Source organism: Macrosteles quadrilineatus, unplaced genomic scaffold, assembly GCF_028750875.1.
Source record: "Macrosteles quadrilineatus isolate MER2022 unplaced genomic scaffold, UCM_ALF_1.0 Scaffold_3__2_contigs__length_128488019, whole genome shotgun sequence".
NCBI lineage: Eukaryota > Metazoa > Arthropoda > Insecta > Hemiptera > Cicadellidae > Macrosteles > Macrosteles quadrilineatus.
In genome coordinates this window covers 88,274,189-88,345,098 of record NW_026542596.1, presented here as the reverse complement: position 1 = coordinate 88,345,098, position 70,910 = coordinate 88,274,189, and the positions used below count along the sequence as shown (strand labels likewise).

The 70,910-nt window shown below is 35.5% G+C and overlaps 1 protein-coding gene across 2 annotated transcripts; it reads right to left on the bottom strand.

Annotated features, from left to right (window-relative positions):
• Positions 1-10,339: 10,339 nt before the first annotated feature.
• On the bottom strand, positions 10,340-57,394 carry LOC128988791 (transcription factor Ken 2-like). 2 transcript variants are annotated; one of them, XM_054410434.1, is made up of 5 exons: positions 57,247-57,394; positions 26,171-26,486; positions 24,662-25,084; positions 17,522-18,128; positions 10,340-15,853 (listed from the first exon to the last, which is right to left on the bottom strand). In XM_054410434.1, the coding sequence occupies exons 2-5, from the start codon at positions 26,480-26,482 to the stop codon at positions 15,480-15,482; spliced, it is 1,716 nt and encodes a 571-aa protein (XP_054266409.1). In that variant the 5' UTR covers positions 26,483-26,486; positions 57,247-57,394; the 3' UTR covers positions 10,340-15,479. The 2 variants fall into 2 exon arrangements, with proteins under 2 accessions (XP_054266409.1, XP_054266408.1); XM_054410433.1 differs by lacking the exon at positions 57,247-57,394 and adding an exon at positions 33,522-33,794.
• Between the last annotated feature and the right edge of the window lie 13,516 nt (positions 57,395-70,910).

Sequence of the window (70,910 nt, the reverse complement as noted above, 5' to 3'; positions counted from 1 at the left end):
TTCACAATTTAAATGTTAAAACTAGAATCGCTATATGATACCGCGCGAAGCGGTTTTCTGACGTTTTTCGGCGGGGGTAGGGAACCCTCTTAAGTCCATTATCACTGCCTCAATACCAGCGTACCTGGTCTCAAACAATATTTTTCGCGCACAATAAAAAGAACATAAATAATTTTATTTGCATGCAAAAGTTGAATTAAAGTATAAAAATAATACTTGACATATTTGTTGGAGGCATATTTCTGCAACAATATCAGTATAATTAGAATGTAATGGACCTTCTGATCGTTGTGAGTAGCCATTGTTTTGTGGAGCCAAAATTAAGGGCGAAATGTTTCTGTAAAAATAAGCACAATGTAAAATGCATAATGAACATTTAGGCCTACTTATCTTTGAATAGGGTTTCAAAAATTCACTCGACTTTCTGTAAAGTGGATCTTAGCCAGTACAATCCCGATGAAGAAATATTTGTTTTTTCGAATGGGTAGCCTCCGGATTATCGAGATACAATTAAAGTGGTTTAAATACCTGTAATGTCGACAATCTCAAGTGGTTGTGAAAAACTAGTTTCGGCTCATAACGGAGCCATCTTCAGGTTTTCCAAGGACATTATCACTTCTTCCGAAGGTCGTCAAAGTTCACAAATAATTTACATACATTAAAAGCATTTAAAAACACGTAACACTCCCGTCTAGACGTAAACTCCCGCCGGTCACGTCGTTAAAGCTAGGACTAAGCATGCGTGTTACGTGTTTTTAAATGCTTTTAATGTATGTAAATTATTTGTGAACTTTGACGACCTTCGGAAGAAGTGATAATGTCCTTGGAAAACCTGAAGATGGCTCCGTTATGAGCCGAAACTAGTTGTTTCACAACCACTTGAGATTGTCGACATTACAGGTATTTAAACCACTTTAATTAAATATTTATTAGCACAAACAGCTGATCTGGATCAACCAACAATAATATTTTGTTTGGGATTAATTGTCCAGTAAGATAGGTATTGAGGTATTTTGAATACATTGAACTCAACACGGTTGACAATAGAAAGCATCTGGGACAGGTTCATCGGACAGAGAGTATGATAGAATCCGGGTATGCGACAATTAGCATAGATACATGCAAACAATCAACTCTGCAGAGAGAGCGATGCTTGCTAATTCAGGGACACCGCGGGGCTACATGCTACAGACAGAAGCCTATCACTTTCACAGAGGACAATGACATGATACGTCAACTTTCGATTGATTGAGGCACCTAAGTGCAGGTCAAGTTCATAAGTCAATTGGCTTGTATTGGAAAACTGATTTTAATTTATACTAGCTAATACCCCTCAGGGCTTCAACCCGTTTTACTTTATAAGTATTAATAAAATTATTGATTGGTTAAGTTAAGCTGAAATAAACCAAACCGAATACAGTAATACAAACAAATAAGTACAGCTGAGTTAATTTTAACATTAGGTATATGGAAAGTTCCCTTTAGAAAGGAATTACGACCTTAAAGGGCAGTTTATGAAATAATGGATAATTTTGCGCAAGGTTTCTCGTCATGACGAACATTTTAAGTATATGGTTTATGGGGGTGTGACTTGTAGTTTTCTCAAAAGCTCATGGGTACTTTTGACTTTATATAAAAATAGATTCGAACTACGCTGTTGGCCGAAACAGATAATTGTAGTGTCTATCAGAATATTAAACGGATTTTGGATTCGGTGAGTCCGTAAAGTGTTAACAAATTAATATAAGCTAAGTATAAACCCCTTTATGAATTGAATTAAATTAAAATGCGTTGCTTACAAAAACTATTTTTTATTGCAGGAGCTAAATTTCGATGTCAGCAAACTGTTTCCGGTTTCTAATGTAAAATGTCTTGCAGCACCAAAAGCTATGAATACTATTGCGTATGCAACGTAACGCAGAAACTACTTCATGTCTTGTCAGCTGTAAAGTAAATACGAATTCAGACAGAGTAAGATTAACCTTAGGAATCAAAATGTTTAAAATTGTCAATGTACTAACATAATGGCACGGTTTGTTAACATCGCACCCAATCCTTTGGACAGAGAATCGATTGAAAAATAGGAATTCTTCCAAGCAGTTGATCTTGATTTCGGGTTAACGAATAAGTACGCTCACTTGGAGGTTCACCATAATTCACTCTAAATGTCAACACCGTTATAAGTTGCGCTGATAAGACGTTTTTCTGTGTTTACCTGGAGTTCCATTGTTGATAATGCACATTCTCAGTTCTTTGGGTTGCTCATTAGGATCATTTTCCAAAACGTATATAATCAATTTGAACGTGTGCATATAGATTACTACGGTATTGATACTCATGATTAAAACTCGGTCTCGAGGTACGCTAAGGTGGATAACGATTAATTATTGATAATATTTATTGTTTTATTTCAGTCCGATGAAAAAAGCTTACAGTATTGAGCTACAGACTTTGATACTGATAACTCATTCAAACTCATTCCTACAATTAATTTATAATTATTGTCAACCAAATGTTAGTAACACTAAAAACCGCGAGATATTTAATTCCTGCTTCTCCTGCAAGTGGTAAACCAAACTTTCTAGGTGATGGTTTCCATTTCAGGCTGAATGCTATGCTATACTAAGTCGTAAACCTGATACTTGGCTTGCTGAACCGTAATGGTCTAGTGTAGCAAAGGTGATCAATGTTGGAGTAAAGTGAGTGTGGTAAATACTACAGAGCCTCAAAGATACGTGTCCTTGCGATGGATTGACGTAGCGAATGATACGTAGGCTATCACCATCACCACGATGTAAACATCCTCTTTCTCATCTTTTGTCTAAAACTATTTCATATGCTGTAACTGAAGAAATGGATGAATTTCGTGACTATAAAAAACCTAACAACTACAATACCGTGCTCTCGAGTTCTGATTCTAGCTGTTTATAATTCTCGTCTTTCAATAGTAAAGCGAACATGGACATAACAACCATACTGCACATTGCATGTTTAAGTCGAGAGCAAAGATGCAATGTCACAAAGTTTTTAGGCAGAAAGACCTAAAGCGCTTTAACTAACTTGTGACCTGAATGTTTGGGGTACAAAAGTTTACGACATTGGCGATAACAATATCTAAAAGATGTCTGACAAAACAGTCCGATTCTTTGCCTAGTAAGCTTATTGCTCCTTTCCTTAGAGTGCCCCTACACTCACATTAAATTTAAAATCGCCAATGATGAGCATATGACAACTCTCTCTTGGTCGTCACCCAACTGAAAGTGGTTCTCTGAAAGTTTATCTGGAGCGTGGAGAAAGGTCCGATGGAATATTCAAACAATAAATTACCCAAGAAGTAAACAAACGTGTTGCTGCGGTGGGGGGATTCCACGAAATGAAAAGCGAGTTTGAGCCGCGGTCAGGGCTAAGGGCGACTGACCGGTGTTGACCCCTTGAACTTGAAGTGAGTGGGTAACGGCACCCGGCGTGGGCGTGGTACACACACACAGACACACCAACACACAAACACGTAGACTGGACAAGAGCCAATCGTGTCGCGGCAAAGTGTCAATCAACGCATGTCCCAGGTCGTGGTTGGAAACAAGTCACAGGCTCAACGTTGAGATTTGTCTCTGAAGCGTCATCGCATAGTCAACTAAAATAATACTGGGATTTTGGATTGTTTTAGAGACAATCAATCCCCAATGAAAGACTAGGCAAAACCTATTCCGGGCCGACAAACTATTTCCATCTCTTCAGAGGACTTTCCACGTCTTTCTTTCCTGCTGGGTTGTAATATAATATCTTGATTGGAGTTCTGAGCTCGGATATGCTTTGAAGATGTTGTCTCTAGGCCTCTCAGTATGATTTTATTTCCTAGTTTAATCTGTGTGTTTAAGTCACTTCTTGTTTCTTTACTTAAAATATCTCTTCATCCCCTTTACTCATCTTTAAAACCTAATTTCAGCTGTCTGTTTCTTACTTTCTTATTTATTTGTCTATACCCAAGACCATACAATACAGTAGGCGATAACTTCACTTTAAAAAACTTGATAACTGCTTCTGTTTGTAATTACCAAAAGTTCTGCTTATAAAACAAAAAAATACAATTTTTTACTTTATTCTTCACTTTAGGTATTTTTCGTTAGTTACACTCATCATCGAGCAGGGCTTTTGTGACCAGAACTCCTTCCTTGGGATCCTTACAATTATTATAAAAATATGATGTTTTAATTGGATACAAAAATGTTTGTTACCAACGACTAATATCTGAACAAAGCATTTTCATTAGAAGTATTATCATTTGCATTATCATTTTTTATTAGAAGTGTGTTCATTAGAAGACAGTACTTCAAGTCTTATCACGGTAAATTTCTCTTTCAAAGTTAAATCTCTAGGAACATTGGTAAAAACTCAAATAGTTTCTGAGAGTATGCTTGATTTCAAGTCCAAGTAAGCGTGCTGCTTAACTTAAATACAATGTTATTGATAAGTTCTAGTAGAAACAATTTTATTTTCAGCAAATGCACATTTCTTGAATTAGTCAACTCTTTGAAATGTGAAACATCCACTTTTTCCACCCCTTCACAAGCGAAAATGTGATTTTGTATAGCAACCTAATCTGCAAACATTCGGTGTTGGACCGTTTGTAGCGTGTTGAGCAGTGATCATCAGTTTCTGAGAATTTCTACATAAAAATATCTCCCGTTGTCGTTTTATATGGGAGCACTTCACGAGGTGCAGAATACATACATGTACTCATGTATTTATGTATATCTCTAAAATGTATTTCTTAACAGAACAATTGAATTTCGACATCCACCAATAGCCTATGGTGATGGGGAGTTATTTCCCATTCAATATTAGGTAGTAGTGAAAAGTTTTCATACCATCAATTTTTAAGGGATTATTAAGTCCATGTGAAATTCCAAGTGGAAGTGATAACTTCAAGTGGTAGCTATAAATCTCTACAACGGCTAGAAAGATACCTATCTACGTGGACCTAAAATATGCCGCATCACTTATCTCGGACCACACGGACTCTTCCTGTGCCATCCCGGGATATTATGAGGGATTCTACTACCAGCCAATATGAATGAACTTGATCGCGAACACTAAGCTTCTACCACAAATGCTACCTACAAGAATCAAACTCAAACTAATCAAACCGTAGTAAATTTCCATGGATTTAAATAGATGAGAATCTTGAATGGGAACACCATATTTACTTCTTTAAGCAAAAACTATCTAAATCAATTTATGCCCCAAAACGAATAACTTGAAATACTTTGAATATTCACACCTAGATGTTGAATTGTTGCCTTGAGCGCAGCAAGTGCAGACCTTTTTCAACCAATTTGTATATTACGGAAATAAGCAATAAGAACCTTAAGTAAACTCCACTATCAAGAAAACTGCAATAATCTTTCTTAAAAAATCTCCATAACATTGACATTCCTGTATCTAAATCAAGTAATAAACCAAATCAACTAATCAGATCCTATCAAAAGAAATTAAATCCACAACACCAGAAGGAAAAATACTACCCCGATATAAATAAGAACCCCCGAAAGAGCCCCAACATGTAAAGGAATAACATTATTTAACTTACTACCAAATTGGCTCAAAAACTATAAAGATAAAACCAAATTCTCCATCTTAAAAACTATCTTCTGGAACTCCCCTACTACAACCTGGACGAATTTATAGCAGAAAATACATACACTAAGGAAAGTACAACCCGTAAATCATGAGGAACAAATTATTCGAGGAAAGATGACACCTCCGCAATCTTGATGATTGTTGAAGAGAAGAGCAGCAGTAAGCAGTAAGTACAGGGCGACGATGTTCCTCAGTTCCTGAGGTGGCTATGGACTGTGACCAGCGGATCGGTACAAACGTGTTCTGAGATCTCGATCGCAGCATCCGAGGGCAACGACTGGAGCTAACGGTTTGCTGCTAATAAGGCTTGTTTATCGTCTACGATGGATTAACGGGTCCGGTCAGGCCGGTTCGGCGCGGCGGCCGCGCATTAGATAATAAATGTGTACGTCTGATACCTCCTTGGACGTTACGGGCCGCTACGTTGGATGATATACGTCTCTGGCTAGGCCTTGAACTCTGGACATTCCGGGAAGTGAAGGTTTAAGTTGTAGTGTCGGCTGTAAGAATGTAGAGTTTCGAATAATCAAGTATTTTTTGTTTATGTTTAGACTGTGAAAACAATCCTCGAAGGCCTACTCTATACCCTTAGGTCGCAAGAATTACCTTTATCCGAATGAGTTACCACGTAGGAACAATAAAGATGTTCATTTATCAGGTAAAGCAAAACCTTACTTGGATACAGTATTGTAAAAATCTAAAGGAACGTCAGTCATCAGAACACAGGGTGTTGTGTAAATATATGAGAAATGTTGTTTATTCCTGTTTAACTGCATTCAACGTATTTTTACAAATTTAAGGTATAAACACTGTTTATGCATTTCTCAAAGAATTAACTACCGATATCGACAATTTCAAAATCCAGTACATAAAATATCGGAGTTGAGTATAAACAAAACGTACGTGGCAATAATTTCCTTTTTGTTAATATGTCAAAAATGATGGCACAAAACTAATGATAGGTGAAAATTTAGACTATCACAGTATCGCCCTTTTTATTAATCCTATAAAGTTACTACTAAAAACGTTAACTGCACTTTACAAAAGCGGTTGAAACTAAATGTAAAATAACCCCGCCGCAGCAAACAGGCAGACAAAACGAATTTCCATTTGCCTGATTGGATTTACTAAAAAATCTCCTTAGAAATATTACATTATATTTATTTTATGGGGTGTTTATTGGTTTTTCCCATTTTTAACAAAAAAAAAAACATAAAATTTAGTAACTTCTAAACAAACTATTTTGTAGACCTTAAAGAAACAAATAATTTAGTATATTGACGCGTTGTTATGCGGAGACGCGTTGTTGGTTACGGAGAAAATTCAAAAAATTGTAAATTTAAAATTCGTATGTTATCCTTGTGGAGAATAAGTAAACTGTTGTAGTTTGCTTGTTTATAAAAACATTTTGATCAAATTTGGAAAATGCATTTATTTTTTACTTAACTATTAACATAAAAAAACAATTTTTTACCCAACCTGTTGCATCAAACCTAAGTACTCGTTAGTACTAATTCTATAAAAAAAAAAATAGGGAATAAACGTGATATTTTTAAGGAGACATTTTAGTGTTATCCAATCAGGCAGATGGAAATTTGCTTAGTCTGCAGGTTTGCTTCGGCGTGGGTATTCGGTTTTCTTTTAGCTATCAAAGATGTATATGGTGGATTAAAAGTGTTATTAACAAAAGAATTGCATTATTATATTTACCTACGACCGTTTTTTAAAGTAGCCATTTCAGTTAAGTTCTTAGAATTGAAGAGTTTCACTTAGCTGTTTACTTTCATAACAGCATAGTTTCGTTTCATAACAGCATAGTTTTTCTCATAACAACACGGGTAACGGACCAATGAGGTCCAAGGATTGAGAGAAAAGAAGTAAAATTGTAATGTTTCGAGATCCGACTTGTTCCTGTTGATACTCGCGTATTCTTAACCTAAGTTGGTGGAAGAAAGGAGGTAGATTAAACTGATTTAAAAATGTCAGTTAGTGAAAGTGAAGTTGACGAGATGGAAATGAGAGCACTAAAAAGCAATATTTTCCTAATTGTACCTTATACAGTATTTATGGTAAGAATTCTGCTAGCAGAACCTATTCCCTGAAAAAGGTAACGTTTTATTTAACGAAGTTTTACAAACACGTAGGCCTACAGTAAAAACATGAAATCAGCTGATTATACAATAAGTCGTTGCATCACTTTCAGTGGCATTGACAATAAACGAAAACATAACCTCTCTAAGAAGTTATGAGTAGTGATTGTTAGTAATTAAAAACCAGATTGTTAGTAATTAAAAAAACTGTCGTAGGTAAAGTAGTGTACGCAACTCGCATTAATAGTCTTTACGACACTCGTAGAAATTTTCTACTCGTGTCGTAAAGACTAACTTAACGCAATCGTTGCGTAAACTACTATTACAATACATATTAACAAACTTAATAATAAACCAGCTGATATAATTCTTCTTCTTCTTCTTTTCTGGTTTGCTTAAAAAAGCTGGCTTGGTTAAATTACCAAGTAGCCACACTATTTTCCTTTAAAACACGACTATTATAAACTTGTCCCGGACGTTTTCGAAATCCTATTCTGCTTTCGGTCTATCTGTATGTATGCGTTTTTTACAAAAACATTAACTCCTTTACTGCTTGAGCTACAACGGTGAAATTCCGTAAATAAGTTTATCTTATTGACCACTCTTTGTGTGCAAAATTTGAATAAAAGCTCTTGAACCGTTTTGAAATGGCGGCTTTTATAAAGATTTGATCCCAAAATTTCCACAAAAACCGTTATTTTACAAAATATTTGCAAGGTATGTAAAATTTACTAAATTTTATGCAGATTACAAAAATATCTTATAAGATTAGTTTGGACAAAGAATAACTGAGAAATTAATTTTTTTCCTGCCATACCTACAGTTTTCTCCATTTAAACAATGTTAAATTGATAAAACTACTTTTTAACATATAGTTTAAAAACTAAATGGAGAATAAGTTGGTAAATAAGTTTAAACATTATGGAGAAAACTAAAGGTATAGCAAGAAAACAATTTATTTTTCAGTTATTCTGTGACCAAAGAAAGCTTATAAGATATCGTTGTAATTTGCATGAATTTACAAGATTTTACCTACCCTACCCTGCAAATATTTTGTAAAATTAGTGGTTTTCATGGAATTTGGCATATCATATTTTGTAAAACCGCCATTTTTAAACGTTTCAAGGGTTTTTATTCATATTTTGCACAAACATATAAGATAAACATTTTTACAGAATTTCAAAGCTGTAGCTCAAGCAGTAAAGGAGTTATGAATGCTGATTTGTTTTTGTAAAAATCACATACATACAGAGATAGACTGAAAACGGAATGAGATAGGACACAAGTTATTTTCATTTTTTTGTTTCTCTTGACATGCTGAATAACGTGACAAAGTTTGTTCATATGGTTGCAAGACACCCTGTATAGAAATAACATTTCTAAACTAACCATGTTTGGTAACATGTTTTTATTTGCTGACGATACCTTCATTTTCCTTCTGGGAAAGTCTTGGCCCAGGTACGATGAGATAAGGATATGCATGATCTTATGAAAACAATGGTTGGATCAAAACATTCTTTCACTACATGTATCCAAGAGCAAATTCATGCCAATATCTATGAGTAAAAATACAGAATTTAATTTAACTAATTTAATTTTTCATAATTGGAACCATCGAAGTAACTGTCGATGCGAAAGCATTGAAAATGTAGACTCGTACAAATATTTATGTGTATTTTTTTATGAGCGTTTGTAATGGAATACTCATAGTGTTTATCTGAGACACAAAATTCTGAAATATATTTTTGCTTTCAAATAAATGCTGTCAATTAAGTAAACAAATTAAAAATACCATACTTTGCTTATGTCCAGTCGTTGCTGACCTTTTGAGACAGCTAATACAGTTACACACCCTTATAGCACGTGTCTCATTGATTTTACATATCAATGTGGTTGTACGCTCACAGCTTTGCTTAAGTTTCTTAGGATCTTAGCAGAATGCCCCTTAACCAGAATTGGCAAACCTTCTCCAAGCACAGGATTTAAGGTGTTCCTTAGACCATGTTGAAACATGTAATGAGGGATTTAGATTGGTTTCTGAACTCTATAGTTTAATTTTCAATGATAAAAAAAAGAAACGGGACAATTTGACATCAAAACATTCTAATCAGAAAATATATTTGGTAGGCTATAAATATTCGTCAGGTTTTCTTATATCAAGGGTTATGAGAATTTTTAGGGGTGAGTTTATTTTCCATAGTTTACCCATGTCCAAGTCCTTTTACAAAACATATTTTAGTGTGTTTAGTGTGCGCAATAGGTCAACGAATCAATAAACGAAAATATAACTTCTTATAGAAGTTATGAGTGGTGATGGTTAAGTCCTTTAGTTGGTGGGAATATATAACGGATTTAAAAATTTTTTTATTGTCAGGATAGTTTAGAATAGTATGGCAAAAAATATTGTACATCACGACAGCACTCATCCAAAATGTGTTTACTTTAGTAGGATTTGCCCGGTAAACAGCTAGTTTCCGTAATATATTATTACGCCTTTTTCTCAAGTAAACAATAACATACTTGGTAAAGGAAAGGAACAGGGGAAAGACACTTACCTGAGTAGAAAGTTGACAAAACCTATCTCGGATAAAGCAAAAATATACAAGAGGTAGGGGTGTGTGTCTTTATTATCTATTTACATAAGGCAACAACGTGACAACTAATCTAAGAATGAACACATTGTATTATGATCGTTACAATTATTTTGTACTTGCAAAATTACTTCGTATTTCTTAGTTTTAATGAAAATCCTACTTACGACTAAACGTTATTTACATTACAATAAATTATTAGTGTCAATCATTCTTTTTCAATTTAAAAATACAATTTGTGTAAACAGTGACATCTGTAAAATTCTAAAACTGTTGAAAAATATTTAAGTTGGCGATCATTATAGTAACATCATATTAACTATACTGGCCTTTTCTTTACAAATCTTTGGAAATTTAAAATTTTCTAAATCATTTATGGTGTTTGCTTCTATTGAAATAACTCAAATTAATTCACCAGTTCTAGATTAAATTTAAAATACTGGTAAGTACACAATCTCATTTATTAAGATAACACTTTTGTATGAAATAACACAATTTAAAATTATGCTTGAAAAAAGATTTGACATTGATTTAAAACATAGAAATTACAGAATATTAACGACCAAATTACTTAACAGATATACAAAATCATAATAAGAGATTAACATCCATTAACTTTCATAAGACTACAAAAAATATTGTATTTAGTTAAAAGTTTACCAATAAATACATAAACAATTATTTTTGTGTAAAGAGCGTAGAAGCATTATTAATAAGATATGTAGTAGTGCAATGTAGAATTTTGGCAGCCAACTTTTCTTGTACCTTTATTTTAAGTTTAAAAGAAGAGTAATTATTATCTTATTCACAATATTAATACTTGTTAAACGGGATTTTTGCATACTTTTGTGTATACTGAATGCTAGGGTTTTGCTCTGTTACTCTGTTAGTTAGTATTTAGAGTAAGAGTTATTCAATTCAGGGCCCAACTTAAAGGATTGTATAATCAAAAACAAGTTAATGGTTAGTAATAATTGTTTTATGATGCTTCTGTACCTTGCTTAGCAAGATTGAGAGCTATACAATATTTTTTATCAGATAAAAGTACAACAAGTTAAGCTACTTTTACACTTCTGGTAAGTTTTCCGAGCAATTCGAGGACGTTAAAAATATTGACTGGATCTTAAAACGCTCATTTTTCATGGGGTAGACGTTAAAACCGATTTCAGTGCTCCCTCAGATCCTAAAGAAACTTCAGCACACATTTTCAAGATTCCAGACTTTAAGGTTAGGTATGCATTTTCTAACAGTCAGTGTTAAAATACAAGTTTATACTGAAGTATACAACATGTGTTTCAAATTTACAACAATGCAATGAATGCTAATAGTTGTTAAATTAATTGTTAAATTTTCTGATTTCAAAAGTTTTTCAGTGTACCGTAAAAAATTGATCTTTTCCCCAAAAGTCAGAAATGTTTACAGCACTTGTTTTATGGTGTGTCAAAATGTGGTTTGAAAAATTTAAGAATAAATAGATGTACCATTCCTAGGTAAGATTTGGAGGTTTTTTTAAGTTGAGTTCCTGCTTCTTGCACCAAAATTAGGCAACAATGACTAACTCTACCCCTTACTTATATCATAGACAAATAGAATGAATATAGACCGGCAGCAGTGCTGTGGTTAGCATATGTCCCGGAGCCCACCGCTAGGAGTGTCTTGTAGTTACGGCGCACACCGCTGCAGTGTCTGCTGGTAGCATACGGCTCCTGCTCTCCTCAGCTGCAGCAGTGTGCGCCGTAACTACATGGCACTCCTAGCGGTGGGCGCCGGAACCTTCCTTTGACAGTGTTTATTTATTCTATTTGTCTATGGTTATATGTTTAACGAAAAATATGTTTACATCATACTACACAGAAACTGATACTTTTCCATCCATATTGATAGGCTAGAAAGTTGCCCTTTGCCATGCCTACACACGGAAAAGTAATGTAATGTAATTTTACTGCACTTGGTCAGCTGGTGAAATAAACAGCTAATTGCAACGGCATATTTTGTTTTCTGAAATATAAAAATATTACAATTTATGTTGTGTCCTAAATAAATTGTAAAATGAGTTTAAAATGTACTAATTTTTCCGTGTAGTATGGTGTCAAGTATCGTACAATACTCGCACAGTAAGCTTTACCATACTCGCACGAAAAACTGTCGTGCTCGCACGGTAAAACACCACTTACCGGGCTAGTAACCTAATATACTATTATTGTTAAACAGATTCTACATAGTTTTTCAATTGTTTATGTATTAATTGGTAACCACAAAATATTTTGTAAATCTCTTGGGAAGAAAATAAAATGTGTTTCATGAAAAAGAGTGAAAATGGCCTAATACAAACTAAATCTAGCGACATAAAAAATGCTAGTATTTGTACAACTACACACTTATTTTACAAGTAAATTTATTTACAAACGATAGACATTCAGGACTTTTTCCACTTTAATAAATATTTTCACATTTTAATATCACAGTTCTTTGTTAGTTTAAAACAGTTAAAAAACACAGAAAAAGTTTAAAGTAGGCTATATATTGCTATATAGTGAAAAACGTAAATGCTTTACAGTACTGAATTAAACATACGGATTTAAAAATCTAGTTGCTAAAATTTAATACATCAATTATCATGCTTTTCAAGCTTGATTTAACCAACAAACAATTAAGTTTTGATTGCCTATCTAAATGATGACAACATAGTTATTGTCAAACTGAGGAGATAGGTGGGACAGTATATGTGTGTGTCGGTTGCAAATCATTTAAAATATAGCAGTATTTATTAAAAAGATAAAGCGCCACATATGTGTGATAGTTTCATCTATGTAGAACATATCATTGGATTTGCAGAAAGAAAAATATGCTTAAAGTAATTTCATTCTACAACTATTAGACTAATTAAGTATACTGACTAAGATCTTTAACGTGTTGGTAGAACTAGACATCGCATCACCTTGATAAAGTTTTTGCCAGTTATAGAATCAAAATGGACTTGAACAGTAGAGTGTGTGGATGTTAATTATTGTTTTGTATTGATGCTTCAACTTTTTTACCGAATCAAACTCTTAGGACGACTTCTTGTAAGCTATTGCATCTTTTGTCACAATAACAATCTCAGTAATAGTATATTTCACTACTAGTCACGAAAGTGACCCATCTCGGGCCGAGATAGTGTTTTACATGCGAGTCGAAGACGAGCATGGGAAACATTATCGAGCCCCGAAATGGAACTTTCGTGACGAGTATCGAACGATACTCATAACAATGAAAAAAACTACTTCATCAAACTTTATCCGATATTTCGTAATCTAGGCTATTCATTTTTCTAATCAAAACACAATACGGCTGTACCTACAATTAATTTTAGTGTAAAATTTAGCTGATTGAACATAAAAAAACTGCCAAAGCTAACCGGGAACTTCAGTTGTAACTTTGTTGATGTCAAAGTATTGTTTGTGTAGTGAAATTAATGTTTATATCAGGAATAATCAGCTGATCACTATTTGTTTTTGCAGTATGGAATTTGACGATTTTCGAAGATCTCAGCTGTATGGAAATGGACTATTTTCAAATAGAGAGTGATGAAAATTTATATAACTAAGTTCTTTTTGAACAAAACAATAGCTAGTTCATAAAGATGGGATGTCTACTTCAGTATCCAAAAGTCAATGATGACATGACGTATTATTTTTTCATGGACAAAATATTTGCCTCTTATATCATGATATATATAAATTGTGAAATAGTCTTTTTAAGGCACTAATTAGGATTTCTTTATTTCCTATTATTGTCACAATCATGCAAACCTAGATATTGTCAGAATACTTTGATCATAAAGAAAGATGGTGCTAAACTTAGAAGGTGATGTGCGGTTAAAAAGGAATAAAGTTAATCAACATTATAAAGTGATGCACAGTAAATAAAGAAACCATGGAAGTTACATAGCACAATATAAAATCACATGACTAATTATATAAACTTACTCTGATAGTTTTATTGAATGCCCAAAATAGAATCCAAATTTTCCAAAATGACAACTTCTCATGTTTGATAATGAGATCTACAATTAGGTAATTGCATGAGATCACTTTGTTCATTCTGTACAAAGGGTATTTTTATCGAAACCTAAAAAAATCACAATTCAATAACTTATAGTTAAATATCCATTTAATTGATTTTTTGTTAACGGTTTTTACTTAGTTTGTCATACATAAAAATTTAGTTACCATAAGATAGTAGAAAAAATAATTAAGTTGTAGAGTTGCTATTTTTTTTACTAAGTTTAATGAACATTCAAGTTCAACAATTTGATTACTGCATATTCTATCACAATTCAAAAGTAAGTCTGCGTACTCATCTAAACCACATGCGACTGCAGAAATCAAAACCATTGCTGTAGAGGTTTATTTCTTTCTGTTTTAAGCTTCTGCCCGTTTATATGGGACCCAGCAGGCCCGTGACTTGCTTGTTACACGCCATGGTTCCAAGAATTGTGCCCCTTACTTGCATGGGAATCTTTCTAAAGTGTTCGCCTAACAATCGAAAAGTTAGTAGCTTTTTGATGGTTCAAAACCAGGCCCAGCTGTTCCTGATCATTGGGCTTTCAATATGATCCTGACTGATGAACCTGCTGATCTTAGTCAGTAACAAAGCTACACGGATCATTTCACACCATTCTACAATCATCCTTCACTCATATTTGGGTTAAAATACGCACCTAGGTGACGTCCTCATCTCAAATAATTGATTGATTGATTCTTTTCCTTACGTCCCTAACATTCCTAAAACCTCTTGAGCCCTGGGTCCGGGCCCATTTACTAAAGTGGCCCTGAGACCCAGAGGCCAGTATGTGATAGGCGAAGCAAGAGGTGGGGCTGGTACACTACAAGAATGAAAAGTACTGATGAATTTCAAAATATGTCACGGGAAAGTAAATCCAAGACATCACAACCTCGGTTTCACAGTCAGTCAATTGAGCCACAGACTTACTTTATATCCTCGTACTATAGAAAGTATGTGTAAAAGGTATCTCAGATAGTAAATCCTATACCTAAACTTTTCTTTGAGATCTAAATACCATGTATCTATGGACTCTAAAGCTTTAAATCGTAACATTTTCAGGTTTCACCTTTTGAAAAGTGTCATGTTGGAAAATTTGAGTGAACACTTCCGATTAATCGTGAAGGTTTTTACTAAGGAGAAGATTATTGTGAGGACCTGACAAGTGTCGTATAAGTTCGGGCAACGACTCGAACGTCAATGAACAAAAACAACAGTTAAAATGTCCCGTGTCTCCATCACTGTTTCCACCACCGACCGAGATCACGTTTCTGTGTACGGAACACAAGTGTTTCAACAAGTGCGCTTTCTGCTTGAACATCGCTACACAGAGACGACACGCGAAAGGCTTCTCCCCTGTGTGGACGCGGAGGTGTGTCTTGAGGTTCCAGCTCATGCCGAACTGTTTGCCGCAGTACTCGCAGCGATACTCTCGTGTTGGTGTTGGCTTGCTGCCCGGCGTGCCGCTGGCTTCCATCTCCTCACCACCTACAGCCAAGAGTAAAAATTAAAACAAACCGGATAACAAAATAAAACCATGAAGTAAATAAATACCCCCGCCGCAGCAAACCTGCAGACTAAGCGAATTTCCATTTGACTGATTGGATTTACACTGAAATGTCTACTTATAACATTTATTCTTGATTAAAATAGAATTAGTTTAACAAGTACTTAGGTTTGCTGCATCAGGGAGGGTAAAACTGTTTTTTTTGTAAAATGTGAATAGTTAGTAAGAAATAAAAACATTTTCCAAATTTGATCAAAATATGTTCACAAACAAGCAAACTACAACAGTTTACTTATTCTCCATAAGAATAACATGGGAATTTTAAATGTTTTTTGGGTCAAAAATGGGAAAAACCTATTTTTACCCCATAAAACCCCCCGTAAACCCTCGTTCCCATGGTCCGATCATGCTGGATCGCGAACTCGTTCGAATAAACGTACGTTTACACGTTTGTACCAAATTTCATCAAAATCGGATCATTTTTGCTCGAGTTATCGTGCTGACGGAGACACACACACACATATATATATATATATATATATATATATGTATATATATATATAAATATATATATGTATATATATATATATATGAATTTGAACGGATGGTGTTTTTGGCCTCTAGGGACCTCAAAACGAAAAAAAAAATCGGTTCCGCGTCCAGGTCTTACTATGAGTACTACGGTAATAGCTTATTCCCTATATGGGAAATTCGCTAAAACCTACAGTCAAATTTTGTTTCCCAAGTTTCAAAAATGTGTGTGTGTGGTATTACATCAGTGATCGTAGAGGCATAAAAATGTGTAAAAAGATTATGATATAGCTCATTCTGTAGCATAGTTAATATATACCAGACCTGGTTCATGTATTTTTAAACGTTTTTATTAGCTCGCTTTTTTGTCTATTCGGTACAAATTTTTCAATTGATTTTAAACTAATTTCCTGATGAGCAAGAGACTTGAAACTTGAAACATACTTCACAAATGGATGACAATGAAATATTAAATCATTTAATTTTCATATTTCCCTTGCGCTACGCTCCATGGGCTTCCAAAGTTTCAATGTTTACATTTTGGAAGAATGGAAGAAATAAAAAATTCCTTTTAAAATACTACGTTTTAAACACAAACTAAAAAGTAGAAAATAATTTATACCTGTGTGAAGAAAATAAATACTTGCAAAAGATAATAATAAAGAGGGTGTATTCGTAAATTAGCCATTTCATGTGACCAAAGTTTAATGGAATTTATGATGGTGCTTTGATACCATAAACTGAATTTACCAACACTCTCAACGCTTTACAGAAACTTTGATTGAAAGTAGGCCTCTTACTTTTAAGTTTTCATTTAATTACAATAGTCACTGTTGAGATCTTAAAGTAATGTGATAAATAAATTATGAATGAAGAGTATTTGACAGTAAGGCCTCGGGTACGATACCAGTGTCGAGCTTCAACCTGAGCGGCGAGTGGCGTTTTCACGAAAATCTGTATGGATTTGGAACCTTGAGTGGCATTGCTTACCACTGCTTATACGTATTGTGGCTACACTCAACAAATTAACTTGCAACTAAATGAGACCCAATGTCAGAGGGCGCCGCTCGTATCGTTCCCGGGGCCTAAGTGATTATCATGTTTGCAGTATATCTCACCTGGGTTGGGTGGTTCCTCACTCCTAGATGGGGCCTGACCAACCTGAGCCTGACAAATGGCCCAGGGACCCCACGAGCCCTCTGAGGCGTTGCCCACTCCGAAGGGGTAGCTGTTGGACCGTGGGGACATGGAGGGATGACCATCTCCACTGGGCGGACGATACTTCAGGTCGTCCACAGCGCCTGGCAACTGCAGGTGTAGGTTGGACTTGGACGAGTTGTCCATGAGGTATGGGGGAGCTGAGGAACTTAAGGGATGGTTGTTACTTCTGGGTCGGTATGAGATCTCTTCGATGTAGCAGGGTGAGAACGGGACAAAAGGTGGGTTTTGTGCAGGTGCATTGTGGAAGCCTGGTCTCCGCTTCCTGTGTGGCGTAACGACATAGTTCTCCGGTGCTGGCTGGTTGATGACCTCATCAGGCAGCTTCCGAGGGTCGTCGTCTTCTACGTGTGTCCGGTAGTCTTCCATGTACCGAGTTTTTCTTTTGAGATGTAACTGTTCGCTAAAGATGTGGGCGGTGGTTTTAAGCGTCACTTCGGGTTGAGATTCTTCTCCACTACCTGCTTCTGTGAGCGAAGAGGATTTTTTTCTTGGAGAATCTGTACACTGTAACCAAAACAAAAAATTACTTTGAGGAAAACCAAATTATTTTATTAATTGGATTAAAATAGGATAATATGTGTTAAAATACACAAACTGCCTAGAATCCGGTTCAATGAATGTATATAATAAAAACCTACACATAATTCACCTCATCAACCCAGCGTTAGACTAGTTTGTGGAGAATGCTTCTGTCAATTAACAACTTATCCTTGCTAAACCATTATTTTTAGTCTGATTTTAATTTGATTTTGGTTACAATACAAAGGCTATTCAGAAAGTAATTCTTTTCTGCATACTACTGCTAAGCGGGCGCCAATAATGCATTTTCAAGTACAGACGGTTTTACCCCCTCAGTGACTGTTCAGCTGTCACAGATAGAGTTTTATTTACCAACCTATTGTTGCAATATTCAAATTGGAAAAAGTTAGCTGCAATTGAAAATCCCTGCCAGTTGTGAGGTGCTGTCTGTAATGTGGATTTTGTGGACCAAAAACATAAACTGATAGAAATTTTTCTTCATGTAATATGTGTACGGAAACAATGTAATAAATCAAATTTCTGTCCGGTAAACATACATTCAGTTTCAAAATTTGCAACATCTCCTTCATTCATTCAAATGGGAGATTTTACCTCTACCGCCCTAATGCTCTGACCTTGATCTGAGTTGATAGTTGAGTGGCTGAGATTGCAGACGGCAGAATTTTACGATAAATAAATTTTAAAGCTCCTCAAAGCTTTTTGACACCACCGTAGGTGAGCGTCGGATCCCTATTACTTCTGGGGCTGCATACTGTTAATACTGTTCTATGAAATGGCGACCATACAAAGTAGGTATTTTAAGCCAAGTATGAATGGAGATGAGTGTAGGATGAGTGGTGCGATCTTGTAGTCTTGTTAGTGACTAAGGCCAACATTCCTTAGACACAGCTGTTAATTAATAGCCCATACAGCTAATGGCAACTAAGGTACCTACAGTTTATAGTCGAATCCGAACCACATTTTTGCCTTGGTAATTACGAATTGGTCAGGATAGTACTGCGGATAGTCGTAGTACTCACCCGTGCGGACGTTAATCGACACTGGGGAGAATCGCATTCACATGCCTATAAATATCCACAAAATTGTGACCTCCTAGTAGCTGGATTACAGGACGAAGCCACCGTCCCAGTCAGGGATAGGTCCTAGGATTCGATCTTTGGAACGACAGTTTGCAAGACTCAAATTCCTGACGAGATCCACCTCATTGGCAGCAAATTCTCAGCACTGGTTGCAGGCAGAAAAATCAAAATCTAAAACTCAGAGTAGCGATGCTTCGAGTCTGCTGTCCAATCAGTGCTCATGTAAGGAGCTGAGGGCTGGGCCCATGATCTGAAGAGGTGCGTCTTTTGTTGGCTTTCCTGCGTTCAGTGTACACTAACTTCAACTAACATCCTCGTTCATCTTTTGTAGGAATCATCAAATTCTTTAAACAAACATTATCTCTATTTCTTCTACTTGGTGGCGTTCTATGACTTTCCTATGTTACCATAGTTTACTAGTCGGTTCTTTCAATAATTGCTCAAGAAATACCCTACAGTAGGCCTACTGTGTCAATTCATGTTTTTTTAATTTGGTGAAATATGTAAAATTGTCCAGGCTTTCTCAATTTTTCCCATTGTAATGTGTACCCAAACCCAAATTCAAATACAGTAGACTCCCTCTTATCCGGACTCCTCGGGACCGAGGCCAGTCCGGATAACAGGTTTTCCCGTTAAACCGACATCCCCAAAAACTCGTTAAATCGAACTATTTACTGTGATATTCGACTTAAATTTAGGAGAGCATTGTATCAACGTGCATTGTTTAGACACGTGATCAAATCTTTCCCACGTGAACAGTCATTTCAGTACCGCCCACTTCCTGCCGATCTAGTCCGGTTAAACCAATGTGCTGATAAAAATTGTCCGGTTAAAGAGATGTCATTTCTGCCAAGTGTAGTCCGGTTAAACCGATGTCCGGTTAAAAGGTGTCCGGATAAGAGGGAGTCTACTGTAGTAAATATTTAATTTTATCCAAGTCAGTAAAGTTTAATGTTTGTAGCACCCGTTTCCTTGAATTGCACCTTTGACTATTAATACAACTTCAGTATCCAATAGCATAGACTAACCAACACAAGTAGACTTCTCATCCCATTGTAAATTTTGAAGCACGTTTTTCTAGTTCATGTACGTGACACATGGGCGCTAGTGTCGACGAAACTTTGTTTCTATTATTTTAGGGTTAATTTCTTGATTTGTGCTTTTCTGTTTGGTTATATAACTAGGGTACAGGTTATTGTTTATGATTAGATATTATTATTTGGTTAAACGAGGTTTTAAATGGCTGTAATAACGGGAAACAAATTGTAAACAAAACACGACCTCTACAGAAAACCGTACAGAACTAACAATAAAATTGTCTTCAGCTGTTCCATAAGGATGAGAAATCTACTAAGGGAGTATGTTTTATCTATGCCAATAGTCAATGATTGCACCTAAATATTTACAGCGATTAAAATCCAGCTGATCATAATGTAAACAAATAATATGTTCTTCATAAGGATAACATTGAAACTTTAAAAGCCACTGGGGCAAAGCTCAAGGGACTTTTTCAAAAATTTAAGGCCAGTTTGTAAATCTTCGCGACATGCTCTGCCAATGAGACGTGAATGGTCAAAATGGGTTGAGAAATGGCGGATGAGTTCAAAGGACAAATTTTGTGTTGACGTATTAATTATATGGATTATTTAACTTTTCATCTTTTGCTTGTTGATAGTTTCTTACTCAAAAATACCTTATCTACTTTGTGGTGAGGATGCTAACAGTTACAAAGTTTTTAACACAACCATTACCTTGATAATTGCTACAGCTAAGGGCACTTCACCTGCCTCTGGTTCAACATAACAATTTTGGAAAAAAAACTGCTTCATACAGACTGACATAGATCCTGACTTCTTCTGATGAGTAAACTCATTAATATTCCTGAAATACAAGCTGTAGAATTTTCTGTTTCTGCTAAGCGCAAACTCATTGGTACAGTAAGTCAATGTACGTGTGGTTCACTAATCTTCACATACTCTTCATTTTGCAAGTTTTCGTAACAAATATTTTTGATTCTTAAAATGAAATAAAACTGGTTTAATAGAAGAACTGTAAGAGTGTGGCACCTCAGTTGAAGTCAATTTACAGAAATATCCAATTTGTGAGAATATAATTTAGCACTCAGATAAATATCATTACAGGTAGGCCTAACCCATTAAAAGATTTTCTATTAAATGCTGGTATTGTGAATTTCAATCATTAGTTTTGTTACCTTAAAGCCCAATCTATAATAGTGTGAAACCTGCAACGTGATTTCCCCGTTGGGACCACATTCCAAAGGAACCATTGTGTTAAATTGGTGTGTCTACATGAGAAGAATTCACAACTTGGATGGAAGCAGCAGTAGGCAAGAGCAGGGAGTTGTTGACGTTCGCGTTAAACCCGCATCAAAAATTCAATTCAGCCATTTTAAACGAAGCGGTGTCACTGCGCGCTGCAGCTCACTTCAAATCTATTGTCGAGTTACGTTGATTGGGATCAACACGGTGGGTGAGATGTTCTACACAGAGAAGTTTAATTGTGAGATATAAGCTTGGCCTGAACTGTATGATGTCAAGACCAAGGATTATTTTAATTGTGTCATGAGATAAAGGCCTAAAGATGGAACAACTTTTCCAGGTAGGTGGTCAAACATGACATGGAATGTCCCTTTCTTTGGTGAGTCGAATGCGTCCACCATCGCCTCTTCTTACATTTCTTCCTCAGCAGTTCAAAAAGCTAGAGTTGGACATCCCACCTAGACTACAGAGATCCACCATGTTGATCACATGTCTGAGCCGCCTTGTGTAGTGTCCCGACAGGATTCACAGACTTCACGCGACGAGAATCCCGTCATGTGTAACTTGCACACAATGTTGGCGCGGTCACCAGACGGTTCCGTCGTGGGATCCACGCTCAGGTATAATATGCCTTACAAAGCCCCCAGATGATTCCAAACATGCACAAGGTTGTTAGAAAATATTTTAGCCCACCAGAGAATTGACAATAGGTGACAATTCACAAGAGTTTTCTATAAGTTAAGGTGATGAGCCTTGGCTATCGGTATTTGACAGGCGCATAACATTTTCCTGTTACTCACATTGTTTTTTAACTGCTATGACAAGATTAATCGTACCAACGGTTGAATTGCCTAAGTGGATGAAGTGAGAAATATATTGTCAGTGTCAGATTTGAGCTAACTTGCTTAGACGTGTTGGGGATGTTATTGATACCTTTACAGATACTTCTCGCGTTAGTTCTAGTTATTAAAGTCATTCAACGAGTTCATTAAGGAGTCTATACTTAACGTGTGGCAAACAAAGGGCATTGAGAATGACAAACTCAATGCATAAACCTTGGTGTGTCCACTGCAGTTAGCCACTCTGACAGTCTTGCCTAAACCAGGGACTTTTTTTATTGATTTGTCTCCCTTCCACTAAGTAATACATAGATTATTTGTTTTTAGATTTCTGTCTCATGCTTGATCTTCAACCACTCTTGTTGCTTTATCCCTTTGTTCTGTTTCCGGGACATAGGAGAAACCAAGTTGTCGAATGAACCGTGTCAAGCAGGTGACTGAAAGGAGTCTATTTTCTGTTGCAATTTTTTTTACTCCTAACAGGTGCCTTACAGTACCGGTACTTAAACAGCCTTCCCCGAACATGTGATGCTCTGTCTGGTTTGACTCCTCTCCCCAGGTGCTATTCCTGAGGATAGATACTGCACAGCAACAAGAAATGCAGGTAGATACCACTTGGAGAAGGGGAGTGCAACGGACCTGCCAAGAAGACCCTTTCTGCAAGAATCACTCCCTAAAAACTGATGAAACTTAAGGGGAGAAACAATTCCTGAATGCTGGGGTTGATCAGAGCAAGATTCTGCTGATGTGATTCCTTGCTCAGGGCCTGGAACCTGACAAGGCCAAGAGCACCTTAGAGAAGGCTACCACTAGTATTCCATTTTCAGAAATCACAGGGGTAAACTTGTTAAGGTTTAAGTACTTTGACAGGTACTAACTAGTTATTGGAAATGCACCCCATATGGTTAAGCAACCCTGTCAACTAAACAGTTTTGTAAAAAACTGGGACTCTGGTGACAGGAGGGATGCTTTAAGAAACACCGAAACCAAAAAGTAGCCTGTGACTAAAAGTAACTTCAGTAACTAAAATAGTGATTCTCATTCTCTCCATCCCAATGAAATTAGCCATTTTGTCGGGAAACCTGTGTCATTAACAAAACACTGACTAAAAACAGTATTGACACATAGCCAGGATAGTTAACTACCACCTGGTCCCTCCTCGGTGACAACTAATGGAACTGATTTGTGAGAAAGCATTCCAAACATTTAATCCACGTTGGTGTCTTGTGGCTGAGAAGACCACTAAGCTCCACCTCTGACTCAATGACTTGCTACAGTTGCAGGATTATTGCACATTTTGTTTTGTGCAGCGTGCAAATTTTGATTTTGTCCCAACTTAATGTTTTTAAAATATCAATGCTTTTACCGTAACTGAATTGTATTAGGCCTAGGCGTTTTAAATGAAAATTAAATGTTGGTTTTAACAAGAAATCAAATTTTTGTAAATTAATTTTAAACGCTGGTGAAATATTGAATCTAAAATTATCACGAACAGGACTAGTCTTGGACAGAGTAGAGTGTGATAACTAAGTATCTGTTGAGGTACTTGTTCTAAATACTGCCAAAAATCAATGTAAGCCTAATAATAATTGATGTGTAGGCCTAATGAATTCCAGCTGCAGCACTCCTGCTTCCATTTTAGACCGATATTTCATATTGCAAATGTGAAAGAGAAACTTCCAATCTAGAACATCTTAGTTAGCTGGGAAAGAAAACAGAAAAAATCAAAATGAAAAAAAAATATTGATTAAGTAGCCTAATTGATCTTTTTGCCCAGGAGACATTCATATTTTCAAGACGTTGTTACCGGTATATTGATGGTTGATGTTACCATCGATGGAGAGAGCCTACGGTATAGTTAGTCCATAAGCATTTAACAACTAAAAAGGGTTGTTGTTTGGCAACTTTCAGTTGTGGATTGCTCCATGTTTTGGCCAGTTGTATTCCATCAAGGAATGCAATGCTATTTTCATGCCGCGTGTTTAACTCTTCTTTATTATTACCAATGCTAAAGAGGATACGATTAAAGAAGAATATAGCTAACTCTAATACCGTTTTGATCAAGTCTCAAGTTTCGTATTGTTCAAAGCTAGAAATTTATTTTGAGCCTTTTTTGATTAGATTAAAAGTCAAATAAATTATGCCTATCTATATCAGTATTTACAAGCAAGAAATCTCACATTAACCTAGAAATATATAGCCTGACCTAATAGTGTTAAGGTAAATAAACCTGAATAATTGAGAATTAAATTCAAATAAGCAGGATTACATTTTACTTACATAAAATATAAAATACCTACCCTCGAGTCTTTATCCGAAACAGGTGAATTTAAATTAGAATGGTCTTTATTGTCCGGGTTACTTAAGGATAAATTAACTGGAAATAAGGAACTACTACTCCTTCTTCTTCTTTTTTCATTCACTGGTTCTTCCGAACAAACATCTACGTCCACTTCCACTTCAGTTTTGACTGTCGCAGTCACACATAAGAGACTAGTACTTTCACCACTCGCACTAACACATTCTTTCGCACTATTCGGCTCCACATTTTCTTGAACACTAGATTCCTCCTGTCCGCTCGATTCGGAGTTCCAGCTCGTCTTCTCTTCTGATTCTTTCGTGCTGTTTCCTTGGGGCTCTGTGCTCAATGGTTTCCCTCCCCAAATCTCTGATTTTATTTCTAGAAGATCGAACAGCTCAACAACTCCTTGGATCTCGGAAGGCTGAAAAAAAATTACATTAATACAATTTTTTCAAACCGATGAGATTTGAGTTAAGATTGAAAAAGTTCATGCCATACCAAGTACAATAAGTACACTGGATGGCAAATTCCCTTGTTATAATTTAATCTCCCCTATTGATCAAGATATTTTAGCTTTTTTGCATAGGCATTTTAAAAGCAAACATATTCCAGTCTCCATTTTTTTAAATGAACTAGTGTTAACCCTGGTTCAAATAAGTCAAACATATTTGAAAATTCTTTGCTGACGTCCAAGGAACAGACAACTGTTGAAATATTATATTTTCAATAAGTTGCAATTAGCGTTGAAACCTTATGGTTTTAGAAAGAGGTAACTAGGCCTAATTTTAACTCGGATGAAAAAGAGGAAGAATAAAAATATTCTACTGTTTACGTGTCTTACCAGTTCAGGGGCTAGCTACAACAATCAATGAACTAATTATTATATGATCTATAATTTCTTAAACTTCTTCTACACCACCACTATATATCTATATGTCCTAGAGAGAACGGGTTGTACATCTAAAAGGTTTTCATTGTTTGTATGTAGACCTATAAACTATAAAAACTGCTCTGTCAAATACATGTCAGCACACTCCACAATTTTCCTCCGCAATAGTATTCATCACTTGGGTAAAACAGAACTTAACTAAGCTTAATAAACAACTGAACAGTACATCAAGTCTGGTATAATATTACACCCAGAGTCCCACTTGACCTATGGCCCAGCGTTTCTCCTTTAAGGTCATTGTGTAATAAGAAGATCCCGATTGAAGGAGACCATCACAGTGTTGTCGTGATCGCAGGAACAATATGTGGTAATTTACAGCTAGACAATTCATTGATTTTAGGTTTTCATCCAATTTTACTGGAGTTTGGGCTGATCCAAAAAAATTTGGTAATCCAAGGAGGATTTGGTCCCGATAAGTTTTGATTGTGGGGACCCTGGTGTAGCTTTCAACTTCGCTGCCCAGCAAGACATACAGACTCACACTGTAACTATGTACGTGCAAAAATTTTTTTTTACAAGATATCTAAATAAATCATACTTTGACAAATAACCCTTCACCTTGACGCAGGCCTGGCCGGTGTACAGGAAGTCCAGCATGCACTTCATGTTGGTGAATGATATGTCTGGCAACTGCACTGTGACTGTGGGCTCGCCTCGACCGCAGTCCTGCAGGATCCTGCACAGCAGCGGACTCGCACTCGCCAGCACCAGTCGGTGAGCCAGCAGCGTGCCTCCACGACACAGGAGCCTCACGTCTGCGAAGCTCTCTGCGTCGAACCACTGCCGGATCTCCGAGACTAGGGACGTATGGTGCTTGCCGTAGTGGAGGGTCAGTAGACCGCTGCAGTCGCCTTCCGAGCCAAACATCATATGTCTGTAACATACAGGAGACTGGTGAGTAAAATTATAGTGAATTTCTTCTAAAGCATTTTTACTGTGGCTGCAAAGTGGTAACTCAAGAATTTGCATAAAAAATTTATTTAGTTTAAGAATTTTTGACACAAGGTATGCTATAGTTTAAGTAGGTATATGATCAACAGTTGGCCATTGTTTGCCAATTATTTGTTTTTCATTTAAGAATGTTTATATTTTGTATCGCAGCCAAATCAACTATTTTCAACTCACTGAACAAAGTACCCGTTTTTCTGAAGTTTGCACGAACTAAATACTAAGTTATTAATAGGCCTACGAGTTTTGACATGTGAGTCATTTTTAACTACTACTAGTTAACCGCCCGTGCTCCGCCACGGGAATATTGTCAGAAAAAAAAGAAATAATAATTAAAAAAAATACTGTTTATCTTTGTATTTTATTTAGGGGCTGTTTAATTTTTACATGAAATAGAACTGATAGTTTGCCTGTATAAACTATTTTGTGTTAATCAAACCGATATATTATTTTAACCAAATGAATGTTTTATATTAATTCGAGTTTCATTTGAAAAATAAATAGTATACGAACTGGGCAATGCTGATAACCTAATAAGCAGCTATTTATGCTATTTAGATAATTTGCTCAAGTACCTATATTCCTTTATTCATAGTTTTTTTTTTTTAATTACATTTGTTGTATGGAATAAAGATAGTCACTTAGCCTACATGTAAATCACGCATCAGCAGTGGGTCACATTCCATGAATCTTTGACCTATACTGTGAGTAAAAGCTGTGTTTACGTCGTATATATAAAGTTGGGCATACTTTGTTCAATGTTAGAGGGTAACCCAAGTAGCAAAAATCGTTGGCAAATCGTTGGCCCAACGTTTCTGTCGATCATTGGCCAACGGTATGTTTTGGCACTCAGTCTTACGGTTGGCCAACCAACCAATTTTTGCGGAAGGGCCAACCATCCCATTGGGCATAAACATAAAAAACACAAAATAATAAAGATTTTGTATGCAAAGCATAATTATGAGTTAAGTAAATCGATTAAATAGTTAATAAAAACTTATTTTGAAAATAAAACGAAATAAAATTTTTTGGCCGTGACAGGTCTCGAACCCAGTACCTTCGACATGTGAGCCTCACGTCTTACCTCTGAGCTAACTGTGCTTATTGATAATTAGTGTTTTCAAGTGGTGAAAGAGTAGCCGACAGGTGCAATGGTCACAATTAATACTTTAAATATTTTTTATGCTACAGTATACATAATATGATTCTGTTAATCTGTTTAGGCCTCAAGTAGTTGAATTGTTTTTCTGGTAGTTGGAGAGGATACTAGTATTTGAATATAGATTATTTAATTACCATTAAATTAGTAGGCTACTATTATTATTGATTGTTATATAATTAATTAATCTTTTCTCTATAACTATTAAAAACTTGCTTAAATAAGTTAAAGAATATAAAGAAAAATAATTATAATAATTATTATATGTTAAGCAGGTGTTCCCCACTGTATCTAGTATCACATCATCATCTCTACATTCATTATTGATCCAAATTTTTACAATATTTTTCTTATATTCTGCTGCCATACCATTTATGTACTTTTAAATAAATCAATTTGTTAAAATTCGTTTTAGAATGTTTTATACTTAAACCCAACGAATACCCAACGAAGGCCCAACGATTCTTTCCTTTGTAGGGCCAACGAATACCAGTTTCCGTTGGGCCAACGTTGGAAAATCGTTAAAATTTCTGCCAACCATTTCCCAACCGTGCCGACCATTTCCCAACGTTGGGCCAACGATGTGTGCTACTTGGGAACGGTCCAATTTGATGGAAAAGGAGTCGTGGATTTTAAAACTATGTAGACTACCACTACCAGAAAGATGTTGATTCAAGTGAGACTTAGAACTGGCCATTTCAAATGCAGATTTTTATTATATTTTACTCAAATAGTTTTTTGTCTCTTTTGACCCTTAATGCTTTTTTTATAGTCACTGTTGATAAGATTTTCCATAAACTCACAATGTTGATAAGGAGTTCATTTTACCTTCCCCTTGTGACAACATAAGGAAAAAATATTTGTGTCCCAGTTAGTCTGTTCTGACTCAAAATTCATAGATTTGCAGTACTGACAAATCCAATCTAACGACCCCAATTAAAAAAATTGGTATTTTTTAGAAGGGACTTCCAGAGCACATTTAACACCATCACTGCTCTTTACCTACTTAGTTCGATGGTTCACATTCCATACTCAAACTTAAACTCAATTACCACTTTCCTTCAGATCACTTTGCAGGAAAACTAAAACATTTTTGTGTCCCAGTTAGTCTGTTCTGACTCGAAATTCATAGATTTGAAGTAGTGACAAATCCAATCTAACGACCCCAACTCAAAAGAGTTGGTATTTTTTTGTAGGGACTTCCAGAGCACATTTAACACCAACACTGCTCTTTACCTTTTTAGTTCGATGGTTCTCTACATTTTTTTTCATTCGGTAGCCTATGTCTCTTTACGCCCGGTTAATGATTACCTTTTCTTTTTCTTTTTATACTTTTCACACCCTGGGATAAAGTTTTATAACGCTATAATGACCCGAGTCAACATTGCCATTAAACATCAAGTCGTCACATACTTCTTCGCCAGAACCGAATGGTAAGTCACGGTTTCTCAAGCAACTTCCCTGTGTACTTGAAAAACATATTCACTGATATATTGTAGTTCCACGTATTCCAGCGTACTCGCCATCTCGAGAAGGTAAAGTTTGGTACCACTGAACGTCTAACACTGATCTTGAGTAAGATTCGTCACCTACTATAAAATGTTTGTATGTTTCCCACTCATTAGCAATTATATGTACAACTTGCAAGCGGATTTCCCCATGATTATTCTGGTGGCCGTACAAAATAAATTATATTGATCAAAACAATAAGTTTCCGTTCCCTACTATGGGTATTATTTCACATTCCATACTCAAACTTAAACTCAATTACCCCTTCAGATCACTTTGCAGGAAAACTAAAACATTTCAAAAATAAGTTAACAAATACACTTTCCTTGATCAAAATCGTGTGTTTACAAATAGAAACTCCAAGTTTAATAATTGCATACTGAAAGTGAGGTTATAAAAATAATAACAAATTTCTGACAAACATTAAACAGCTGACAAATAATTTATAAACTGTGTATTATATTCTTCAATAAGAATTGTATTGACTCGACCTTTAAAGGGCTGTAGGTCGTAGCCCTTAGAAAAAACGTAAATTCTAAGGAAGTTCGGCAAATCTACACACTATCCCCTTTAATTTGAGACATAAATCTTGTAGATCGGTCCAGTAATTATTGAGAAAACAGTGTTACAACTGTGTATTAAATATATAGATTAATCTATATATTAATTACGTAAGCCGATTGATTGCGTCAAAATCGTGGGCGACTGGGAAGTAGTAGAACGACGGGAGATGGTTCAAATTAAAGGTCTCGACTCCGTGACAGCAGGAAAAATAGTGAAATTTCTCAAATTTTAACACAAAATTAGATATAAGCATTGACTATTAGATACAGAAGTTGTTGTATTAATAGTCAAAGATATAAGGTAAAATCTTCTCCATAAGAATATCATTATAAGCCATTTACTACTGATTTTTGTTTACTTCAATACAGCTGATTGTGATTTATCACTGAGCAAATAAGCAATATTACATTTTTATTACTCATTTGCCAGTCAATTCTGCAATGTACTGTATCTATATCTATAAAAGAGGAACTATGTATGTATGTGTGTGTGTGTGTGTATATACGTTATGGACTCCGAAACCGCTCGACAGATTGTAATGAAACTTTCAGGCATTGTTAAGCATCTTTCAAGGATGGTTCGAGTGAAGTTTGGTGCAGATCCGTCAAAAGGGCTCTGCCCTAGAGGGTTTTAAGTGGGCCAATGTCAGACTTTTTGATCTACAATGTTTACAAATAAATATAATTTAAAAGCAGATGTTTACTTTTACCAACTGTGTTTTGTAGGTTTGAATAATCACAACATTCTGTATTAGCATTAGTCGTGATTTGAAATAGTGCCACAGTGTTTCTACAGAGTGCAGCACAGAAAACTATTTTACTTTTTAACAAGTCCAACTGTATTAAACCCCAATCGCAGCACACCTGTGCACTGAACAACGTTTAAATTATCCAATGTTAAATATTAAAACATAAAAACCTTTATCAAAGTATTATAAACAATTAAAGGGATGACTTTTTTTAAATTTATGACAACAGCTAATTTGCAACCAAAAGGTGAGTGAGCGTAGCGAACGAGCTAACCTGAAAACAAGTGAGCGCAGCGAACGATTTCCAACCTGAAGGTGAGTGAGCGTAGCGAACGAACTTCAACCAGGAAGTGATTGAGCCATGCGAATACTTATGAAGTTAAGCGGGGCAAAGCCCGCGGGTACAGCTAGTACCATATAAAACCAGGGTTAACGTTTCCTATAATAATTAAGACTTTTTAGTTACGTCTTAGAATTTGGAAATCAATTAGGTACTTTCCTGTTAAAGGGAACATTCATTATTATCGATGATTTTTTTTCAATATATCGATATTAACAAATTGAAACATGTCAGCTGACAACTACGATAAATTTTGTCCAGTATCAACAAACAATAATACAATGAAACTGTTCTAAAAAAATAACCTAACATAACTAACCAAACTTGCTGTAACATTTAAAAATTCCGTGTTTTACTTACCTTTACTGTTATCAAACGGTATTTTTAAATGGTACAGCAAGTTTGGTTGGTTATTTTAGGTTAGCTTAACTTACAACAGTTTCATTTCTTAATCCATATAATAGACTTTTAGCCTAAACAAGATCAGTTGTCAATTTGTAATGTAAATCGATATATCGAAAAAAAACCATCGATAATAATGAATGTTCCCTTTAACAGAAAAATTACCATCAATTATTTTACTGTGCAATTTGCAAATTTGTGTATTTTTAAGTAGGCTAACTTAGTTATGCGTATGAGTAGTAGAATCATAGGAGAAGGAATTGAGCTTAGAATTGCAGAAAAAATAATAAGTTAGGCCTATTGTATTCTAATTTGAAGGTTATTGTTGTGTTGAAGAAATTTTTAACATGAAATAACAACATTGACTAAATAATAAATGATTCAAGATTGAATGGAGAAATTCTTAATTGTTTTTACCTATGTTAAAGATTTTAGATTTATTCTAATATTTTTTTTATATTTACTAGCATTTTTATTTTGAGATTTATTGTTTAGTCAAAATGATGTATGAAGTGGAATAACCTCAACGGCCACTCTTAGAAAACAACCTGGAAATAAAGTTAAAATAGGTTCGTACAGGCAATATATTTGTTCATTAAGTAAGTACTATGGCAAGTTTCGAAAGGGCGGAAAAACAATATTGTTTGGACAATATTGTAACCAGGCTAAGTTTCAAATAAAATATCCTAGCATGCACGGTGGTAAAGGGAGCTTCAATATGTAATAGTAAAACCTAGAGGCAAGTAGTTTCCGTTTCTTAAAACTAACCAAAAATATGGATGTCAAAGATGCCTATGAAAAGAAATTTCGCGATTGGTTTCGTTAACTGGGTAATGGAACCCTAACCAGTCGCAAAATAAGTAGGAATCAGCAGGCCTATTTTGATAGCATATATAAAGTCAATTGCACCTTTAGGAGGAATACCACCACGCAAACTTACAGACATTTTTTTATGTCGATCAGAAACAAATCTAGGGTTAAGTTTGGTTAATAAGATGACTTTACTTTACACTAATTTTGTTCAACCTTAACAAAAGGAGTATAAACTTAGAAATAATAACTGGGATAATTGGCGAGATTGGCCAAGAAGCTTATCTCAAAACACCTATATTTGCCTTTTCATATTTATTTGACGAAGACAATTTCTGAAATTCCAATCAGGGAAGTTTTTATGTATCCTCATTAACCACAAGACCAAAGCTACCTTAGTGAACCAGTATTTATTCACAAACAATGATATGTTTGCTGCCTTTTCATGTTAAACCTTTGGAGTGATTCGAATTATTTATTGAAAATAACATCAACAAATAAAGCAAACAAAGACGGACAACAAATTGTTTTTACACAAAAGATATGGTGTACCGTACATAGGGATACCTATCCTGACACATACCGTAGATAATGTTATTCTAAATTTGTTTAAATACCGGAATTGCAATAAGTTGTTTTACATTTTGAGCTTTTTAGGGACTGATGTCCCTATAAGCCACTAGTTATGCTATAATTATATATTATAATGCCTGGGCTGTATTTATAGTTTTTTTAAAGTGACCAAGATTGAAGATGTGTAGGCTAGTAGGATTTGGACTAATTAGGGTAGGCTACCCTTTAAACAGTTTAAGTGATTCCTTTAACTATAAAATGCTAATGGAGAAGACAATATACCTGCACAGATATAGCTACTCCCCCATAATAGAATTATATTTTTTATACTTAATATATTAACATAGGTAGCCTATAGCTTAAAGTTGATTCTAAAACTTAACTTATTAGGTTTAGGCATTATATTACAACAATGCTAGTGGTAATCGTTATTAGTTTATTTGATGCATCCAGGCCTGAAATGTTACACTAAACAAAGCTAAGTTACCTCATGAATTCAGACTTATTTTTTAGTTAGGCGTATCATGTTGTCTGGATGATGAGAATTTGGCATCAAATGACTGAACAAACCAAATTGTAGTTTTATAAGTTAACGATATTGTAAAAAAAAGATTTTCCTCCAAAATTTATTCTTGACTGAGATCAGTCTAAAAGTAGGCCTAAGTATACTCAATGGTTAGGTAGGCTATCGTATATCAAAGTTTGGTTTGCTTTTCAACTTGTTTTGATCGGAAGGTCACCATTAAAACTCCCACAGCTTTGGGAACCACCTTGACATGTTTACCTACAAATAAAACATTTAAGTAGCTTACAGTAGTAGGTAAGTTTATTATTACTTATATTAAATTATATTTACCTTAAACGACTTAGATGTTGGAGTGAAAATGTTGTCAAAATCAACATTTTTGGAAAGATAACTTATAGATAATGCATGCCGGTAAATATATGTTTTGCCTTAGGACGCTAGCCAAGGACATGAGCCCTAGGTGGTTTTTCACATTACTTCAGGCTAGCCCTGGGGTTGCAGCATTAACATATCACTTAGATAAAACCCATTGGTGATTTGGCGGGATTTGAACCCGGGGCCTCAGGAATCAAAGTCCTGTGCTCTACCACTAAACCAGCTTGCTCCCATGCTTATATTATGAATTTCTAGGGACCTACAGCCACAATGATAAGTTCGAACTATCATCGAAGGGCGCCAGAACAAGTTAATTAGTCAAATTTACAAATTATAGAGATCCTTCAAGACCCAATAATCATTTTGGTAATAGAGCTAGCCTATATCATAATTTTATAGCTTTCACAGTATCAAGCCAGATCAAGACTAAGTTACAAAGAAGCCCCAAAGTTACTTGTATAAAGTGGAAGAAAACTACACTGTGAGCACCAACAAGTGAAAAAAAACCTGACTACTGTAGGAATAATATTTAGATACAAACTATAAGAGCGCAAAAGACATCACAAATACAAATTATAACACTTCAGATTTGAGCTAATTGGATAAATAATGAGAATGAGGTTATGTTCATGGTCTTGTTTACTTTGTTTACATTTACACAAACAACACAAACACAAAACACAAGTCCAAGTCCAGTCCACCCACATGGCCGTCATGGCGTCATGTGGTCGCCGGTCGGATTCGGATAGTGGTAGTACAGTACTTTTGCTAATTTTTTCTTGTATCAGTGTCTATGCCAGTTGCATTTTTACACGATCTCATGTTGCTGTACAGTCAAAGAAAGGTGACTGTGGTCAAAGGCGGATAAAATGGGTTAATTATATAAAATTAAAATCCGCGCATATTGCTTATTGAGAATGGCTCTAAAAGCTTACTGTACTGTAATGCTGGTGGTACGTTTGGAATACTGTACACACATTTGCATAAATTTATTGGATATCATAGTAGTTTTATCTATGGAAGTATGTTTTATATATGGATTTATTTCACCTCGTAGCAAAACTCTCAAACAATTATTCGTTTTGTAGAATCTTCCTTCATCTTTCACCTTTCACCAACAAAAGTTGGATTTACATTTATAAGTCCCCCGTTTACATTCATTTCACAATAACTGTTTCTTTTTTTAACAAAAGTGTTTTAACTTAAAATGAATTCTTATAAAATGATTTAAGAATTTCATGGTGTAATTGAAATCGCCGTATTGTAAGCGATATATTTTTATTATTATTTTTGATCGGTATTGGATCAAAGCCAGTCATTAATACGTACATAATTTTAACATGGCCTAGTCCATTAAAAAAGTATATTATTTACAATCAAGTTGACTCATTTATAAATTATTCGAAAGAAAAATTGAAATTTCTCCTTGGATAACTAATACAGTATATGGTTAACTATGGTACAGTATCTATGATATTACTGTACAATCTATTTCTTGGCATTTATTATAATCATAGATAAAATATACTCCCTTTACTTTAAAACATGCTCCCTTAAGATTTCCCATCCTTATGGAACGGATGAAGCAAATTTTATCGCTATTCGTTTGTTCTGTCCGGTGCTCTGTAGAGGTCGTCTTTTGTTTACAATTTGTTTCTTGTTATTTTTGTAATTTAAAACCCTGTTTGGCCAAATAAAACGATATAATCATAAACTTTAGCTCCTCCTCTAGTTATATAACCAAACAGTAAAGCACAAATCACGAAATTAACTCTAAATTAATAGAAACTAAATTTCGTCGACACTAGTTACCAGTGTCACCGGACATGAACTAGCCACGAAAAACGAGTTTTAAAAGTTTACAATGGGATGGGAAGTCTTATAAAACCATAGAACAGTTTTATGTATAATAAAACATACTCCCTAATGTTGGTTGGTCTATGATTATAGCACATTCAGGAATTTGGTTTCTACTGGTCTGTTTTAATAAACAAGATTTTTTTCTTATTGTAATTGTAAGTTTTCTTTTCTTTCAGTTTTGTTTTGTATTGTTATCGTATGAAATGAAATATGAATCGTCTGCTTCTGCTAGCCAGCAAAGAACTTTTTAAAAATAGTTTTCGTTTTCAAAATCAAAAGTTGTTATGTTAATGTTATTGACAATGACATGGTATAAAGGTATAATAATTTGTGTAATTTAAGTTTACATAGAGGATACGCGTCCGGTAACCGGACGTGGATAAGGCGTACGGCAATGACGTCATGGGGTTGCGGGAGCCTGGAACGCCTTTACCACAACAATACAATGACGAGCCATCGGTGTTCGTGGTGTGGTGGATAAGGTGCTCGGCTGATATGCAAGAGGTCCAGGGTTCGAATCCCATTGATGACTTTAACTTTTTGTCGAAGAGTTTGCATTGAATACCATTTATTCTTAACTGTACATCTTTTATTAGAATTTTTGGCATTTATAATTTTTTTTATAGAGAAAGAATTTCACCTTAATTCGATTTTTTCACTATCAGCAAGTTTGGTTGGTTAGGTTAGGTTATGACAGTAATTGCCGGACGTCTAATCCACGTCCGGTTACCGGACGCGTATCCTCTGCCTTAAGTTTATGTGATACAAACTGTGAATAAACAAAAAACTTCAGGAGAATTTTACAATTTTTCAACAGTTTTAGCCTAAGAAGTTAGATTGTAGGTGGGCCTAGGCTATTTCTCCTGAACAGAACAGGTACTAATCATGTTGTTGCTGGTGAAATAAATTGGAAATATTGCCGAAGATATTTTAAAAGCTTATGTTGATCATCAACCCTTTAAGCAGCCGAGACCTACAAGCCATGATCCACAGTTTGTGATGATAACCTTGTAAGTTACGTATGTTTGTGACCCTGATAAGTTAGTTTTATAAGCCTAAATCATACTTACAAATAATATTAACTTACTTGACCCCTACTCCTTTGACCCAACTAAATAGGCTAGTCGGTAAAAAGTGTTTCTTATTTACTTTTTTGAGAGTGAGGGAAAATGCTTTCACGCACACAGGTGGCACGCGTGTATAGTGTGAGACACCTGAATGGATCAGACTACTTACTAAAAAAACCCTCTACTCTGTTGGACAGAGACTTGGGGTTGTTGTCACATTTCTTTATTTAAGTCAAGACCAACGTGTGACCTAAGGGCTAGGCTCCCAACGTTTCTGGCATTCACACTTTTTATGACCTAAACCGCCTTGATCTTGGTCTTGGAACGGATAATACCCTGGACCAAATGGGACACACAGGTCTACTTGTCCTTACCCTCCATCATCATCGAGATGACCATGTCCACCAACAGAAGTACCTACTACTGTATGCCTTCATTGTTTTTCGCTTCAAGGTAGGGCCTTTCTCAACGGGAGCAGTGAAAAAAGGTGTTTTAAGCGTCGTCAGGAGTGCTTGGGCAGTAGATGCAATTGGGTGACACGGCTCTACCCATCACTGGTAGAACTGGAAAAATCTGTGTCCTGTTAGGAATCGGAAGGTGATAATCTAGACCTCTCCGTACCGCTGATTGACCCAAGGCTGGACTTGCTGTAGACTGGCCTAGTCCAGTTTCCTCGTGTCTCCTGTTCCCAGCTATCCTACCAAAGGCAATAGGTGTGGGTGCACTTCTCTCTTTGAACAGTGGATTTGGACACTAAATATTAGGTAGGGGGATGCTACCCTGAGTGCTGCCTGACTCTGCACACGGCCAAGCTGCATCATGTACAGCCTACCTCCTTAATGAGTGTGTCTGCCCACACATCAGCACCATAAGGAGTACAGATTGGACCTCGCAGAGACATCAACAGTCCTGTGACTGGACCGTTGGCCTTCGACATTCGCTATTAAAACCGACTAAGGGAAAAAACCACTTTAGCGGCCTTTTCTGCCATATGGAGGATCTGGTCCTGCCAGCTAAGCTTATTGACCAACATGACCCAAAGGTGTTTGGTGCACAAATGTTTTGATCTTCAATGTTCCCCACCTTCAACGGCATAATGGTTAGTATCAATAATATTTTTGGTCAGAATCACAATCTCAGTTTTACTCTGAGCGAGTGAGAAATCGTTGTCTGCCATCCATGCGTTGATGGTGCGCATTAGCCTACTTGGTTTCAGTTTTACCTGGGCCAGCTGAATGCTACGTACAGCTATTAAAGGCGCACTGTCATTTCTGTACCCAACTAAGACAGTTTCTGCAGGCATCTTAGACCTCAGGCGGCTTTTGTAGGCTATGTTCCAGAGGTCCGGGCCAAGTATGGATCCTTGAGCGGCACAAGGAGTGGTGGACACACATTATCTGGATGCCTTCCGGAATGTCATTAATGAGGAGGCAGAACCGGAGTTAGTACCGTATTCTATTATGCGAGCATCAGACGCCGGGTCTTGGGAGGTCGTGTTCTCCAGAGAGTCTAGCATATCATACCACCTAACAGAATTAAATGAGTTTTGCATTTCAAGTGTTACGAGCAGTACAACTTGACAAGAGTGTTGGTTAAAATCCTCAGCTATTAAGCAATCCAACGTTGTTGTAAACACAACTAGTTTCGGTGCCTGTGTGGCACCCATCTTCAGGCTGAACAAGGACGGTTTTCTTTCTTCATACAAAGAGCGTCGTATTGTTTACACAAAAATAATAAATAGACATTCAAACAGGACACAAACACGAATACGAGACATTTATGGTAATTGATCAGTTTAGAAAACAGACGACGCTAACCCGGCGGAATTTGAGTCTTCTGGCATCGTCTGTTTTCTTAACTGATCAGTTACCATAAATGTCTCGTATTCGTGTTTGTGTCATGTTTAAATGTCTAGCCTATTTACTATTTTTGTGTAAACAATATGACGCTCTTCGTATGAAGAAAGAAAACCGTCCTTGTACAGCCTGATGATGGTGCCACGCAACTATTTGTGTTTAAACAACAACGTTGGACTGCTTAATAGCAGGTATTTGAACTTTTTAAATATTATTTTGCAATCCGGAGGCTAACACCTACAATGAAAATCCCCAGCTCTCATTACAGCTCGCTTTAGCTCCTTAATAGTGTCGACCATTCACTGCCCCCCTTCCTAATGCCATACTGACCAGAAGACTGGTTCTCTGAAGTGACCACACCTGAATTCAGTCTGGAACAAATTGACTTCTTAAGGACTTTCCCAGCTGTGTCCAACATACAGAGAGGTCTGTAATTAGGATGGCAGGTCTGAGTCTCCCTTTCCCTTCTGCACAAGCACAAACAAGGCTTGCTGTTTTCCAGCGGGAGGGAAACACTCCCTCGGCCAGATAAACAGGCATTGTAAGTGCTAAAAATAATCAGGGGATTTATCGATAAAACCTTCTTTAGTCTTAGTCCATCATATTATCCATTGTTACCAATTAAAATCAACAAGTTTGGGTTTTGGTTTTAAGTTTCGTTAGTGATCAAATTGATACTTTTACTATTCAATAATCCGATACTCAAGTTTTGAATACATACTTCAGAGTTCAGAATTATTCACCATTTTTAAAGGCCTTAATAAATTGTTTTATAAACTTATTGATTCCTAAACTTGTGACGTTTGAAAATTAAGAGAAGTAATTTGCAATATATATTGACATCTTTACTAGTGTTTTATGCCTCTTAGAACAAATTCCGCTATACTATAAAGAAATATTTTTCAGACATATAATGTGATAGAACAGGTAATTTTGATTCTTTGAGCCTACAGCTACTTAGACATATCTAGCTCAAGCCCATAGATATGTCCAAATCCAACAGCTCTTTTTAAAAATGTGGTTTTAATTTACTTAACTCAGTCTATTCCAAGCACTATAGAATTTATCTGCTAATTTAGTGTCTAGAATTTACCTACTAATTTAATGTCTCTTAACTTACCCAGCAATATTATTAAATACCCCGGCTGCATCAAACCTGCAGACTAAGCAAATTTCCATTTGCCTGCTTGGATTTTCATTAAGTAGCTATTTCCTTAAACATGGTCAGATTGAAAATAATATTAGGTTTAACGAGCACTTAGGTTTGCTGCTACAGCGAGGCTTAAAACGTTAGTACAGTAAAACCTCACTAACTCAACACCAGCACAGAAAACGTACTACTATAACCCAGAATGCCAACCGCATGGTAAAAAGCATTAAGTGTTTTGAGAGAGCTTTGCCTGTCAATACGTAGGCAGCGCCAAAATTTTCAGAAAATTTAGTTTTTTAGGTACCATATAATTCATTGTTGAATATTCAACATTTTTTGTAGTTGATTGTTTACTCACTCAATATGTAAAAATACTCATGCAAGTAATCAACTTATATATGTAAAATTAGTCTGTTCTGTATGACTCAACAACCCCAAACTCGACAATCTCTGGGTCCACAAATTGTCAAGTTATTGATGTTTTACTGTAGGCTAAAATATTAAAGGATTGGTAATAAAAAAATAAATGTGCCAAGTTTGATCAAAATATATCCATAAACAAGCAACCTAGGCCTATAACAATTGATTATTTTCCTTAAACATGGGAATTTAAATCAACAATTTATATTTGAATTTTCTCCGCAACCAATACCGTACAAAAACACTTCACTGTTTTAAGAGAGAGAAATTGGAAAATTCTATGTTTTGAGGGTAAAAAATTAGAAAAATCAATTTTCACCCCATAAAACCCCGTTTCAATAGTCCGATCACGCTGGTTTGATTAAACGTAAGTTTGAACGTTTGTACCAAATGTTAATGATTGTTTTAACAGTCAATCGATTGTCAGCCATTGCTCCAGAAATCTTTCTTTTAGCTGTTTGGTTCTTCAACGATGCAGGCCTAATGTTTTCTGCCACTTACTATACAAAGCACCACAGATTTTATGATTTGATTTAAGCGTTCATTCCATTACCAGCAGTTAATCGTGGAATGACTGGGAGCGAAGCCGTTTGGCTGAAATTTAGGATTAAAACCATTGCGCCACCAACAATTCTCAAATCAGTACGTGCAGATCTTTTAAGATTTGATCAAGAGTTTGGATTGGGCGTTTGTGGATCATAGTGTAGTTTGTCTCAGGGTTTTGGTTTTGGTAAAACTTAAGCCTTAAGCCAATAATACTCCCATCATGAATTTATTGTATTAATTAATGTATCACAGATTACTCTTTTTTGTTGACCAAGGGATCATTGGTTTAGACTGCTTAGACTAACTCATGTTGATCATATACTTGGTACCATTCTTTCTATGATCTGGCACTGGTATTCTAAACCTAACTGTGGCACAAGAGGTAACACAATGCTTCAATCAAGAACAAAGCCTGATGGTTATAAATCTCCTTATTTGTTTCAAGATTTCATGAACTGAAACGAATTTCATGTACAATGTCTTTTTACTTTATCTTTGTATTTGTTCCACAGGTCATGAGGATTAGATGAGAGTAGGGGAAATAGTGATAGCAAATAATGTGGGTATCTGACTTGAAGATGCAGGATTTTAATTGTTTCAGAATGTGTTCAGAAAGGCTCCCTAAACATTTATTACTTAATTTTGAAACCTTAAATATTGTGCATCTCAGATAGCAGTTTAATAGGAGGAGGATGTCGTGGACTTAATAATTTTCCTTTTGGTCTGGTTAAAAAATCACTGAATTACTGTGTTTAAATGATTTCCTTTCGGTCTGGTTGTATTATTTTGTCAAATTACTGTCTTGTATTCTACATTTTGGATATGTTGAAAGTAATTTACTTTAAGTGCAAATAGTAGCAAACAACTAAACAAACAATTTTTTTTTTCAAAATAAGTGTTGAAATGAAGAAACAACCAAACAAAATCAAACAAACAAAATTATCGGAATGAATCAAAATCAGTTTGTTCATTTGTCAATGAATGTAGGACCTGTTATAATAAAGACTTGCTTAATATGAAGTCTATTTACGATTTTCAAAGAAAGTTTAGAGCTATAGGATTTGTCCTAGTGGCCTAGATTTAAGTCTTTGCGATTTCTATAGGGCCTACGTGGATATTTATTGGCATGATCTGTGGATGCGATACTCCCTGATGTAGATTAATGTCCTAACTAGTGAGTACTATGACTATCCGCAGTATTATCCTGATAGACCAATTCGCAAATTACAAGGCCAAAATGTGGCTCGGATTCCACTATAAAAACTGTAGGCTCCTTTGTTGCCATTGGCTGTATAGGAATGAGTTCGCCAATCAGCATGATCGGACTATGGGAACGGGGGTTTATGGGGGTTCTTATGGGGTAAAAATGGGTTTTCTCCATTTTAACCCTAAAAACACAAAATTTTGCAATCCTAAACCATTTTGCAGAGTTTACAAAAAAATTAACTTAGTACCTATATTGAAGCGCTGTTGTATGCCAAACAATTACGGAGAAAATAAAAAAAAGTGTGATTTAAAATTCCCATGTTATTCTTATGGAGGAGATGAAAACTGTTGTAGGCCTAGTTTACTTATTTATGGATATATATATGTTAATAAAATTTGCCAAATTTATTTATTTCATCCTATACTATTGACAATTTGTCAAAAACACTTTTTACTTTCCCCGTAGCAGCAAACATAAGCATTCGTTAAATACAATGTTATTTAAATTGGGAATAAATATGTCTTTATGTATTTTTTTTTTAAACGGGGGTTTTCAAGCAGCATTTTTATCTTCTTCAAATATGCTACATATTGGTTTTATTAAAATGTATTATTAAATGTGCTTTAAAATCTAAAAAAACAACTTTAAAATACCTGATAACCTATTAATTAACTAAATATAAAACAAATAGGCTACAGCTAGAAAATTGTTGGACTGCTTTCCTTTTTAAGGCATCATTACTTTTAATCTTATTTTTTACTGAAAGAGTCTATATATAACACAATGAAATTGTTTCCTAAATTCATATGTTATTTTGCGGCGCGTTGAGCTGCAGGGGTTCGTTAGTGATTTCTTATTACTGGATAGCTAATATAGGATGGATCCGTTTAACCCTAGGTGTGGATTCTATTGTTTGATTATTCACAGTGTTGTTATACCATTGACTATGGGATACTGAAGTAGATACAATTTTTTTATTAAAAAAAAATGTAGTTGTGGGCTAGTTTTTAAAAGTCTATTTTCTTCCTAAATTTTGTTGCTTTCAAGTTGGTGGGTCATAACAGTTGCTATAGCTCACAATAAGTAATTCCATCAGTTTGACTTGGTAAACAAGTTTGTGTATTGCATAGAAATTAGTAATTTAGATCAGCACAATCTGTTGGTGATGCACATCAACTACGACGATTTTGATCAAAAATCTGGCTAGAAATTTAACATGGGGATTGGATGTCTAATTATGGATAATTTTACCATCCTCAAAAAATGCCGAGTTTTTAATTTGTAAAAAGTCTGTTTCACTGATTTCTTACATTTAAAATTTTCCTAAAATTATCATAGACTAAGGTTTTATCTATAAAATTATTCTGTGATGAGCGGCCATAAATTTATATTATATAGCCAATATGACATTCTACAGGGGAATGGTTTATCGTTTTTAACTCTGGTTTTATCGACATATCTCATAGGGAATATAAGCTAATACCATAGGTCTCATGGTAAGACCTGGACCTGGTACCGATTTACTTTTCCATTTTGAGGTCCCCAGAGACCAAAAACACCCTCCGTTCAGATTCATATATAACTTAATATGTATATATAATATGTGTGTGTGTGTCTAGCATGATAACTCGAGCCAAAATCATTTTATCTTCATGAAATTTGGTATATAAACGTGTAAACATTAGCCTACCTACATTTATTCAAACGAGTTTGCGAACTAGAATGATCGGAGTATGGAAGGGGGGATTTATGAGATAAAAATTCATTTTTCCCATTTCCCCCTAAAAATATAACTTTTTTCTACTTCTTTCTAAACCATTTTGTAGAGCTTAAGAAACAAATAATTAAGTATATCTAAGCATTGTTATATGTCTTAAGGTTACATGCATAGAAAATTTAAATGTTGTAAACTAAAATTTTCCATATTATTCTTATGGAGAATAAATAAACTGCTGTAGTTTCCTTGTTTATTAACAGTATCGGTAGATTTTCCCTGCGATAAACACGAGCTGAGAAAAAAAGGTTTTAAAGAAAGATGCTTGCCCATTAATATATGAGGTCATTCAGTGGTCGAGAACTCGACCAAAAATATGTAGGCCCAGGCCTAATGTACAGTCTTCTCTTTTCACCCCACGCAGTAAATAAAATATGTGATTTGAATTTCTTCCATTTGTTTTGATTTCTGTTCATATTTCGTTGTTATTTCGTCCCCAGCATGACAACCCATAAGGCCCATGTTATTTTTTTTTATTTGTAATTAATTTTTTGTGCGTAGATTTTCCCTGCGATGCTCACGGACTGAGAAAAAAGGTTTTAAATAAACATGCTTGCCTATTAATATATTGATAACTATCGTACTGCAGTTTGTTTGGGCAACTGAGGCAACTTCCTAACGAAACAATGGTGGCCGTACGTGTAGAGATACTCAACTCAGAGGAGTAGCTAAATTGCGTATCGCAAAATGAAGGCGCGCTCCGTACTACTGTACGTATGGACGTATGGTACGAGACACTGGGCTTCTGCTTAGTTTTTACTCCCATCATCAGTGGTTATGATTAAGTTGTTTTATTAAGGGAAAATTTTTATTTATCAGGGAACCGGTTGTTCAAATTAAAAGATAGTACCAGAGGACCGAGCCTTGCTCGAGGGGTTTCATTTGTTCTAGGTTAAAAATAAAATATAGGACTACAAAATGTACGATGTCCATGATAGTATTAAATACAGTCTAAGATATGGAATAAAATAAAAATTATATACTTAATAACATTTTATCATGCTCAAGTAGACCTACAACATCGCAAACACACACATCGCACATCATCGCATGCTCAGTATCAGTATCATCAAGCAATTGCTGTACAGGCTATAGAGCATTTTGTTAACAACCTTGTCGTTTTAAGTGATTGAAAACTACTGTAAATAAACACAAAATTGTGTTTATTTACAAAATTAGGCCTACAGAAAATACTATTGAAACCAATGAATTCAACTTATAAATCTACTTTTAGATATGTATTGAAATTCTGTGTAAAAGGCAAACAAGAAAAAGTGTTAAAAGTGCACATAAACATAAACACTCCACTCTGAATACGCCAAGATATGGTTTAGGCTAGATACAGTTTCAAAAGATAAATTTAAGGGCTTGTAAGACAAAAATTGTCATAGCCTTGCTCTAAGAGTCAAAGTCCTATGTGTTGTATGATTTAAATTACTGATAAATGATTAGTTTTGATATTCATCCACATTTAGAATACGTCTAAATGAAACAAGCATGTTTCGAAAAATATTTATTTTGAACTCTAGTTGACCTGTCAAAACATATAGGCTAACTTATTAGTTTTACTTCTGAAAGACTTTATGTTTTTGAACAGTCTTTAATACCCCATTGCTTAGTAATAGTAAACCTCAAGTATATTATATAATCATTGCTCATTAGCAGGAATGTCCTTTTCTTTTGTACTGTATTTAGTAATTTGCTACTGTACTCTGTACTGTAAATGATTTTTTCCAAGCTTATGTTGCAATTCATTTATTTACATTTGCGTAAAACTGCCATAGCTACTTTACAGTCCATAAGACTAATGGTAGAAGTATTAAAATTAAATTTTAAGTTTTTAAAGTAAAACAAATTTTCCCAGAACAAAGCCTAGCATGGATATTGTTTTTAGCCTCAAACTAAGATATTTCTAACAATTTGGAGGAAATCATAGGCGCTGTTTTGAAATCATTGTGTGCAAACGTTACTCGTATTATAGTATCCTATGGATTGCATTTCTACTGGAGAACATTTTGCGAAAAGATTTCATATCTTAAAAGAATATATAACTTAAAATGTTTGTAACAAATCAGAGACTCTTCAACTGTGTTTAAAAACGTCTTGTGATAAGTTATAAGATACTAGAAGCAAAATTATTTTAGAAAAAGACACACTGCAATGATAAAATACCGAATGGTTTTAGATAGTTGTAGGAAGTTTGATTAGATTTATGTTTTTTTTTACTAATCAAAATAAGAGAATATTAACAATGCGTGCTATTTAATAAAAATCTAACTAGGGTCTAATGAAGACTTTTTTATTTGATTTATTTTAATGTTTTCATGCTAGCGAAAAACAGCTAGTATCGCCGTTAATACCTTACATATTTTCTATGATCAATGGAATCCACGTAGATTAATTTGCTTCGACTGTTTAACAGTTTGGATTATAGAAAAGAGAAAATTGTTTCTCTCGCGGGCAATTTTATAAAATTTAAAAAACGTGCTTTGAACATGAGTCGCTCATTACGGTATATTTTGTTTTTAGTTGCTATAATGTGACGACGAAAAGATCCTAACACACTAAAAATCCCTACAAATTTGAGATTAATATGTTTCATAACTGGGTTGCGTTGTAGAGGTCACCGCATCTCTAAAACTCAATAAACGAAAATAACTTTCCATCTGTAGGCTAAACTGTTAATCATCAATCATCATTTTGTTTTTCAACTAAAACGTCGTTTTGTTGATATTTGTAACGCCAGTGAACGTGTAAGAATTCACGTAATCTACACACAGACCATATCGGATGTCATGTTAACAATTCAATTAAAGTAACACAATTTTGTTATATTCAGTGGTGATTCGAAGTGAGCAAATTAGTTGGCAAAGTAAACTCGTAAAACGTTATGTAAAAAAAGTTATTATGTAATTGTTGCTAAAACGTGGTCACTCTGCGATAAGTCGTAGAAGAGACTCCCCTTAGGGATTTCGAGATCCGGAATCTATACATTGTACTATATACTTTGGCAATTATTGGAATTTATACAGCTGGGTATCTCAGTGGTAATGGTGCTCGCCTGGTAACCAAAGGGACGCCGGTTTGATCCTGAGAAAAAGCAGGGTGTCCACATTCTGGAAATACAGGGATAGTCATGGAAAGTCATGGGAGAAAAGTTAGTCATTGAAAGGTATGTAAATAGGCAAAAAAGTCATGAAAGTCATGGACATTCCCGATGATGGATGGATTTGAGGGCGGCTTTTCAATGCTCTAGTCGGCCGTAACCCCGACTATTGTAGCATTTTTCAGGATTTTTCACAAATGTACCACAATTCAATTTATTACAGTTGTATTAGTTCAATAAAATCAGTCCCTACTTAATTTAATGTAATATTATTGAAGGATATTGTTGCAACGGAGGTGTATATGAAAATTTTACAACTTTATTATTAACTCAAATTGCAATACAGTACAAATATTATTACAATGTTTTGAGTTGTCATAGTTCTTGAGTCATGGAAATCAATGGTAAATGGCCGTGGATAGTCATGGAAATTAATTAAATATTTTCTGTTGACACCCTGAAAGGGTTTAGCTTTTTGAAAGTTAGAAACTGGTCCCAGCTGTCCTTGATCATTTGGTGTTTAATAAATGGCCCTGACTAATAAAGTGGCTGGTATTAGCCACTAACAAAGCTAAAAAAAGGCACTACACACCATTCTACACTCATCATTAGAACATCTTCACTCATATTTTGGTGAAAATACTCACATAGGTGGCGCCCCATCTCATGATAATGAAAGTTTTAGCCAATTTCCCATCCAAGGAATAAACTATTATTCTAAGTCTCGTGGTAAGACCTAGAATCGGGGCCTATTTAATCTTACAACTATCACTACTACAACACGTGACTAACTGAGAATCTCCATCTTCCAGCTGCCAACAGCGAGCGTCGCTATTTCACAATTCCTCTCTCTTTTCCCTCTCTTTTCCCTCTCTTTCTCCACCTTCCTCGTCTTCACCTATGTTCCGTTTTGTCTCGGGTCACATTTCATCTTTCCTCGCCGTTCTAACAATCCCCACGCCTCTCTCCAGTTCACACCAGATCCGCGGTAACCGTTCGTTCACATTGTTATTTTTATCTTCCAGCGAGTTCATCGGTCTTGAGCTCGATTTCCTGGTGTGAAATACTTTAATTTTGGAATTAGAGGGGTTATTGTTACTTTCTTCCTTTATCGCAAGATCTTATTAGAAAACACAGCTATTCGTTTGAAAACCGGGAAGTATACTTTATAATTTGTGGGGAAACTAATGTATGTATAAGTAGTTGATTTAGCTTTACTTTGACATAGTATTGGATTATGTTTAATTTTTCTATTCAAATTCATCGATGAAAGAAATAAACTAATGCATACACAGGGTCTTTGAAAGGATTCTTAAAATATAGTGTCATATCCTTTGCTGAGGATTAAGCTAATAACGTTAAGTTAGAAAAAAATTTGTTTTTACTTTTTTTTACAGAAGATGGATCTCTTACTATCTAGTTTTGTTGTTGACTGTACCAAAAGATTTATTTTCATTCAATGTTTACTTTAGATTAGCAACGAATGTTTAAGAGAAGGCTGTAGATAAATTTTGAAAAGAGGATCATTATATGTAGTACAGTAGTAATTTTATCTTATTTTTCTAGTTTTTCCTATTATTGAATTCATCTTCAGCAAAGAATGTAACATTTGGTGCAACGATGTGGCAGTTTTTGTAATTGATCTGTGATTTGGGAACACAATCGATAAAGCCATGAAGACAAAACATAACTCAATAATGCCACACGCTGGGCGCCAAATTTGGGATTCATCGCCAAGGGTAAAGCCAACATTAACAAAAAAATATATAACTAATACAAAAATGTCTACTGCAACCCTCTTGTTGCCAAACAAACGTACTCTTGAACGTTTCTAAGTGAAAACACATTAAAATAATGACGTGCTGTCATTTATCAGCTTGAAAAAAGTAAACAAAGGAAATACATTCTTGATAGCGTAGGATACATTCTAACTGAACTAATAATATGCTGGTATTGTATAGGTAGAGATCATGTAGTTGGATCCACAAAAACACCAAAAACATTTCTAACTACTCGTTTTAATTTATTTGATTCTGAATTCGCGGTGTGCGGTTTACATCTTAAAACAAGGTGGATGAATGATTCCCTTTGGTATGAAGATGAAACAGATGGCACAATTCCATATTTAAATTGCAACGATGTTCACTTGTTCAAGTATTCTTCAAATTCAATTAATCACACAAGTGAAAATGTCCTCGCTGCAAATCCGTCAAGTGGTTGGTGATTACAGTCGAGACACCGCATGATAAATGAAGCCAGACGTGACCGTGATGAAGTTGGAGTGTGAACTACTGAGATATGGTCTACTTTCTCGTTCTCCAGCCCAGCTACAGCAGCTGCCGACCCGAGCGTGCGAGAGAAAGAAGGGGAGAGAGGGGGTGACCTCGCCAACTGTGAGGGGGGGGAGTTGCACAACTCTACACTCACGCAACTCCACATTCAAGGTCCTCCGACAAGGAAAGCTTCCACAGTTACCTCATCTAGTCTTCCTTCTCCGGCCCGCCTCTGACGCTCTTGATTGAATCATTTCTCTGACTTTGATCATCCTGGATTCATGAGTAACGATCACATCTCTGCCTATTTGATCATCCTGGATTCTTGAGTAACTTATCGAATTTTGGTAGTGATATTGCAATCCTCTATTTACTCATACGTTTGTTATGGCTGTCCTTATTTTATTTTTTTACAATTGATTCTTTTGATTATCATTGCCTCACCTCTCTGTTTCTGGTCTTATTTGGAGTATGCCTTTTTTATTGACTCATTGCTCTTATGGCAATAACCTTCAGTCTCAAGCTTCTTTTCTAAACTCATTCCATTGTTTATTGCTACGGTATTTTGTTCGTAACTTCAGTATTCATAAATTTCTCCGTTAATGACCCTGATTTGGTTCCTTGGTTTAAGATTTACTGATACCTACATTTCTTTGTGATATTTCGTATCCAGCTTCTTCGTTAACCCATCCATATTTTTTATGGTTCTTATTTATTTATAGTCTAAACCTGTTTACCAACTCGTTTATCCGTTTGTGGCCTCATATTCTAATCTCGTGCTCCTTTATTACCTCACTTCTTTGTCTAGAGTTATGATGTTTGGTCTCTGACTTGATCGATTCTCTGCTTATGGCCCATATTCTCTTTCTAGGTTCTTTATTTACTTATCCTTAGGTTTAGCGTTGCTTTATCTTTACTACCTTCTTCGTTGACGGTTTACGTGTTTGTGGTCTTTTTAATGTCAGTCCATAACTGTTTAATGATTAATTTCTATGTTAATGGTACTGAAATCTAGTTTCAAGCTTCCTTATTACTTGTTCTTTGTTCGGGTGTGATTTTTAGTTTCTTACTTTATAATTGATTTATTTCTTTGTTATACCACCTAAAATAAACTTTCGATTTTCTTCATTAACTAATTCCTTTACTCATTGCTATGATATTTAGTCACTTAACTCCGTCTCTATCTTGATTCATGAGTTATTAATTCTCATGTATTTTATTAGGTACCTCCTCACTCTACTGTAGAGTATGAGAGAATTCAACAGCTTTTTGAAGGTTCAAAACTGGTTCCAACTGTCAGTGGGTTTTTAACACAATAGTCCTGACTAAAGAAACAGCTGTTTTGGTCAGTAACAAAACTACACAGATGACCCTGCACCATTTTACACTCACTTTGCATTTATATTCAGTTAAAAGTACGCACCCAAGTGTGCATAGCTATTGCTGTAATTATAAAATGATGATTGATATTATAGGCCATACCCGCCATGTTACCCTGGCGTAGAATAGTAGCATAGAATCAGAATGAGAATGGACGAGAGGCGAGACCAGACTGAGAGTTTTGTTTGTTCTTCTTCCTCCCATCCTCCCTCCTAACCCCAACTGATGGTGGCAGTGGCACCCCATACAAAGGCTTTTGTCACCTACCAACGGTCGCCATGTTGGCACAGTCTGGGTTTGCTCAATTTCGTAACCTCCGGACCAACTGTAAAAAACTGGTAGTCGTACTGATTAAATTCATCATGTAGAAGTAGATGCATAGTTCTCGGGCGAAGAGAGTAAACTTGACATGGAGTCAAACTTTATAATTCTCTGAATGTTAAAAACATGAAACAAAAAACCGTTTAAATGGATAATTTTTTATATCCATCGAGAAGGTTATGAAAATGAAAGATTTATAAAATCTCTGGTAAATCACGGAGCTATTTGGCACAATACATTATGTTTAAGTATAATAAGATGACTGGGGTAATAAACACCGATAAACACTAAAAATAAATATGTATGAACATATTTGTTAGTAAAATTGTCATATGCTCATCTTCTTATAAAAGTCTACCATCTTAAAAAACAACAGGGCATGATTTAATACTGTAGACAACGTTGTAGACAACGTACAGCGTTGAAGACGATTAATTTAAGTACTATCCAATATCCTATACTCCTATATGAGCAATGTTTTTGTTTTTATGTATGCTTGCTTGCACAAAGATCTCGTAAATGAGTTCAACGTTTTCCGTTAAATCCTGTAAATAATTTATTTATGGTCTAAAAACCTGATTGACGACAGCCACAACCTCAGGATAATTTGTATTTCGCTCCACAACTCATTTAAAACTTTAACATTAAGCCTTATTGGTTGCTAAGTAACTATGCTGGTTGAACATAATAACCAGGTAAAAGTAAACAAAAGACTTGTGTTTTAAAAGTCATCCACAGTATACTGGCAAATTAAAACAAACAGTGCAAAGGGAAATCATAATTTGTTACTATTGAGCAAAGATTACACTGAAGATCAGATTACTCGATTTTGCGGAAAGTAGTTCCGATCAAATACTGATTACTGTATTTTACTTGGGTCTCTCCTACCAAAACTTAATCTCCAAAGCTTAGACAACTTGTAGCAAACTTTGGTTTAACAATGAAATAAGTATTTTTGATAATATTACCCACTTATTTTATGTAAATTTGAATCCAAACAAGAATTATTAGAATTTACATTAAGCATTCAAAATTTACAATCAGCTGTTTAATTTAAACAAAAGTGTCAAAACAATGTTTATGCAAGTGTAGGCGAGTGATGTTTACCAACGACTGTATAAAATTAATTAATGTGTCGTGGATTGCCAGGTTAAAATTGCTAGTTTGCAGGTTGAAATTCGGCTAATAAATAGTATTAATATTTTTGTGATTTTTTACTCAAGGCCTACATGGCGAGTAAAGTTGTTCTAAAGTACCTAAAAATGTGTTGTGCTACATATGATGGTAATTGACTTTTTCATACTGAAGTTTTATCTGCAGTCAAAAGCTACAGTTTTAAGGTTTACCAAATTTAACTATTGCATTCCCTCCAACATAACATGATCTATTTTTAATTCTGATTCAAGTCACACTCGCAGAACATTTTTTATCTTTTATAATCACATTGAATTCAGTATATTCAAAAACATTCGTTCAAGGATTACGTGTTTACAGAATTATAACTCGGGTCATTGTTCTAAATTTTATATTTGAGCCATACATATTATAGTCACAAACCCAGTAACGTTCGTTATTATAGTAAGATTTTAAATAAAAACGTCTAAAATACGTTGGTAAATTGATCTAACAAGACATTCCATATCAATAGCTACTTGATATTAAGTAAATGTATACAATTTCCAATTATCCTATTTTAAACACTCTTTACTCAAATAACTGATTGGGAATTCAACCTCCTTTGTATATTCTTTACAACCTTCAGAATAAATTGAAAATAATTCTGTACGGTCTAGCTCTTGCTCATTTAGGCCGTGGTGATATTTTGAATTTGTAGAAGTGGAGTATGCGTATACTTCCCATGAAAACTCTGTACTGTGCATCTGTTGTTATTTTCCACACTCACTAACTTCCTTTCATACGTTAACCCGGATATTGAATTTTTTGGTCGGATTATGCTGTTTCATTTAATTTATTTAGAGCTTTTTTAGCGTTAGTACTATATTACAACGGTTTGAATCAAGTCAAAAATAAATAATTGAAAAGTGTTTTGTTGTAGCTGTAGCCATTTCATATAGGTCCAGTATAGATCCTGCTTACGATAGACCAAGCAACCATTATTATTGTTATTATTATTATTTTTACCAATACCAATTGGCCAATTGAGACTTAGGCGCCTCCTAGATGCGTATCTTAACCCAAAAATGAGTGTGTAGAAAAATCGCAATGTTCAGGGCCAGCTGGGTCCAATTTCGAACCATCAACAAGGTTTTGACTTTTCTCAGGATCGAACCGGTATGCTTTTGATTATTAGGTGACCAATATAACCACTGAGCTACCTACATTTATGTATATTTGGTATAACGTAATCGAAACAATAATACCAAAATATATGGTATATGTAAATGATATAGTAGCAAGATACAGTAATGTAGTTAATTTTAAACTGAAAGTACAAACAAATCGTCAAATAACAAATAATTTACACTTATACTGTTTTAGGTATTAAAAATGTTAAGTTATTTGACGTATTTTTTGTAAATTCAAGCAATTTAATAACACGTACGATGCTGATCAAGAAGTTACCGTATTATAGTAACATAGTTATACTGTATAGGTAGTAGATTAGAGTTAGTAACCAAATTATTCCTTTCTGTGTCCTCTCACCTTTGAGGAGCACGGTTAGAGAAAAACATTGTGTTAGAGGTATAATTTTAAAATCCACTTGAGGATATTTTTATTGTAACACCTTTTCGTGTAGGCGTAAACCTTTCAAGTCTATTAACTAGCTTAAAAACTTCATCGTAACAAAAAGTTTGGTTCCTTGAGGTTATAATATGTGCCCCGGACTAAGTTCCCGCGCGATCTTTCTCCTCATCGGACGTCTCTAGCATTGCGTGGCGCGGACCTCCACGTCTCGGCCTCCTAGAGGCCTTGAGGCCAATCCGCCAGTGACGTCAGAGATAGTCTGGAGGCCGAGGCCAAGGAATTAGGCCCATTGTTTATCAGTTCTCAGCCTCGCGCGTCTTCCGCCCCCCGCGAGGTCTCTGATAACTGATAAGGTTGACCTTCCGTGATAACGCGACACAGTGCACGAACAACTTGATTACGAGACTCTTGAATGAACAACTTAGCGGTGGTGTAGGGACGTAAGCTGATGTACATAGTAGCTTGAAATCGAGTAAAAATAAGTTTTAAAATAACTGAGGAGTTAAAAAATGCAGGAAGACAGCAGTTTGCATGTAAACATAACTTGGAAGCGACACTTGATTAAATTCAACCTTTCGTGTTTATCTATGCCATCAACGTTTCTTAAGTTTTGTTAAGGTGATGTCCTGAAAAAGGAGAGGAATGAGCTACAATGAAGGTAATCTTATGTACGTAGCTGCTCGAAATCGAGTAAACTCAAATTAGTATATTAGATATGACCCTAATTGCGTTTTGAGATTATGTTACAGATCCTTTTTTAACATCGGTTTTTATAAATTCAGACCAAAAAGTGCGTTTGTATTAATGATTTCATATATTCCAACCAACCTGTAACGGTTGACCATCTTTGGGTCTGTAAATTTACACCAACCTTTAATTCTCGCTCAAAAGTAAAGTATAAACTTTACACAGTTTTTGTTGTCGCAACTTTTTCACATTATTGGGTAGGAACATTTTTCAATCATCCGTTAGACTAAAGTAGTTTGTAGTCGTTATTCGTTACTAGTCTAGAGCTGTGTTCTTTTCACACAACATGAAGGGTGGGTGTGTCGAAATAGAACTAGTTTTGTAGCCGTTGTAGACAAGGGGAGTATTCTTCTAGAACTACTATTGAGATTGCTACAGTTCTACAAGTAATTTAAAGAGCCGAAGAAAGCATCAATTTTGCCATGCACAGAGAAACTGTTGCCTTGGTCTTAATCTTAATTTCCAAAACAGAAGGTGTTGTGAAAATAGCAATTCGATAGATTTTTCTGCTACTCGCTATTAATTGCAGAGATGGAAAATATTGCAAAGCTACTTAGTCCTATTTTAAGTCACAAAATAGTTTGTTAGTTCTAGTTGCTAAGATAAACCATGCAGCAAAGCATACAGTGTCCTATTATTATGTACTAGGTAGCCTACTATACCGAACCGACATTTAAAGTTTAAAATAATTTGTAAACCGTTCATTTCTGATTTTAAATATATTCATTACTATATTACATGAAACTATAAAAAAACCAATGATAGGCTATACAGTACAAATTAAAAAAAAATTGTAGGTAGAGTGTGTTAAATGTTTACTTATTCAACAAATAGGCTAATTTAATTTTCTGCAACAAAAAGCAAAATTTCAAACAGTACAGATTTGTGCATCATAAACTAAGGTTAAATAGATCGTATATATTAAAAAAACTTTTGCAAAACTTATGACAGCTAGCCTGACCATACTACTGGACCGAATTACACGCGGGTTGTACCAAAAGAAAGGTTAAATCTTTCCTATATGTGCAGGTTTTATTTGTATTGTTATGTTTATTGGGTCAAAAATGGAAATTCAACTTTTCTTATGGAGATTTAACATGGGGCTAATTCTATATATTAATAGACAAGCATGTTTATTGAAAATTGAAAACCTTTTTTTTTTCAGCTCCTATGCATCTCAGGGAAAATCTACGTATGCTGTTAGAAATATATTTGCCTGTAGATGTGCAGAATCCCTTTATAAATTAAAATAGGCTCAAAAATAAACACAACAAGAGAATTTAAAATTGAAAAAAAAACATGGGCCTTATGGGTTGCCATGTTGGTGACTAAATATTAATAACAACTAAATATAAACAGAAAATCAAAACAAATGTAAGAAATTCCAATCACATGTTTTATTTACAGCGTGGGGTGAAAACAGAGAAGTTTGCACAATACAGTACATACTTTTGGTCGAGTTTTCGACCACGGGGCGAGCTCTTGTTATTAAAGAAAATTCAGTAGGTCTTTTTTTTATGAATTCGTGTTAAACATTGTGTAGTCTTTTATTCTATCGGCTAGCCTATAAGAATTCAAATTAGTAAAGCTATAAAATGTGTTTTCATAAAGATCATTAGGAAACAGAGGCTACACATGCGAGTGAATACATTATATGTATTATACCTATACTAGTACGACATCTCAAAACTGTATACTATGCTCGTCTGTGTTGATTGTAATGGAATCACTTTTGTGCACTCGAAATTATAACGCTATAAATTTGACTTTTATTATCAATGAAATGTGTCAGTACTGTATGTTTCAAATAAAGATATATGGAGCTTTAAGTACCAGACTGATTTGCCTTCTTCTACTATATATATAGTGTGTTCGGTTTCTTTGCCTTTTACAATAAAAAAAACGTAATGCCGTATATGTATATAATAAAGTTAAAATGTATACACCTTGTAGTTTATTGCCAGTCGGCGTATGTTTCATTATAGACGTAAATTAATTTTCAAAATAGGTTTGCATAAAACCAGTATCTCTACATGTCATGCAAATCATCCAATTACTTAAACTAAAAAATTCCGTGCCCTCAGTTGTAGGTACTAATAATAAAGATTGTTCTGTTATTCTTCTTAATCCGTGTAAATTACAGAGAATTTGAAATTATGAATCGATTAGACATAGCCGTGAAAAAAAAATTATAATGGTAAATTGAATTGTACTCGATTGTGTGCGATTCTTCAAAGAACCACATAAAAAGAGAAGGCTGTCTGCTCTTTAATTTTGTGATAAAACTCGACTTATTGTTTAAGATTTAAATAATTCTGTGAAAAATTAAAATATGAATTTTTCACTTGATTAGATGTAGACCTTCAAGCCTCGGTTTGAAGTAGAATTAATCTAAAACTAATAAGTTATATTGATGTATACAAATTTTAAACGTTACTTATTTAAGTACTATTAGCACCAAACTGTATACATTTATTTTTTACATCTTAATTTTATCTTTTCATTGATAGATTTACTATTCCTTTGTATCGCTACGTTGCGTCGTAACAATGAGTTTTAATTGATTGATGCCATTTAAGTGGTAAAATAATAATAAAAAGTAAACTAGTACTTTTATACCAAACATTATTTAACAGTAAATAGTAATATTTTAATAGGAAGGTGCACGTGGATGTGACGAAACTGTCCTTCCGCCTTTCAGCTTTCAGCTGTGCACAGGGTATGTATGGGGTTTTGTTTATATAATTAAACATTATGGCCTCGTTTAAAAAATTGTATGTGGTTGTAAGCACAATAATTAAAATTGTATTGGTGTATTTTATATAAACGTAAACGCGTTTAAATTGTAGTAATAGTGAGCATATATTTTAATATTAATTTCTATAGAAGTACCTCGGTAAAATTGCATAACTGTTAATTTTATTGAAATTATTCTGTATCTAGAACCTTGTATTGTATGTGTCATGTCACACCGTAAATACTAATGACCAAACATGTGTTTTATAGATGGACGCGCATTGTTTAGACAAAAAGAGAAATAAAAAAAATTACAATTCTGTAAGCATTGATGAAAATGTAAAAAGGTTAAAAATAATAAAAACAATCACACAACGCTACAAACAAAGCTCACAAAAACATTTATTTATAACCGCGTCTACATAAAGACATACATAACAGTGAAAACGAAAGTGAACAAAAACACCGACGCTCTCTCCAATTAGTCGGGCGACAAACAATAACAAACGCGGAAATAAGTGTGAAACTTACCAGATTGTGTGAGTATCCAAAAAATAATATCCCATAATGGTCACAAACACAGCACAGACGGTCGGTTTCGCGGCACACACAGTCACAGAGAGTCCATCGCACAATTGCACGTCACACTCGCGCTAGTCCGCGTGCGTTACACAACTCAAACTCGTTCTATTCCTTTCCCTTTCTTTGGCCCCTCTCCCCGCGCAACGCCGCGCCGCAGCCCCCACTCCCTTTCTCTAACTTTCCCCCTCTACCGACACCAACGTCTTTTTTCAAGGTCGCACACGTTTAGAGACTGCGCAACAGCGCTTACCTTTTGGCAAACAAGAATAAAACACTTTTCCCTTCCCTTTGTCACGGGAGCGGCCCTGAGACGGGTTAGCGGGCGTGGCTTGGAAGTGATAAATTCCCAGATTTTGTGACTTTTTGGGTCAATGAGTGTGTAAATTGATAGGATTGAGTTGGGTACAGTATGTCGGAAAGTAATCACTGTTTGTGTAGTTTTTCAAGAAGGCAAGAGACTATGATACCTTGATAGTACAGTACAGTGGTGAACAAGAAGATCAGTGAGACACATATACTGGATTTGTCAACTTTGGTTCAGTTAGTGAAGAAATTGTTACATGTCAGATTGTCCACAACTTGTTAAGGCTAGTGTTGTACCACGTGAAGTGATGAACCAACATTGATATGGTGAACAAGAGGAAACAGTGAAGCCATAAATTAGCAGCTTTGTTGACTTTCGGGTCAATGATTTTGTAAATTATTGTTTATAAGGTTGAAAGCTTATTGTTTTGACGCTAGTGTTGAACAAGATTGTATGAAAACATTATATTACTTGACAGTTAATATTGACAAGAGGAAACAAAACATAAATTCCTACGTTTTGAGATTTTTGATCAATGATTGTCTAAATTGTTTGTGAGTTGGTTGACAAGTTCAAGGTTAATTTCAACCTTGATAGTTGATAAGTTGATATTAAGTGGTAAACAAAAGAAAACAGCGGAACCGCTAAAGAGAGCAATTATTGTATTGGCTATTGGAAAGGTGATAGTGATTGCAAAGGTGACACTTTGGTTACGGAAAACATTATCGATTGAAACATGCAACCGTGCTAACAAACGAGTTGAAAACTTACTACAAGGACACCGTATCATATCAAAGCTGTTGTGTTATTAGACCACAAAGGAAATAATATTGAGCCTTGAACTAGAAAGATTACTTTGGCAGTTCCGAAGGAAAATACATGATTGGTCTTATTTAGGACGGTAAAGTAATTATGTGTACACAAAAAACTCTAGCCTAACTTTCCCAACTGGATATGCGAATCAATGGTGCGCAGCGTTTTGGTTTAAAATTGTCATTCCTTAATAGTGTAATGATATTCTATAATATATACGGTTAAAATGAAATTCCATATTTAACGTCGTTACCATTAAAGCTCTTAGGTCAAATTGACGATGCTTAGGCTCTGTGTTGTTGTATTGCACTTTACCAGATCGACACATTGTTTTAAAACTATTAAGTAAGTACACTGTCCTTTGATTCATTGAAATTTTCATGACGTTTACTTTACTTACATTCTTGTCCCATTCATTACAGATATTATGATAATCAAGGCATCTCAAATAAAAGGTACTCCACTGATGCGCTATTCCGTGAGACGGGAGTATTACCAGTCAGACATATTTTCATTCAGTTTCTTCTTAGTCACACATTCAAAAACTCAAACACGATCCTTACAGCAGTCACACATCAACACTACACAAGATATTCACACAATGTTGGAATATCTGTCCCTCAGCTACATAAGTCAGTTCTAACTACCAACTGTTTTTATGTTGCTCAGATTCTATATCGAAATCTAATTCAAAAATATAATATTCAACACATTTTTAGTTTACCCTCAATACAGAAATTCAAAAAACAGATGCTTGTTTTACTGCACACGATTACCAATGAAGAGGCCGAAACTTTGATCAGACCTAACCTTACTTGACCCTGACAAAACAATCCTTGACCCTTCGACCCCCTCGCCCTCACAATGTCTCCTGTCTTGGATTGCACTGGCTTTGGTTGTCGTCGCCGACATTCTCTTATCCGCTAAACGATCAAGTTAAATTAACAAGGCTTAAAAACCTTCCCAATTTTAGTGTGTGCCCTCAATTTGCTTAGACTGATAACAGCCAGGCCTACGCACAGGCACCTGCCCATGTAGGCCTATCCCATAAGTAAGGCAAATTTTATTTTATTTTAGAAATATTGTACTGTTAGTTACTCTCTGTTTTAGTTTATATTCTTGGGATAAATAAACGTTTTTCATTTTTTCATTTCATTTCAACATTCAATATATTTTTCAGGTATGAAGAACATCACCCACATCCATATCACCTATAATCACAATGTAATAGGAGGGTCAAATATTGTAAAGAGGAAGTGTTTGGCAATGTTGTGTGAGTAGGCTGGTAGTGTTGTTAAACAATAACTTGTTGTGCTGACCTACTGAAGGCTGTTGCTTTAAGTAGGCCAGTGCACTTGATCAAGGGGTCAGTTTTGTGTGGAGTGGTTTGTGTGGTGCACCAGAGGACGGGGTCCTGCTGGGGGAGCTGGAGCCCAAGGCCCTTGGCCTTGGGTCCAGGTAAGACAATGTAAAGGGTTTTCAAAATTGGGGTTTAGAGTCTTTTCAAAATTGGGGTTTCAGTTTCTAACTAAATGATTACAGTTCCAGTCTACTCTACCTTTTTTGATTGTTAGTTTAGCTTTGTGTTCTTTGTGTTGTTTTGAGTAATTAATAAAGTTAGGTTTTGTAAGCGAGTGCTGAGTTTCATTCCTGAGCTACGTCACCCAAAGTAACAGTACGTATTCCAAGGGGATACGACCGTTACAAGGTGATGGAAGCGCCGGGAGTTTTGTAATTTTTTACAAAACTTCGATCTTGGTACCTCTTAGAAAAATAATTGGCTTTAATTTTTGGGGTTCTAGTAATGTGAAAAGTTTGGTTTTTTTTTAATATATTTTTTTTTATTATTTGTAATCATCACTTTGGTGCAGTTTTTATTCAGTTCTATTTGGGGGTTCAGTGTTTTTTGGGACAGCAGTGAAGGGCTGGAATGCCGAAGTTTTCAGTGTTATTTTGTGTGAGTCTAAGCGCCATGTGCGGGTTGCACGTGAGTTTGATATGTGTTCGTGTTGGGTTACACGAGTGTTCTATGCGTCATGTGCGGGTTGCACATGAGTTCGATATGTGTCCCTTGAGTTTATTGTGTGTCGTGTTTGGAAGCACGAGAGTTATTGCGTTACGTGCTGGATGCACGAGGTATTATGTGTTGTGCTGGATGCACAGGGTTTTCATTTGTTATGTGCTGGGAGCACAAGGTGAATTTGTGTTACGTGCTGAGTGCACGAGGTACTTTTTTACTTTATGCTAAGTGCTAGCTGCACAAGGTATTTATTTGTTCTGTGCTGGATGCACATGTGTAATGTCTGTTTCAGATGATGTTTGCTGTGCACAAGTGTGTGTATTTGCCTGGTTAAATTTGTGTTGAATCTGGGATCTTGTAGTTCCCAGGTTTCTCGAAGATGTGATTCTGTGGTTGCAGACCTGCTATTTCCACCCTAGAGTGTATATTGTGCTAATAATGTGGCGAACATGTGTGTTAAAATTAGTCTGTTTCAGCTCTTTATGCGCAGTAGATGCAGTGAATAATGGATCAATATATTATATTTTGTAGAAGTAGTTTGAGGGATAATTATTCATAGTGTATTATGGTGTACTGTTTTAGAAATATATTTGAGTTTAAACTTTAATTTGGTAGTAATATATTTTTTTTCAGATGGGGATTTTTACGAATGGTCAATACTGTTAATGATTAGAGTAGGTGTTTATATGTTGATATTTCAGAGTATTGCACGAGCAAAGTTGCGGTGACAGTAGTCAGCATGTTTGTAGGCTGAGGAATGCTGAGCGTAGTGTAAATGGCCTCTCTGTGACTTGACCTTGCTGAGTGCTGGCCGTGTTTTGTTACAATGTTTACCTTTTAGTACTGATGCCTAGAGTTTGCTTTGGGAAATCAGCAATGCATGAATGTTTTATTTAGGGAACAATTTTTTGTTTTTACAGGTGATAGATTGTTGGAGAAATTTTAAAAGGGAAATAGGTTTTGCTTACGGGTTAGATTGTAACGATTTGGGCCCAAATCATTTTTTTTCAGCAATCATGTTTTTGAATTTTTATCAGAGAATTACACATGCAATTTTTCAAGTTCATTTTCTGAATTTATGTATTGCTTTTTAAGTTTTTGAAGTATGTGATTTAAAAATGTAGCCTACTGAAGTCAAATGTTTCACTTGTTTTAACACCAAAGCAAAGTAGGGAGTGATTTGAAATGTTTGTTTAACTATTATTTTTTATAGTAATAAATTTTAGTTGTGTTTTTAAAGATACTAAGGAAAATTGAATTTGATTCGGGAGATGATTTTGTTTTGTTAGGTAAGAGATAAATCGCATGACTCCCCGAAAATAACTGTATTGGGAAATAATGTTTTAAATGTTGCAATAGTGTCCTTTAGTGAATTTAATAGTCTCACAAAATTTAAAGACAAAGACGGATTATGTATTAAAAGAATATTTTATTGAGATATATTTTGTTGTTTAGATTTTTAATTATCAGGGACTTAAATGGGAGACAAATTGAATATTTTTGTTTATTCAGAATTAAATTAAATTATACTAGAAATGAAAGACTGTTCCATCATTTATTGTTTTAAATGCTTTGAAAAAGGTTATATTTGAAGAATTTAAAGTAAATCAATCTGAAATTATTTATAATGTTTTGTTATTTCATCGTATATGCCTATGATTTGTTAAGGTAACACATTCCAAACACTTCTCTTAGTTTCAATAATTTTTGTTTTAATGTTGGTTGTTTTGTTTTGTTCTTAATGTGAGTTTGAGAATTTCTTTAAAAGTCTAGGGTTTTTTTTATAAATTATATGTTGTATTTGTGAGTTATATGTTTGTGTAGGCTTTCTATTTACCCATCCCCACTGACCAACTGTAGACAAGGCTACAAGAACTTCATGATTTGCCGTGCTATCTTCAACATTAGGATCGGAGGAAGAGACTTTGTCAAACTCAATGAAAACTGGGGAAAAACAGCTGGCATGGGCTTTTAAGAAGAGGATAACTTCAGGCTGCAGTACACTCAATCAATGGCAAAGGCAGTCCAACATCATCGTCAACCAAAGTCGATTCATCATCAATGCTGTCAAGGAACGCTGGATGGACTACAGACTATAGACACCGAAGTGGGAGACATCGCAGAAGACATGGCTGTGGTCAAACATCTGAAGACCAACGACTGTTCGAGGAGGCTTTATCGACGCAACTGCTGAGGAAGCCAGCAAACAGTTGGTCAGTTCTTCCCCTCCTAAACCTTATTTTAATTTTGTTTAAGTACAATTTTAAAAGATTTTAATCAGTTTTTGTTATTAATTTTTTTTCTCTCTGAGTGGATGTATCTATGTAGTTGAGACGCTGGGGACATCGTCTGGAGGAAATGGGGGGATGTAATAGGAGGGTCAAATATTGTAAAGAGGAAGTGTTTGGCAATGTTGTGTGAGTAGGCTGGTAGTGTTGTTAAACAATAACTTGTTGTGCTGACCTACTGAAGGCTGTTGCTTTAAGTAGGCCAGTGCACTTGATCAAGGGGTCAGTTTTGTGTGGAGTGGTTTGTGTGGTGCACCAGAGGACGGGGTCCTGCTGGGGGAGCTGGAGCCCAAGGCCCTTGGCCTTGGGTCCAGGTAAGACAATGTAAAGGGTTTTCAAAATTGGGGTTTAGAGTCTTTTCAAAATTGGGGTTTCAGTTTCTAACTAAATGATTACAGTTCCAGTCTACTCTACCTTTTTTGATTGTTAGTTTAGCTTTGTGTTCTTTGTGTTGTTTTGAGTAATTAATAAAGTTAGGTTTTGTAAGCGAGTGCTGAGTTTCATTCCTGAGCTACGTCACCCAAAGTAACAGTACGTATTCCAAGGGGGATACGACCGTTACAACAAGTTTTGGGAATAAGTTATCATAAAGCTAAAGGCCATTTGGGATCTTGGAGATCGAAGTTCCAGCTTGCAGTAGACGTTCTCATGGCTCAGCCCATTCCATCGACTCATCAGGATATCCTGCGAGTCGATAATTGCATAAATAGCAAAAACTACTAACCAGTTACTGACGGCAGATAATTACCCGCAGAATAACGATGTTAATTATTAATGCGAATGATAAATTACTACTACGTATATGTATTGACAATTGAAATCCGCGAATTTGAATGTATTATCAACTTGTGAACGCCGGAATGCCTGTTTCACTCCCCTAATAACATCAGTTAGCTGAATCTGAGAAAAAAATTCCAGACCATGACAAGAGAATTGTCTGAGACGTTATCTGAAAAATGGGGCAAACCCGACAGCCTGGTTGTAAATAGGATAAGAATAAGATTGACTTTATCAATTTTAAGAGTGACGAGCATGTGTTTAAAAGAAGATAAAGGACAAATTAAGATAAAAGAAAATTAAGATGGAGCAGGCATCCAAAAACTATATTGAAAAAATCAACAATTTTAAGGAAGTATTCATTGAATTAAAACCTTGTAAAAAAATCTATGTACGCCAATGTCATTAATTAACGGTTTTTGAACGGTATTAGCCATAGTCTTTTTACTATAACGTTGATCTGGGCTTAGAAAGCATCATTAATTGATAATAATATTGGTGGTCGATATTCATTAAATAACAAAAAAATTGTTCAATACTTCACGATCCTTTCATTTACATACCGTGTTAGTTTTGATGCGTTGCCCTTGTAACTCATAGAAGCACTACAGCCATTTTAACTGACATTCTACAGAGAATTATTAATAGTCTTGCACTATGAGAAACAACATTACTATACAATTGAGACAGTTTATTGAAATTGCAAACATGCATGTTATAAGGATACCGTATGCAACATTTTGAAATTTGCTGAAGCCTAGAAAAGGAAACTCCAAAAATATTGCTTGGTCGCTGTATGTGATTCAACAAAATCAAGTATGTTAAAAACAAATTAAGGATGTCTGATAAATAATTCAGCCATTGAGATTTGAATGGGATCTAGAATATTGCCATTCAGGCAGTTTTGCAGTAAGATAAAAAGATAAGTAACCATTAAGGAAGAAAGGACAAAGGTTATCCCTAAACACGGTTTATTGTTTCTGAGCTGCGACTAATGCTTACAAAAGGAAACAATAATCGTAAAGGTTACTGCTGTAAAACCTTTCAGCCACGGTTGTCCTTTCGCAGGTGAGCCCCGTCCTGGTGGTCAAGGTTGTTATCGTAGCAAAACAACTTGCATTTTCTACAACAGTGAAAGTTTTGCGAGTTTCAAAAGCAGTTGGGTTTGGAGAGACAAAGGCCCCAAATGGATGTGGGACGAAAGGGCAGGTAGGTCGACCCCCTGGGGAGATGGAGCCCCTCCTAATAGTCTGGACTGACCAAACTCCCCGTCTTGGGTTAGTTGTCTGCAAGTGGAGCAATGCTGATGGAGGATGTTTTAGATGTAGGGAATGTTATAATTGTATAGTATATTTTCAACCAGAGATTGGGGAGGAACTTATGGCATGGGAATGGGAATACGCTAGCATCTCTCGATTTGGAAATAAATTATCGAGTCGGAATTGTGATTAGACCCAACAAAAGCTTGATGTAAATAGTTACCATTGCATTGAGACTTGCCACATATTTCACCAGAATTTGAAACATCTTGTTGTTGGAGCAACTTCAAATTCTATTTTGCAGACCTTACACGATCAATACTATTGACAATATGATAGACTCGATAATATTTTCAAACCAGACAATCTGAGCCGTATTTCAGACTGCACCTTACACGGTCAATAATATTGTCAATATTTTATGTCAATCCAGGACTTGTTCAGTATTAAAATAGACTCCAAGAAGAAAGAATGTCTTATTGTCTTGCCATTATTTTACAGTGTGCTTTAAAAAAAAGAAGAGTATGACGTAAGAAGTACGTAAAGTATTGGTTGCTAAAACGTGAAGAATACACACACTTCTGGTTGACGAAAGACATTTCCTTGAGTGACCATGAAGATGACTAAAATTACCTAACAATAAATGAATAAAAGTTACAGTTGTTACTCTCAACGGTAGAGCCATATTTAGCGAAAAAAGTACTAACATGCGAGCATATATTACTGTTGAGGAAAAACTAGTTTTGACCCTTATACACCTAGCTACTGGACGATGCTTTGAAGATCTGAAGATTTCAGAGGTTATGTCACTTGCAACGATCGGTAAAGCTATCTTGGAGACAACTGTTTTAATGGTTTGATAATAATATTGATGTAGGCCTACGCCCTTCTACTTCAATATTATGTCAATATCCTCAGTGAACTTCGAGTACTGATGGCTGGATTTGAAGATTTCTAGATTTTCATCAATATTGGTCGTCAAACCATCAATCTCCAGGTGGTACTCTCAATAATATTGTCAAAGATATTGAACGTGCAAGGTGCCTATTTGAACAGTTTTTAGGTAAGAAACAACCTAAACAGGGCAAGATCGTACATAAATTAGAAGGTTTCCTAGTGACCTGCATTGTTATAATACCTAACAAACTGTTACTTCTTTTACGTTAACGTTAACGCACGTTTTTTACGTCAACGAATGCAATCATACCATATCATTAATACTTTCAAAACATTAAGCGTCAGCAGTAAAAACAAACTAACAAGCAAACTAAACTAAACAACTATTTTTACTGGCTCAAAAATATTATTGAATATTTGGACGAACACCATTAAACAACAAAGGCTGCTCTTGAGAGTATGCTAATGACACTTTTCTCCAGGAACTGGCAATTTTTCCTAAGAGTTACTTTTTACACGATCTACGTGGTGTTATACAGAGTACAATATTAAACACAACATTCTTCTAATCTCACAATGTGTATTCTAATTGTATAATCTCGACAAATAAAGTTGTAACAGTCACAACCTCAGTCGAACCTACTAATGAACAACTTTCTCTCGGTCAATTAATGGTTAGGGTGAGTGGCGAGTGAGATGAGAGGAGATGTATGTCAGTGGCGTAACTGTCTGCGGTAGCAACCAGTTACTATCTAGGTACCAGACACCAGTACTGAGCAACAACTGGTAAAAGCCTAACAGGTGATTTGCAACTACAGTACTTAGTGAGTGACTACGGACGATTGATTAGCCAGCATCCAGTTACCATCTTGGTACCAGCGTTGACTTCTGAGCAACAAGTGGTAACGTGTGATTTGGCAGCTACATAGTGTGTGACGACAGAAGATTGATCAGCCTCTGAAAATCACCATCTAACATATAATAAGAAGGATGTCTGCAGCTGGAGGTGACTGCAAACTTCAGGCAGTGACACTGTGAATAACCTGAAAACCTCCATTTCTGTGTTAAAATTCTACAATTAAAATTTCAACATATAAATGGGTGAAATTGAGTTAAAGGATATTAAAAGTGTTTCCACTTTTAGAAAGCATTAAATTACTGTAGTTCAAGTGAGTCACTGACGTGAGAATGTAGCTGAAATTCGCCAACAGCAAGTCCGACCATACCTCTAGATGTCTGCTTAGTATCGTCTGTATTCTGGATACAGCGTTAATATAGACTATTTATTTCTGGTATAAACAGTAATCAAGAGCTAAGAGATGCCTGAGACAAGCGTTCTGTTTCCACTAAAACTGGTTACAATTAGGAATCCGTAAGAAAATCAATACTCGACGATCATCTTTCATATAATGTAACCAATGATTGTAAGAAAATTAGTCACAAGCGTCATGTATAATAGTGAACAGTGGTAAACAACAGGATCATCCTCTGAGGATCAGTTTAGTGCCGCTTGTATAAACAAAGAAAAGTGATCATTTAGATCGCCCACTGAAAATAAGCTAAACGTATCTTTTTACACCATCAGTATTGCGCAACAAGACACTAGTCGCAGAAGATCAGCTACGATGATACAAAGTGATTAAATTCAGTCAACACGAATGTGGTGATTCTGCATGTAATGAGTTCGGAGCCACAGTAATAGCGATTATCCATTTTGTCAAAATACCTATGTCAGCATTTTGTCAGCCAACCTCCTGATTACAAGTTGAATGGAACCAAATTCTACCAGATGTGCATTAAGAAAAGGCGAGGTTATTACTTAAGCAGCAAAAAGTATTTACGGTTGTTAGAAACGTTGCATGAATGGCTGTAACTTATTCATTCAACTACGACCAAATAGTTACAAATTTTACGTGTTAAAAGAAATTGTTTGGAGTCTAAATCATTAAAGAATAGCAAAATCAACATGATTTTTTTTACATAACTTCAATTAGGCAGCATACAGTCCCTCAGAAGCATCCACCTATCGGCAGTTAGCAACTCGCTACCAGTTACCAGTTGCGTTGCGACGCTAACAATTACACTGGACTGGTTTGGTAATGAGTTGCGTCATCGCGGCCAACTGCCATACACAGACATGCAGGCCGACCCACTGTCCAGTGTCCACACTATCACGGTAGCAGTAGCCACACAACACAATCGCTATCACTATCCCTTCACTATCACTTTGTCGTGTACCTACAATCATAGTCGTACAGGCAAACCTATACTATCACTATCCGTAGTCACACAATCGCTTCACTATAATTTTATCGTGTACAGACATGCAGTACAGGCTGGCCTCTGCATAGTAAAAACATGTTCTGCGATCTCATGGCCATTGCAAACTCCGAACTTTTGTGTGTTTCTTTCGAACTTTCGGTGAATATATCCCACGATATCGGTGACCTTGAAAACACTACACTCAGCGACAACATGGACATCTCCCGTGATCTCGGATATCGTTAACATCTCCTGTGATCACGGCGACATCGTAACAACTCCTGCGATTTGCTACATCATTTAGATCATACGCTATCCCTGCAACATCGTTAACGTCTGCCGCGATCTCAGTTACACACAGTAGTATAATATCTCCGGAATCTCGATGACATCGTGAACATATCCTGCGATCTCGACGACATTGAGATCATCTCCCTTAATCATGGTGACCTAGTGAACATCTCCCGCGATATCGGTGACATCATGAACATCTCCCAAGACTCTAAACTAGGTTCATCACGTGCAACTGTCCGTCCTTCCCAATTCTAGAGGAATATATCAACAAATTGATGTAATGTTTTGCATAAATATCAATCATTCATTGCCTAGTACAGGTTTTTAGAACGAATTATACACGTTTGCAAGTATTTTTAAACATTAAAACCGATTACATGCCATTCACAGCACCCTATTACAAACGAATATACGACAACATAAATTACAGATCATGTAGGTACTATAATGCTTATCGAATAATTATTCATTGATTTCATTTATTCATCCAGAGAAGTGCCTTTACAGACGACAAGTATCCTTGTATAAGAGTTGAACAAACCGTCCAAGTGGGAGTAGCAACCACAACCCACTTCAAGGTCAGTCATGTTCGACCAAATAGCATCAAATAAAAGGACAATGAGGGTCTATATAATCTGTAGATTAGTTCTTTGTCGTCCAATTGGCCAAGGCCAGCTGGCTAACGATTGGCCAACGTACTTTCACAAGGAGTTTACATAACTCGCCGTCGTAGCGCTGCGGTAGGAAGTATCCAATGGGCTGACCAAGGAGTTGGTGACTTGAAAATGTATCAAACAGCAACATCTAGTACTGTGCGATAAAAAACTACTTTCTAGTGCCAGTGAGTTTTAAACATGCTCTTGAGGCAATTCAAAATCACATTACATGCGCCATTAGCACCTATCGAATTCAATTGCTGGATTAGGAAGAAAGAAAGTCACTTGGTGGCAGTATGTTTGGCCATATTTGGTCATGTGTTAGTTTGGCATTGATGAATCATTCTGAGAAACATTTATATAGTGGTATATGTTGGGGAATTGCACGACCAATGAGATCAGAATTCAAAAAAATTTAATGTATACAGTAACATTATTAATAATTTTTTTATACTTCCAGGATATTGACTATATTTGTTCATGACACTATTAAAGAAATCTTGATATAAAAAAAACCAATAAAAATAACTAATCGCAGTAACATTTAAAGTCCAAAATAATCTTTCCAACCTTCATATTCTTTTTCCATTTTCTCCCAGGTAAACACAACGAACTTAATACTCATTGTTTATGATCGGAACTACCACTACCTATGAAAGTACTAGGATGTACTCCACTGAAATTGTGAGAGAGTAAAGAGAGTGATTTCTTTGGTAAAGTGTTCGTAAAGAGATATTTAAAACAATTAAAACTTATCGTATACTTCTGGAAAGGGCTGTATAGAAATAGCCACGAGTTTTAGGGTAATATTTAATCCTGAGGTCATTGTCCATTACATTTCGATCAATAAATCCATTGTGCACAACAGTATATTTAAAATGAAACCGAGCCGAAGTTTCACTTAGAAGATTTTTGGAACGAGCAGACTACTATTCTTATACCGGTATAATGAAATAAAGGTTGGTCTTGAAGAATTTCTGGCTACTTAAATGAACAAAATAAACACCATTTAGCTCAGTGAAGGCTGTGATATTTTGACAAAATCACATTTGGGGGTTTTCCACGGTGAAATAACTACATACCCTACAGATGACCTCCGTGTATGGGATCGATTGGCCATAAATTCATCACCAATTTGCTTACATCAATGGTGAAAATGTTTCCTGAACTTAAAATGTTCTTTACAACCAATTTATAACGTTCGTAAATGTATCATATAGAAAAACACACTCTCCCATAGTAGTGACAATAGTGTATTTAACTATTTCGATAAAGATCTAATATATCTTTCAACACTTTACATTGAAAAATGCTAGGAGTGTGCAAGAGAGTGTTAATAGCCAAGTCGGCGCAGAGGTCGAGCTTATGTAAGTAAGGCCAGCATGAAGGTCATATACATGGTGCAACCAGCCAATCTGAACACAGACATCCTCTCGTATGAGCTCAACTGGTGAAGGTGAAATTAATCCTGGAAATCGTATTTTATAACTATTGGGATTTGTCGCATAACATATGTGTGTGGCTAAGGTTAAGTATTTTGCCAACTATGTACTCGAATGTGCATTATCTTCTGACCACTAACTGGTTGATGCCACAGAAAATAAGTAATACTATATAACACTTCCTTTGATATTAAAACTGTACTCTGTGTTGGCAGTTAAACAACAGTATTTCAGTCTTTTGCAGATGATATTGAACTTCCGTTGACACTGTTTTTCACCTATTATTGTAGTATTGTTGTATGTATTAATATTAAACTGTATTAATAATTTAAACTGTTTGTCAAAATTTGAGAGAGCAAGTATGGTTGAATTATCTGTCGTAATGAGTGAATGATTTGCAAACTTGTGGTGGCATTTCTTGAAACATATATCATCAGAGATGGAGCAAGCCCTGTTAATCGTCGTGGCGTTCGATCAGTCACAGAAAAGTAAGAAATGTTATGTCACTTCTCTGTGGACGAGCCAAGAGTATTGCTGCTGTGATTAAATAAAGGACCTTTGAGGTAGTCTGAAGGAAGAGCCATAATTATTATCATATAGT

Excerpts from the sequence above, each read along its gene's own strand:
- LOC128988791 (XM_054410433.1), bottom strand. The coding sequence starts at position 33,568 with ATGTTGATTTTGACAACATTTTCACTCCAACATCTAAGTCGTTTAAG. Across the intron at positions 26,487-33,521 it reads CAACATCTAAGTCGTTTAAG|ACATATGATGTTTGGCTCGG; the intron begins GTAAATATAATT and ends TGTATGTTACAG. Across the intron at positions 25,085-26,170 it reads CCGGCCAGGCCTGCGTCAAG|CCTTCCGAGATCCAAGGAGT; the intron begins GTGAAGGGTTAT and ends ATTTTTTTTCAG.